This window comes from Balaenoptera borealis, assembly GCF_965194805.1.
Source record: "Balaenoptera borealis genome assembly, chromosome: 4".
NCBI classification, from domain to species: Eukaryota; Metazoa; Chordata; class Mammalia; order Artiodactyla; family Balaenopteridae; genus Balaenoptera; species Balaenoptera borealis.
In genome coordinates this window covers 142,963,785-143,035,873 of record NC_138861.1, presented here as the reverse complement: position 1 = coordinate 143,035,873, position 72,089 = coordinate 142,963,785, and the positions used below count along the sequence as shown (strand labels likewise).

The 72,089-nt window shown below is 35.1% G+C and overlaps 1 long non-coding RNA gene across 1 annotated transcript; it reads right to left on the bottom strand.

Moving 5' to 3' along the window:
* Positions 1-19,800: 19,800 nt before the first annotated feature.
* LOC309627691 lies at positions 19,801-37,018 on the bottom strand. Its single transcript, XR_014243918.1, has 2 exons — positions 24,977-37,018; positions 19,801-24,844 (listed from the first exon to the last, which is right to left on the bottom strand). It is a non-coding gene; the product is annotated as an uncharacterized lncRNA (long non-coding RNA).
* Between the last annotated feature and the right edge of the window lie 35,071 nt (positions 37,019-72,089).

Here is a 72,089-nt window from a genome sequence, read left to right as displayed (position 1 = left end):
CTTACAATCTGTGTAAGCATTTTTTATGTCATAAAGTTGCAAGACATTATATGACTATTAAATACAATATTGTGTTGCGCTAGAAAGTACAATATATATTGTAGCTATCATGAAAGTTTGGATGGATTTCAGCTGGAAACTCATTAGGAAAAACAAAGTGAAATAGTATATTATTACACGTATTATCTAGGACCTGATAAACAGCTGGTGCTTCATTTAAAAAAATTACACATTGTATAAAATAATAGAAACCACGTCAAGGCAATGGGGAAACATGGAGCACAGTTACTACAGCATAGCCAACCGAAGAGAGATTGATTTTATATCAGCAATTTTTTATTCATCTCTTAGGGGATTTTTAAATTTGAAATTTGAAAAATGTTTCACAATAATTTCTTCTAGTAACTCTACATGGAAATTTAAATTGAGATGTTTAACTCAATGAATTTCTTTTGTGCATACAACTCACAAAACTTACAAGTAGATTTAGAGTCACCTAAAAACTCAGTACGATGACATGTGAATGGCTGAAAAATAAGAGACCTTTCAAGAAATTGTGTTTATTACCAGATAACACTGACTTTTGCTAAATTATGTATGTCAGGCCTTAAAATTATCAATACCAGGGAATATTTTTTGAGGTGGTATGGAGGCCACTTATTTGTACACATTTTCTCTTTGGCAAACTTTTTTTTTTTTTTTTAATTGGATTGCATATCTTACAGGGTATGAGATGTTAACAAGTTTATTTTGTTTCTAGTACTTCACCTCACTACAACATGTTAAGTTGTAGTCATACAGTTTCTATCAATCTCACGTATACATAATGTATCAATATTTAGATCTAAAGTACACCATTAGATTTTGAGCCATTCACTGGCATAGCTTGTCTCATGCATCTTTTGAATCCCAGAGAATTAAAAAAAAAAAAAAAAAAAAGTGTCTTCCACATTTAGGCACTCACAAATATGCATTTGAATGAAGGAAGGAATATGTAAATTCAAAATGTATTCTTTTATTTTTTAACCACTTTTTTAGTTGAGGTATAGTTAATTTACAACACTGTGCTAGTTTCAGGTGTACAGCGAAGTGATTCAGTTATATCTATATATTTATATATAGATATAGATATTTTTAGATTCTTTTCCATTATAGGTTATTACAAGATATTGAATATAGTTCCCTGTGCTACACAGTAGGTCCTTATTGTTTATTTTATATATATCAGTGTATATATTTAATTCCAAATGCCTAATTTATCACCTCCCCCACCCCCAACTCTGCTGCTATCCCCTTTAGTAACCATAAGTTTGTTTTCTATGTCTGTGAGTCTATTTCTGTTTTGTAAATAAGCTCATTTGTACATTTTTTTAGATTCCACTTGTAAGTGATATCATATAATATTTGTCTTTCTCTGTCTGACTTACTTCACTTAGTATGATAATCTCTAAATCCATCCATGTTGCTGCAAATGGCATTATTTCATGCTTTTTTTTTTTATGGCTGAGTATTTATTTATTCCCACCACCTGCTTTTGTATTTGATTATTTCTTTGACATGTGTAATGTTTTGTAATGTAACGTAAATATTTTCTAACATAATATTAAATGTGAATCTATGAAAGCTAGCTCTATAATACACAGATTAGAGACGGAGAAAATGGGCTATATCTGGAAGGCAGTACGCAGATCAAGGGTAAACATAAGTCAAATAAATAATCTGAGAAGAAGCCAGGAGAATTTTATTTTTTCCCTACATGAGAATAATACATGCTGCTCAACATACTTCCCAAAAGAGAGATTAAATTTATGTTAAATCACATGTACACATTCTTTTGATTTAATTTATAATTAAGAAAGAAGATGTCTAACAACTGTGCACTTGGAAAATAAAATGCTTTTCAAACTTAAGGTTTCTCTGTTTTCCTGTTGCCAGCCAATGACTTACGTTAAATTGCGTGAAACCTGTTTAGCAACTTGGGAGGCTGGTCTAATGTGGGTCAAGCAAGGCTATGCTTCACAGAGAAGAAAGGAAAATTGACAAGTCGCACCAGAGAATTAACATTTAACAAGAGAAATAGTTTATAAAGGCAAAACAAATGTATTATTCTTCTCATACTTATACTATCACAGTTCCACTGTTGAGAAATGATAAAAACGCAGCAAGGTTGAAAGAGAAGTAATTAGTCATAATACTACCATTTAAAAATGACTATTATGAATTTTTTATGTATATGTAGGTTGACCAAATTTATCATGTAAAATAGGACAATTTTGGGAGTGCTTTTAATAATTACACTAGGGAAAAAGTATAAACCAAGCCCATACCGAACCTACCAGGAAACATTTTCTTCCTATTTATACGCTGTTATGTGGCTCACACATGAGACCACAAAAATATGCTATGAAATATCATGAACATTTTTCCATTTTAAGAACGCTATATCATTTTATAGTATTGCTTTAAAATGTACCTAAATTTATTACAACAAACATCATTATTAGTCATTAATGTAATTTCCATTTCATGGCATTACAAATGACACTGCAATAAACATAATTCATTATTAGTTACTTGTCCATATGATTATTTCCTGTGAATAAATTCTTAGTATCAAAACATCAATACTATGACAAAATTTTGCACATTTTGAATGCACTTCATATGCTTAACCAAAATGATCTTCAAAAGAGCTGTGCCGGTTTATCACTCCCAAAGCAGTATATGAAAAGCCTAACACTTGTACCCATTCTACAATCTGTATTATCAATTTTCTTAATTATGCCAATGTGATAATTTTATGGTAATTACTTTTTTAACTGATAATACTGGATTAAAATAATTTCACAACGTTTTGTATTTCTTTATAATTTTTAGTGTGTTCACGTTTATTTTCACTTTTCACTTTCATTTATTCGTATGAATTTGGGTTTGAGAAAGGTAATTTTGAAATTTGTGTGTATGTGTGCACTGCAGAGAAAGAAAGAGGGACTGAGACTGAGAAATACCAAATGATCCTGGATTAACAGAAGTGGGGCAAGTGGGCAATCCAATACGCAGTCTTCCCATGGTTACATATAACAAACCTTGGAAAAAGCTGAATCTTCTGGAGCTTACATAGGAGCAAGTTCCTCAAGTCTCCATCCAGTAACTACAAAATCATTCGATCAGATTCTTTTAGGGATGTATCAATAGAGAGTAAGGATATAGAGATAGACATACATCTCACTTTGTAAAGGAAATCAGCTACAAATAAAGTGAAATTATATACATCAACAATAATTTGAATAAAAATACTGTACATGGTATGTTTATTGTGAAGGTGAGTAGAATATGCCACCCCAAAATGCGCCACTTTGGCACGTGAATTATTTTGAGCTGAAGGTAATCAAAGCCCAGCAGACTTAAGTAAAGCTTTTTACCTCCCCCTTAACTGTCTAAAATAATTTAGATAGGGGGTCAACCTCCTCCCCTAGAATGAACTCTATTGAAAAAAGTTCTTTCCTTGACTGAAAAGAAATTAAGAAAAAAATAATTGTGTATAGGTAGCCAGAAAGTATGGTTGATGCAAGTTTGGCTATGTCATCTGTTTTAGCACAATTTAGAGTTCTTCAGAACATTCCTACATGTTTAATGTAAGGAAATGTGGACTCTCCTGATGTCATTTTCTTTTAACACAAAGCCAATCTTAGCAATTAGAAAAAGAATGACAACTCCGATGTTCGTATAGAATTCATGTTATAAGACACGATTAAGTATTTGAATGGATTTGTTAAATATCATAAATGTAGGAAATAATGACATGTAATCACAACTTACATCTATTCTTTATAACTTAAGATACAAATGAACTTTCAGTGAACTTATTTGTTTATTCATTAGTTTTTAATCCTTTTGCTTTCCAGCCTGTAACTATACTCTTTATTTATATGTTATAAAAGTCCCCTGTAACTTCGGATGTTTCAAATAAGACTGCAATATATTTATTCTTCCTCCTTCAATGGAGAAACTAAAGAGCTACTTATAAATTCTCAACTAAAACCCAATGGGAAGCTGTGTCTAGGATCTGAAACTTCATCTTCTTCACTGGGTAAAAGGAAAACAACACAAGGCTTCCTCTTGATGGCGGTGGCAGGCCAGCTTATGTTCTTGCTTCAAAGTTTCAATCCATTTGCCACACTGCTTTGTGTTCTATATAAATCCAGGCCTTCAGCATCTCTACACTTGTCATTATGGAGCACGTAGACCATTTTATGAAAGGCTGAATTTCAATAATTTTACCACTCCATACATCGACAGATGTGTGTATAGTATATAATATATTTATTTCTGCAATAATGCATTAAGAATAGAAAATCAATATCTTACAGAGAGAGCCATTATTTGACAGTTGTTGAGAACAGGGACTCTGAAATCAGTCTGCCTGTGTTGATATAGCAACATTTTCCTCCCTGTTTGACTTGGCAAATGATTATTTCCAAGGCATCAGTTTTATAGCCAGAAAGTTAGTCATAAATTATTTCTTATCTCACGTGATCATTGTGAGGATTTAGTCAGATAATACACATAAAGTATTTTAAAAGTGCTTGGCACTCTTAACAGTATCATAAATAAAAGCATTTAAAGCTACTAGCTATTTATCAACTAAGTATAAACTTGTGTAATGTTTTGACTATGACTAGGTGTGTAGGGAGACATGCAAGAAAATTTGGGCATGTTGAATAGGGGGATTTTACCTATTCGAGGTGGCCAGGAAAGTTTTCTATAGTAAAACTGAGGATGCCAAAATGCTTATTAGGAGGAAGGATGAAGGAACATTGTCCTAGGAAGAGTATGTGCATACTTGCTGTGGTGCAAAAGAAGGCCAGAAAGGCTGGAGAAGAGATGGGCATGGTGCAACTGAGGTTGGAGTGGATAAGTCAGGAAGACCGTGCTGGGCTTTATGGTCAGATCAGGATGGTTGATTCTGTACTGAGAGAAATCAAAGGACATTTAAGGGTTCAGCAGAGAGGGAATTTACATTTCAAAATATCTTCTTACTTCTTACTAATGGATTCAGGTAGGTCAGGTTGTGGGAATTGTCATAACTCCAGCTCATCAATCAAATTTACCTGGTTGTGTAAGTAAAGTTTTATCGGTACATATACATGGCTTTGTTTATTTAGTTACTTGTCTGTGACTGCTTTTGTGCTACAACAGTTGTGACAATGACAAAATAGCCAAATAGCCAAATATATTTACTGTCTGGCTCTTTACAGGGAAAAAAAAAATTCAACATTTGAGTTAAAGTACAATTTTAATGATACAGGTAAGATACAATGGTTGTTGGCATTATGGGGAAAAATAATTCAATTTATGTGGTATTTAAAGGGTAAAGAAGACATGATGAATGGACTGAACATAGAGGTTAACAATTACTACAGTGTCATAATTTGTTCCTACGTTTCAGGCTTGCATAATTAGATGGATCATGCAATTAATCTTTGAGATAGGTGGACACTGAAATAGGGCCTGTACTATTATGTGGGTCAATGTTCAAATATTTAAGCCTCAGAAAAGGAAAAATAGAAAGCTTATACCCCAACTGCCCCATGTTGTGTCTGTTGAGAAAAATGAGAAAGGTTTCATTTAGGCCATTGGACAATATACCCCAACTGCCCCATGTTGTGTCTGTTGAGAAAAATGAGAAAGGTTTCATTTAGGCCATTGGACAATATGGGTCTTTGCAATCTTGTTGTATGACTTCATTTTCAACATTTACTGTGAAAACAAAAATTAGATTGGGGAATACTACTGCTTTAATCCTATCACTGAAATTACATTTAAGATGTTTCTTTTGTGATTAGCATATAACTGTGTGGTGCATTTCTCTGCCTTTTGACTGGAATGTTTAATCCATTTGTATTTAATGAAATTATTCATATGTTTGAGTTTAAGCATTCTTATTTTGCTGTTATTTTTCTTTTGGTCCCATCTGATTTTTTTCTTGTCTTACTGCTTTCCTGTCTTATTTTGTGTTAATTGAATATTTTTTATATTCCCTTTTAATTCCTCTATTGCTTTTTAGTTATGTATCTTTGTACTGTTTTAAGTAGTTGCCCTAGGGATTACACTGTGCATTACTAACATATCAGAATCTATTTAGACTTATAATTGCTCTACCTCATGTAAAATATAAGAACATTACAACAGTATAATTCCACTTACTGTTCCTGTCATTTATGATACGCTTGACATAAATTTTATGTTTATGTTCATTATAAATTACAGAATACAATATAATTATTCTTGCTTCAGTCATTTATAGCTTGTGTTTTGCACTTGTTTCTGCAAATCCACATTTTTATTTCACTCTAAAGAAATTCTTTTAGCATGTCTTATGTTGAAGATCTACTACTGTCAAATTCTCTCAGCTTTCATTTATCAATAAAAGTTTTATTTTAGAGATTGATGAAAGAAATTGAAGAAGGCATAAATAAATGGAAAGATATTCTGTGCTCATGGAAAAATTAATATTGTTAAAATGTCCATACTACCCAAAGCAATATACAGATCCAATGCCATTCCTATCTAAATTCCAATGACATTTTTCACAGAAATAGAACAAACAATACCCAGATTTGTGTGGCACCACAAAAGCCCTGGAATAGCCAAAACAAAGTTGAGAAAGAAGAACAAAGCTTGAGGCATCACACATCCTGATTTCAAACTTTATTACAGAGCTGCAGTAATTAAGACAATACGGTATTGACATAAAAACAGACACATAGATCAATGGAACAGAATAGAGAACCCAGAAATAAACCCACAGATAGATGGCCAACTAATTTATATAAAAGAAGCCAAGAATATACAATGAAGAAAGGACAGTCTCTTGAATAACTGGTGGTATAAAAACTGGACAGCCACATGCAAAAGAAAGAAACAGGACCAGTATCCTACATCATATACAAAAATAACCTCAAAGTGGCTTAAAGTCTTGAATGTAAGATCTGAAATCATAGAACACCTAGAAGAAAACAGAGAGTGAACCCCTTGATATTAATCTTGGCAATAATTTTATGGATTTGACACCACAAGAGCAAAGGCAAAGCAAAGGCAACAAAAGCAAAAGTCAAGTGATACTACAGCAAATTAAATAGTTCTCCACAGCAAAAGAAACAATAAACCAAAATGAAAAAGCAACCTATAGAATAGGAGAAAATATTTGCAAACCATATATCTGATAAGGGGTTAATATCTGAAGTATTCAAGAACTCATACAACTCAACTTAAAAAATTAAAAATAGAGGATCTGAAGAGACATTTTTCTAGAGGAGACATGCAGATAGCCAACAAGTACATGAAAAGGTGCTCAACATCACTAATCATCAGGGAAATACAAATCAAAACCACAACAAGATATCACCTCACACCTGTTAGAATGACAATCATCAAACAGATAGGAAATAACAAACGTTGATGAGGATGTGGAAAAAAGGGAACCCTCTTGCACTGTTGGTGGGAATGTAAATTGGTGCAGCTGCTATGGAGAACAGTATGGAGGTTCCTCAAAAAATTAAAAACAGAACTACTGTACAACCTAGCAATTCCACTTCTGAGTAGTTATCTGAAGAAAATGATATCATTTTCTCAAAAAGGTAGCTGCACCCATGCTTATTGCAGCATACTTGATGATAGCCCAGACATGGAAACAACCTAAGTGTCCATGGACATATGAATGGATAAAGAAAATGTGAGATATATATATATATATATATATATATACACACACACACACACACACACAATTAAACATTATTCAGCCATAAGAAAAAGAATAAAATCCTGCCATTTACCACAACATGAATAGCCTTGAGGGTGTTATTCTAAGTGAAATAAGTCAAAGAGAGAAACACTGTATGATCTCACTTATACATGGAATTTGAAAACAAACAAACAAACAAAAAACAAAAGAAACCTCATAGCTACAAAGAACAAATTGGTGGTTGCCAGAGGTGGGCAAAATGCATAACAATAGTCAAAAGGTACAAAATTCCTGTTATAAGGAAAATAAATCCTGGGGATGTATTATACAGCATGGTGACTATAGTTAACAATACTGTATTAGATATTTGAAAGTTGCTAAGAGTTAATCTTAAAATTTATCACAAGAAAAAAATGTGTAACTATATGGTAATGGATATTAACTAAACTTACTTAGGCAATCATTTCACAACATATACATATATTAAATCATTACTTGTAAACCTAAAGCTAATGCAATTATATATCAGTCATATCTCAAAAAATAATAATAAAAGTTTTATTTACTTTTTTCACTAATTGTGGAATATTTTCACTGGAAGAGAATCCTGGTTTACCAGTTGTTTTTCTTTTAAGCTTATTAAATATATTATTGCACTGTTTTTGGCCTTTGTTTCTGAGGAGAATGTCTGACTTTATTGCTATCTTTCTTCTGCTGAATAAAATATTGTGTTTCTTTGTCTCATTTCAAGATTTTTTCTTTGACTTTCATCATTTAGACAATGGTGTGCATAGGTGTGTGTTTTTTTAAAAATGCATATTGACTTTCATTGGTTTTTCTTGCTTTTTTAAATTGATGTTTTTTAACCAAATTTATCAAGCCTTAGAAATAGTTACTCAAATATTATTTCATCTTATTCTCGTTTCTGTTTTTGGGGGAAATGCAGTTACTTACATGTTAGTCTGTTTGATTTTTTTTTTTTTCAGGTACTATCAGAATTTATTGAAGGGCTTCTTAATCTAGGGTTTGTGAACTTGCATGGGAATAAATTACATCTTTATTTTCACTAATCTCTAACTGAAATTTGGCATGTTTTTCCAATTGTAATGTAAGCAAAAAGTCACAGTAATGTTAGCATGACTTTGACTTTATCGCCAATATAAATCATGGATTTTTCACATCACACTGGAGTCGTTGCAGACATTTCAAAATATCTTTCAAGTTCAAAACTACTTCAAAATTATGGTACTTATAAGACCTGCTGCTACATCTTGTTATTTAATGCATTACTAAAGAGGCATGTATATTACCATATTGCAGGTTTAAAAAATATTCTAATAGCTTTATTTTAATATAATCGGCCTCCCTTGTTTGATGTTTTATCAGAAGCCACTGAAGTGTGTTTGTTTTTAGTCAAATTCTTTTCTCTGTTCCTTCATTTTTGGATAAGGTCTTTAACTGTCTTCATATTTACTCACCCTTTATTCTGCTCTGCCCATTTTGCTGTTATGACTAGTAAGTTTTTCATTTCAGATGTTAAACTTTTATTTCTATAATTTCAACTTTTTTGGTTCTATTTCTCTAATGAGATAGAGAATATCTATTCATTTTTAATTTTTATTTTTTTAATAACCCATTAACTTTAATTAATTAATTAATTTATTTATTTATTTTTGGCTGTGTTGGGTTTTCGTTTCTGTGCGAGGGCTTTCTCTAGTTGCGGCAAGCAGGGGCCACTCTTCATCGCAGTGCATGGGCCTCTCACTATCGTGGCCTCTCTTGTTGCGGAGCACAGGCTCCAGACACACAGGCTCAGTAGTTGTGGCTCACGGGCCCAGTTGCTCCGTGGCATGTGGGATCTTCCCAGACCAGGGCTCAAACCCGTGTCCCCTGCATTGGCAGGCAGATTCTCAACCACTGCGCCACCAGGGAAGCCCTCATTCATTTTTATCTTTTATGTTCTTTAATATATTCATTATATGGAATCAAGATGGTGGAGTAGTAGGACATGGAACTCGCCTCTTCCCACAAATACATCAAGAAAACATCTACAGATGGAACAATTCTCACAGAACACCCACTGAACACTAGCAGAAGACCTCAAACACCTGAAAGGACAAGAAAGGTCTACACATAACTGGCTAGGATGAAAGGACCAAAAAAAAACGAGAGAGGAAGCGGGTTGGGACCTCTGCCCCTGGGAGGAGCTGAAGGAGAGGAGAAATCCCTACACTGTGGGAAGTCCCTCACTGGCAGGGAGATCGGCCAGGATGGAACAAGAGCTTCCGAGGCTCAGAGGAGAGCGCAACAACCAGTTTGTGGCAGGCAAGACAGAGATGGACCCACACAGGAGGTCTGCACCACCACCCTCTGCACCCCACCCTGAGATGCGTGTCCGCTGGTACAGGTGGGGGCTGCGGCCCAGAATGCGGGGTTGAGAGGACAGACACAGGAAGAGCACTGGTGTTGGCTGCACAGAGACTGTCTGAGGGGCCTGGAGTGTGGGGAGCCGCAACCAGGAGGAATGTTCTCGAAAGAAGCCCAGGCCATAGAAGCGAAGTGCCATTGTTAAGTGGTGTGTGAAAAGAGGGGTGGGGCCGCCGTAGCAGCCTCTCCCCCCCCACACACACCAGCCCCTGCTCTGCAGGCTCCAGGAGAGGCTCCTGCCTGGTCCGGCTCACGTGCCCCTGCTGCTGCCTGGCGGCCCTGGGAGCAGATGCCAATGGGCTGCCCACACGCAGAGGTGGGACTGAAATCGCAACTGAGCCCCAGGACTTGTGCCACTTAGGAAGCAGACCTGAAATCTCTCCCTGCAGCTGCACGGACCATGGATTTACACTTCAGCTGCTGGCGTTGTAAATTCAGCACCTGTGGAAAATCCAGACAACAGGTGCCCCGGAGGCAGGGATGGGTCTGACCTTAGTAGCTGTGGGCTTTGTGGGTGTGTACATGCGGGGGCTGGGCCAGGCAGGGTCTGAGCTGCTTCCACAGCTCCCGTAGCCAGTCCAGGTGCACAGCTCCTGCAGTCCTGGGACATGAGTTCACTGGATCTGTGCTGGTGGCCTGGTAAAAACGACATCTGAGAGACACCAGGAACAATGACCAGCATACCCACGGTTGAGGTGGGACCAAGGGCAGTGCCAACAACAGTGTACTTTGTGAGCCCACACAATGGGTGAAAGGTGACACAACAGAGCACACTCACAGGTGAACACCTCCAGCAGAGGAATACTCAGTGGCTTCTCTCCCAGTGGGAGCCCTCCAATCGCAGCTACCTCACACTGTGGGTCAGAAACACAGCTCAGAAACAGATCTGGGGGCTTCTACTGCAACAACTAGGGAGCAGACCCCGCCCCTGACAGGACAGTGAAAACCACAGAGCAAAGAGGAGGTGCCGCTCAATATCCAGTGCAGGCTCTGGTCACCACAACACCAGTCACACCTCCTATCAAGGGTATAATGGTCACCATACACTGAGGAAAGAGGTGGCAGGCATCCATACTAAAAACAGCCCTTGCATCAAAAAAGATTAAACCCACGCAGGCCACACAGAGATGTTCCAATATAAAAATAGCCCTCCAAGACCACAGTAAATAACTGTTTCTCCTAAACCCATAGAGCAAGAGAAATATAAGTAAAATGAAGAACAGAGGAGCCACTCCCAATTAAATGATTGAGAGAATTCCCTAAAAGAACAATGAAATAGACCGCTTCAATCTAATAGACACCGAGTTCAAAAAGGAGATGTAAAATACTGAAGGAATTAAGAAAGGCTGTCAACACAAATGCAGATTACTGTAAAAAGAAACTAGAAACTATAAAGAGGAGCCAGGAAAAATTAGAGAATTCATTTGAAGAGTTGAAATCTTAACAAAAAGCTATGACTAGCAGAATGAATAATGCAGAAGAACGAATAAGTGATCTGGAAGATATCATAATGGAGATCACCCAGTTAGAACAGCAGACAGAAACTCAAATGAAAAAAATGAAAGCAATATAAGAGACCTGTGGGATAATATAAAGCATGCCAATCTATGCAAAATAGGGATCCCAGAAGGAGAAGAAAGAGAAAAGGGGATTGAAAATGTATTTGAAGAAATTATGGTTGAAAACTTCCCAACCCTAAAGAAGAAAACAGATATCCAGAAGCACAGAAGGTCCTGAACAAGATAAACCCAAACAGACATACACCAAGACATATTATAGTAAAAATGGTGAAAATTGAAGATAAAGAGAGGATTCTAAAGGCAACAAGAGAAAAAGAGTTAATTACAAGGGAACCCCTATAAGGCTATCAGCTGATTTCTCTACAGGAGCATTGCAGACCAGAAGGGAGTGGCAAAATATTTTCAAAGTCCTGAAAGGGAAAAATCTGCTACTTAGGATACTCTATCCAGCAAGATTATCATTTAGAATAGAAGGAGAGATAAAGAATTTCTCAGACAAGCAAAAACTAAAATCCAGCAATACTAAACCCACTTAAAGAAATATTGAAAAGTCTTCTCTAAATAGAAAAGAAGTAAGAATCAATAGGAAAGAGAAAAATCACAATTGGAAAATAAATCACTTAAATAAGCCAGTACACAGATTAAAAAAAAAAAATCAAAACATTTCCATGAAAGCAATGATAACCACAATGAACACCAAATGGATGAACATAAAGATGCAAAAGAGGACATCAAAATCATAAAATCTGGGGCAGGAGAGTAAGAGAATATAGATTTTTTTTTCTAGAATGTGTTTGAGCCTATATGACTACCAGTCTAAAGCAAGTAGATATAGGAAGTAGTATAGGATAATATAATTGAAAGACAGGCCAACCACAAATCAAAAACATACAACAGATTCACAAAAACCAAAAGCACATAACATAAGCATAATACAAAAGAAAAATCATCAAACTACAACAGGAAAAACAAAAAGAAAAAGAAAGGGACAAAGAAGAAATAGAAAATCAATGGAAAAACAAGGTTTAAAATGGGAATAAATACATATCTATCAATAATTACCTTAAATGTCAGTGGACTAAATGCTCCAATCAAAAGACAGAGAGTGGCAGATTGGATTAAAAAAACAAGAACCTACAATATACTGCCTACAAGAGACCCACCTTAGGGCAAATGACACACATAGACTGAAAGTGAGGGGATGGAAAAAGATTTCATGCAAACAGAAATGACCCAAATAAACAAAGTAGGAAATGAAAGAGGAGAAATCACAACCGTTACCACAGAAATACAAAAAAACATGAAAGAATACTATGAACAATTATATGCCAACAAATTTGACAACCTAGAAAAAATAGACAACTTTCTAGAAACACAGAGCCCACTAAACTTGAATCAAGAAGAAATAGATAACTTGAACAGACCAATCACTAGAAATGAAATAAAATCTGTAGGAAAAATAAACCAAAAAAACTGCCTACAAGCAAAAGTCCAGGACCAGATGGCTTCACAGGTGAATTCTGCCAACCATACAAAAAGATCTTATACCGATCCTTCTCAAACTCTTCCAAAATATTGATGAGGGAGGAACACTCCCAAAGACACTCTGTGAAGCCACCATCACCCTGATACCAAAACCAGACAAAGACACTACAAAAAAAGAAAATTACAGGCCAATATCTTTGATGAATATAGACACAAAAATTCTCAAAAAAAATTAGCAAAAAAAATCCAACAACACTTAAAAAAGGTCATACACCATGACCAAGCTGGATTCATCCTGCGTCACAAGGATGGTTCAACATATGCAAATCAATCAATATGATACACCACATCAACAAAAGAAAGAACAAAACCACTTGATTATCTCAATAGATGCAGAAAAAGCATCTGATAAAATTCAACATCCATTCATGATAAAAACCCTTACGAAAGTGGGTATAGAGGGAACATATCTCAACATAATAAAAGCTATTTATGACAAACCCACAGCCAATATAATACTCAACAGTGAAAAGCTGAAAGCCTTCCCTCTAAAATCTGGAACAAGACAAGGATGCCAGGCTTCCCTGGTGGCGCAGTGGTTGAGAATCTGCCTGCTAATGCAGGGGACACGGGTTCGCGCCCTGGTCTGGGAAGATCCCACATGCTGTGGAGCAACTAGACCCGTGAGCCACAACTACTGAGCCTGTGAATCTGGAGCCTGTGCTCCGCAACAAGAGAGGCCACGATAGTGAGAGGCCCGCGCACCACGATGAAGAGTGGCCCCCGCTTGCTGCAACTAGAGAAAGCCCTAGCACAGAAACAAAGACCCAACATAGCAATCAAGCAATCAATCAATCAATCAATAAAAACTTAAAAAAAAAAAAAAAAAGACAAGGATGCCCACTCTCACCACTTCTCTTCAAGACAGTATGGAAGTCCTAGCCACAGCAATCAGACAAGAAGTAAAAGGTAACCAAATTGGAAAGAGGTAAAATTGTCATTATATGCAGATGACATGACACTGTATATAGAAAAGCCTAAAGACTCCACACAAAAACTACTAGAAATGACAAACGAATTCAGCAAGGTAGCAGGATACAAGATTAACATACAGAAATCAGTTGCATTTCTTTACACTCACAATAAAATATCAAAAAGGGAATGAAAACAAATAATCCCTTTCAAGATAGCATAAAAAAAAAATACTTAGGAATACACCTCACCAAGGAGGTCAAAGACTTATATGCTGAGAACTATGAAACATTGATAAAGGAAATTAAAGATGATTCAAAGAAATGGAAAGATATCCCACACTCTTGGATTGGAAGAGTTAATATTAAAATGGCAATAGTACCCAAAGCAATCTACAGATTTAATGCTATCCCTCAAATTGCCCATGACATTTTTCACAGAACTAGAACAAATAATCCTAAAATTTATATGAACCATATAAGACCCAGAATTGCCAAAGCAATCCTGAGGAAAAAGAGCAAAGCAGGAGGCATAAACCTCCCAAACTTCAGACAATACTATAAAGCTACCCGCAATCAAAACAGCATGGTATTGGCACAAAAACAGACATGCGGATCAATGAAACAGAATAGAGAGCCCAGAAAAAAACCACACACCTAGGGTCAATTAAACTTTGACAAAGGGGGCAAGAATATACATACAATGGGAAAAAGACAGTCTCTTCAGCAAATGGTGCTGGGAAAGCCGGACAGCTACATGTAAGTCAATGAAGTTAGAACATACCCTCACACCATGCACAAAAATAAACTCAAAATGGCTTAAAGACTTAAACATAAGATATGACACCATAAAACTCCTAGAAGAGATCATAGGCAAAACATTCTCTGACATAAATTGTACCAATGTTTTCTTAGGTCAGTCTCCCAAGAAATAAAAACAAAAATAAATAAATGGGACCTTATCAAACTTACAAGATTTTGCACAGCAAAGGTAACCATAAACAAAACAAAAAGACAACCTACAGAATGAGAGAAAATACTTGCAAATGATGCAACTGACAAGGGCTTAATTTCCAAAATATACAAACAGCTCATACAACTAAACAACAACAAAAACAAACAACCCAATCGAAAAATGGGCAGAAGACCTAAATAGACATTTCTCTAAAGAAGACATGCAGTTGGCCAAAAGACACATGAAAAGATGTTCAATATCACTAATTATTAGAAAAATGCAAGTCAAAACTACAATGAGGTATCACCTCACACTAGTCAGAATGGCCATTGTTAAAAAGTTTACAAATAACAAATGCTGGAGAGGGTGTGGAGAAATGGGAACCCTCTTACACAGTTGGTGGGAATGTAAATTGTTGCAGCCACTATGGAAAGCAGTATAAAAGTACCTCAAAAAACTAAAAATAGAGTTACCAAATGATCCAGCAATCCCACTCTTGGGCATTTACCCAGAAAAAACTGGTATAATTTAAAAAGATGCATGCACCCCTATGTTCACTGCAGCACTATTCACAACAGCCAAGACACAGAAACAACCTAAATGTCTATTGACAGATGAATGGATAAAGAAGATATGGTACATATATACAATGGAATATTATTCAGCCATAAAAAAGAATGATATAATGCCATTTGCAGCAACATGGATGAACCTAGAGATTATCATACTAAGTGAAGTAAGTTAAAAAGACTAATACCATGTGATATCACTTATATGTGGAATCTGAAATATGATACAGATCAACATATCTACGAAACAAGAAAAACCTCACAGATACAGAGAACAGACTTGTGGTTGCCAGGGGGTGGGATTCGGGGAGAGAAGGAATGGGAGATTGGGATTAGCAGAGGCAAACTATAACATATGGGATGGATAAACAACAAGGTCCTACTGTATAGCACAGGGAACTATATTCAATATCCTGTTACAAACCATAGAATGGTAAACAATGTGAAAAGAATAAAGAATAAATATATATAAATAAAGAATATATAACCTAGTTACTTTGCTGTACAGGAGAAATTAACACACCATTGTTACATATCAACTATACTTCAATAACAATTTATAATATGTATATATGTGTGTGTATGTATATATATATATATATATATTCATTATAGCTGTTTACAAGTCCTTGTCTGTTACTTCTAAAATCTTTATATTCTTGGGGTTGGTACTGAGTAGCCCCCTGCTTCATTATGTATCACACTTTCCTGTTTCTTCACATGACTAGTAATTTTTAGTTTATACTGAACATTTTGATTGATATCTTGTATGGCATCATGATCATGCCACCATATTTGAATGGTGTTGAATTTGTTCCAGCATTCAGTTAAATCACTGGCACCCCCTTTTAATTGTTAGGCTTGGTTTTATTCTTTGATGAGGTAGTTCTATTTTCACTTTGTGTCAATCTTTGGGTAAGGTCCTTAATATTAAAATATGACTCTTCTTCTAGTATCTAAACTGAATTTTTGATGAGAACAGTAATGTCTTTCTCCTCTAGCTAGGCTTCAAATTCAACATCTCTCCATCCCATGTGACCCCTGATGTATCCATGCTGCATTCTGTCCCAGAGTCACTGTGTTCTGGAGGACTCACAGAATCTCACCCTGCACATAGAGGGCTCAGATTTTAACCAAAGTCTCAGTGTGAATCCCCATTCAGATTCCTAGGGATCATCTTTGTTCATGAAACCAAGCAGAACCCTGTGCCCTTCCCCCCCCCCGCCAAGTACAAAGGCTGCACCATGTCCCCTGCATCTTGTTTTTAAAAACGCTGAAATCTCCCAGGCCTCCCTGAATCATAAAAGAGCAGGCTCAAGCAGTTTATGATTAGGACAATGGAGTCACAGACTCAGGGTCTGACACACAATCCTAAGTTGTTTTACAGATACTGTAACTCCCACCAGAGGGAAAAAGCTAACTGCATGATGACCAGACTGTAGCCATGACATAAGCTGCTCCATCTTGAGCAGTACTAAATTTATGGCTAGCACAGTTCTAAGAACTGGGCTCAAGAGAATGGGATCAACGTTATTACTCATAATAATCTATATCTTTGTGGGCATCAAAACAATTGTAGCTTGCTCTACCCGTATACGTAATCAGACAAGTAAAATTTTCAGCAAAGAGATGCTACAGACCCATGTCAACATTTTCCACTCTGAGAATACAGTGTCCTATGTCAGCATGAAGTTACAGAAGACAGATCTTCACCTCTAATCACACAGAAATGGAATGATGTTTGATAGTGGGGAATTGACAGCAGCTCTTTTGCTCATTTCCTGTTTGCTCATTTCTGTTCCCCTCTAACCTTAAAAGAACCCATTTATAAGAATGAGATCACTAGGCAATTTAACCTAACTCCTGACTTATGCTCTCCTGAATGTACACCATGCCTTGCCTAAACTGTTGATTCCTTTCCTAGATTAAAAGAAGTAAAAATGAAAAATTAAGTAGTTAAAGAATGACTAGCTCCCTACCCACAACTGCTCTCTTAGCAATCCTGCAGACAGATCACATGGGCAAGATAACAACTGAAGAAGGAGTCAGCCAGTCTGCACGCAATGGAGAATGATGCAGAACACAACCTCCTGTGTCTCAATGATTCACTGAGATTCTTTCCCCATTTTCCCTTTAAAAACTGTCACGGCTGAGCAGAGTCTTCAAAGTTGGTCTCAGGACAAGAGTCCACCTTCTCCCCAGATTGCCAGCTTTTCTGATTAAAGCACCTTTCCTTTCTACCGATGCTTGCCTCTCAATTATTGGCTTTTGAGCAGTGAGCAGCTGAACCTGAGTTCAGTAACATTCACTTTCCTCTTTGAGGATCCAACTACACAAATTCTAGTCTCTTAAAAAGCTCTGATCTCATTTCTATCACAATAGGATATATACCCCTAATCAGAGAGTTGGATAAATCATAGGGCTTTCCTCATGGATTTTTCACTTCTGGGAGCCACAGTCATGGTCTTCCTGTTTTTTTTTTTTAATGTCCAAAAATGTTCTCATATTTTCTCTAGTTTCATAACTGTTTATGGTGAGAAAGAAAGTCAAGTACTGCATACTGTATCATGATTGAAAGTGGAAGTACAAACACTTATGAAAAACTTGATTTACCTAGATTTCTCTTCTCATGGTTCTCTTTTAGGATATATTTTATATATGGTTTATGTGATGGTCTAATAATTATCTAGATAAAAGCTAAAATTTTCTCTTTTTTATATCTTAAACTTCTGTTTCAAACTAATTTTAGAAAAGTTGCAAAAACAGTACATAAAATTCTCTTATATCCCTCTGTCTCCTCTAATGCTGACACCTTATATAACCATAGTATAATTATCAAAAATAGGAAATCAATATTAGTATTGAAGAATAATAGACTATGCCACCCCAAAATGTGCCTTTTTGGCAAAAGGATTATTTTGAGCTGATTATTTTTGAGAAGCTGCAGACACAGCAGAATCTCTGAAAACAGATTAGAAATTGCCCTTTTGTGAGGGAAATTTACTTTTATTAGGGAACTCTCCTTTGTAAGAGAGTCTCCCTTTCTGTACCAGGGAGAGAATAAATTTTCAGAAACTCATCAATGGAGAAGACAACGCCTTAAACCTGCACAATAAACCTTACCCTGGTTAACCATGCTTTCTTTTCCTGGTAACCTCCCATAATTGACCTCTCACCACTTTAAAGAGCTTTCTTTTGTTTTTAGCTAAAGATGGTATTTAAGATGGTGGCATAGACCATTTTGGGGAATTTTAGTCTGTTTTCCTGGGTAACTCCCATGTATACATGAGGAATACATGTTATTAAAATTCTGTATATTTTTCTCCTATTTATCTTTTATAACAGGGGAGTCTCAGCCATAGAACCTAGAAGGGTAGAGGAAAAATTGTTTCTCCTCCCCCGGACCACACTATTTTTAACCCAAGTAAAGACCTTTTAAATTATTTGCATAGGAAAAAGATGACAGCTATATATGTGAAAATACTACAGTCTTAGATGTTGTTGCTTAAGTTGGTATTTTCTGTTAAAAGTTTCCATAGTTGGCCGGAACAACACAGAAGAAGTTCACTAAGGAAATGAAGAATTCAAATCAAAGTTTGCTACTGTTAGGCTTTGGTGTGCTGCAGAGGCAATCTGATAACAGACAAAAATGGTAACAGAAACATATTTTACAAATATTTTACTTAACACATTTAAATATACGTTATAGAGCAAATTGTCTTAATACTTTTGAATATACACCATTTTCATAAAGGATAAGAGCTATTTTTGCAAAATGACATTTCAAGGAAGCATACTGTTTGAACTGGTCTGTTTAGTTCTAGCAAAAGGAAGTCTCCAGCTGATCCCTTTGATTTCCCTAGCTGGTTTGTTTGATTACCCTCATATGGATAATGCAAAAACCATATGGGGGGGAATTTTCTCCTTTTGTATTTGCAACTAAAACCTGCTGGGATATTTAGATCTTACAGCTTATAAGCAAACAAGGGGGAAAGTCATAGAATTTTTATTTCAGGGCAAGGAATGAACTTTGTAAAACTCAAAATGAAAATAACAGCTTTTAGGGAACGCATAAGATAATTTTACTCAAAGATATTTGGCTTCTCTTGTTTGATTCTTGTGTTAGTTTGGATTCTTTGTTAGTTGGTGTATAAAAAATATCATTTCTCATCCTTCATTTGATAGCATTTCTTCAGAAGACTAATGCAATTTTGTAAAACAGATGCTTGGTTTTGAATATATTTATTATATCCCATGTGAACAATGATAAAAGAAATAGCAATATAGTAGTCCATGGTCAGATAGCTGTTATGCATTCATTCATATATTAATTTGCAAATTTTATTGCATGCCTAATATGTACAAAGAACTGATTCTTGTTTCAGGGATTCTGTGATGAACAAGACAGAAATATCACCTGTTATCATGGGTCTGTGGGAAACAAAGTACTTTTGTTGCAGAATGTAAGTTCCTGTACCCAATGCAGAGTGAGGCCAAACAAACCAAAACATTTAACTTTGGAGCAGAGAAAGGTTTGTTGCAGGGCCAAGCAAGGAGAATGGGCTGTTCGTGCTCAAAAGACCCAAACTCCCTGATGGTTTTCAGGGAAGAGTTTTTATAGGCAAAATTTGGGGGGAGGTCTGCAGAGTGTATGACCTTCCTCTGATTGGTTGGTGGTGCAGTAACAGGTGACTGAGTTTCCCAGAGTCTCAATGATCAGCCTTCTGGTTCCAACCAGTCTGGGGTCCCTGTGCTTGTGTTCAGCCTGAAGTTACCATCCTCCACCTGGGTAGGGGCCTTAGTTTCTCTAGAAGAACTCAGAAGTATATTGTAATGAATATCCCTTGAGGAGGAACCAGGATCCTGCCCATCACTGCACTATTGTTTCTGGACTGCTCCTCTTTTTTCTGCATCCCCTCCCTTCCCTTATTAGTAACTGTTTGAATCTGCCCTTTGGAACTCAGGAAAGGTCTAGGAGGCTGAAGCCTTTTTCCTACAAACAAGAAACAGGGAACACAGAAAGTTTTTTGTAAGGGGGAGAGCCCCCCATGGTCTTGCTCAGTTTTAATACCACTTTTCTTTGATACTCTTCAATCTTGAGAGGAACAGTTATTGGACAAGAGAATAACCTTTTGGATATAGAAGTTAATCATAAATGAGATGGAAGAGAAATATGTTCCAGATGAAGAACAAGATAAAAACCCACAAGAACAACTAAGTGAAGTGGAGATAGACAATCTACCTGAAAAAGAATTTAGAGTAATAATAGTAAAGATGATCCAAAATTGCGGAAAAAGAATGGATCCACAGACCAAAAAGATAGAAGAAATGTTTAACAATGAACTAGAAGGTTTAAAGAACAAACAAACAGAGATGAACAACAGCAGAATCAGTAGCAGAATAAATGAGGCAGAAGAATGAATAAGTGAGCTGGAAGACAGAGTGGTAGAAATCAGCACCAAAGAACAGAATAAAGAAAAAAGAATGAAAAGAAATCAGGGCAGTCACAGAGACCTCTGGGACAACATTAAACACAGCAATGTTCACATTATAGGGGTCCCAGGAGGAACAGAGACAGATAAAGGGCCTGAGAAAATATTTGAAGAGATCATAGCCAAAAACTTCCCTAACATAAGAAAGGAAACACTCACTCAAGTCCAGGAAATGCAAAGTCTCATACAAGATAAAACCAAGGAGGAACATGCTGAGATACATATTAATCAAACTGACAAAAATTAAATTCAAAGAAAACATATTAAAAGCAACAAGGGAAAAGAAACAAATAACATACAAGGGGATCCCTATAAGGTTATCAGCAGATTTTTTAGCAGAAACTCTGAAGGCCAGAAGGGAGTGGCATGATATTTTTAAAGTGATGAAAGGGAAAAACGTACAACCAAGATTCCTCTACCCAGCAAGGCTCTCATTCAGATTTGATGGAGAAATCAAAAGCTTTACAGACAAGCAAAAGCTAAGAGAATTCAGCACCACCAAACAAGCTGTACAACACATCCTAAAGGAACTTCTCTAGGTGGAAAAGAAAAGGCCACAACTAGAAACAAGAAAATTATCATTGGTAAAGACAAACATAAAGTAAAGGTAGAAAATCATCCATACACAAATATGATATCAAAACCAGCAATCGTGAGGAGAGTAGAAATACAGGATATTGGTAATGCATTGGAAATTAAAAGACTGGCAACTTAAACAATCTTGTTTATATATATACTGCTGTATCAAAACCTCATGGGAACTGAAAGCCAAAAATCCACAATAGATACACACAAAAAAGAAAAAAGAATCCAAACACAACACTAAAGATAGTCATCAAATCACAAGAGAACAAAAGAGGAAGGGAAGAAAAAAGACCTACAAAAAAAATCCAAATAAATTAACAAAATGACAATAAGTACATATTGATAATTACCTTAAATGTAAATGGATTAAATGCTCCAGTCAAAAGACATAGACTGGCTGATCCTATACAAAAACAAGACCTGCATATATATTGTCTACAAGAGACCCAGATCAGACCTAGGGACACATACAGACTGAGAGTGATGGAATGGAAAAAGATATTCCATGCAAATGGAAATCAAAAGAAAGCTGGAGTAGCAATACTCATATCAGGTAAAATAGACTTTAAAATAAAAACTGTTACCAGAGACAAGGAAGGACACTACGTAATGATCAAGGTATAAATCCAAGAATAAGATATAACAGTTGTAAATATATATGCACCCAACATAAGGACACCTCAATACATAAGGCAAATGCTAACAGCCATAAAAGGGGAAATCGACAGTAACACAATAATAGTGGGGGACTTTAACACCCCAAATATACCAATGGACAGATCAACCAGACAGAAAATAAATAAGGAAACACAAGCATTAAATGACACATTAGACCAGATAGACTTAATTGATATTTATAGAACATTCCATCCAAAAGCAGCAGAATACACTTTCTTCTCAATTGCACATGAAACATTCTCCAGAATAGATCACATCTTGGGCCACAAAGTGAGCCTTGCTAAATTTAAGAAAATTGAACTCATAACAAGTATCTTTTCTGAACACAAAGCTATGAGATTAGAAATCAACTACAAGAAAAAAACTGTAAAAAACACAAAAACATGGAGGCTAAACAATAATGGCACTAAACAACCAATGGATCACTGAAGAAATCAAAGAGGAAATCAAAAAATACCTAGAGACAAATGACAATGAAAACACAGTGATCCAAAATATATGGGATGCAGCAAAAGAAGTTCTAAGAGGGAAGTGTATGGCAATACAATCCTACCTCAAGAATCAAGAAAAATCTCAAATAAACAACCTAACCTTACACCTGAAGCAACTAGAGAAAGAAGAACAAACAAAACCCTAAGTCAGTAGAAGAAATCATAGAGACCAAGAAACAATAGAAAAGATCAATAAAACTGAAAGCTGGTTCACTGAAAAGATAAAACTGATACATCTTTAGCCATACTTATCAAGAAAAAGAGGGAGAAGTCTCAAATCAATGAAATTAGAAATGAAAAAGGAGAAGTTACAATGGACACCACAGAAATACAAAGGATCATAAGAGACTATGACAAGCAACTATATGCCAATAAAATGGACAACCTAGAAGAAATGGACAAATTATTAGAAAGGTACAATCTCCCAAAACTGAACCAGGAAGAAATAGAAAAAAATGGACAGGACAATCACAAGTACTGAAATGGAAACTGTGATTAAAAAACTCCCAACAGACAAAAGTCCAGGACCAGATGGCTTCACAAGAGAATACTCTCAAACATTTTGAGAAGAGTTAACACCTATCCTTTTGAAACTATTCCAAAACATCACAGATGAAGGAACACTCCCAAACTCATTCTATGAGGCCACCATCACCCTGATACCAAAACCAGACAGAGATACCACAGAAAAAGAAAATTACAGGCCAATATCACTGATGAACATAGATGCTAAAATACTCAACAAAATACTAGCAAACCGAATCCAAAATACATTAAACAGATCATACACCATGATCAAGTGGGCTTTATCCCAGGGATGCAAAGATTTTTCAATACAGTAAGTCCCCTACATACAAATGAGTTCCATTCTGAGAGCGCATTCTTAAGTCCAGTTTGTTCGTAAGTCCAACACCCTCCTACACTGTTGGTGGGAATGTAAATTGGTACAACCACTATGGAAAACAGTACGGAGGTTCCTTAAAAAACTAAAAATAGAACTACCATATGATCCAGAAATCCCACTCTGGGGCATATATCTGGAGAAAACCATAATTTGAAAAGATACATGCACCCCAATATTCATTGCAGCACTATTTACAATAACCAAGACATGGAAGCAACCTAAGTGTCCATCAACAGAGGAATGGATAAAGATGTGGTACATATATACATGGAATATTACTCAGCCATAAAAAAGAATGAAATAATGCCATTTGCAGCAACATGGATGGACCTAGATATTATTATGCTAAGTGAAGTCAGACAGAGAAAGACAAATATCATATGATACCACACATATGTGGAATATTCTTTTAAAAAGAGATACAAATAAACTTATTTACAAAAGAGAAACAGAGTCACAGATTTTGAAAACAAATTTATGGTTGCCAAAGGAGAAACACGGGGGGGATGGTGAGATAAATTAGGAGCTTGGGATTAACATACACTCACAAAAATATGTATAAAATAGATAACCAATACAGACCTACTGCATAACACAGGGAACTCTACTCAATATTCTGTAATAACCTATATGGGTAAAGAATCTGAAAAATAATGAATATATGTATATATATATATATATATACACATAACTGAATCACTTTGCTGTACACCTGAAACTAACACAACATTGTAAATTAACTCTACTTCAATAAAATAAAACAAACAAAATAAACAATAGAAAAATAAATAAGTGAACTTGGCAGAGGAATTCGGTTTTAGGTGGATTTGGTTTCACTTTTACTATAATTTTAGGTAAAGATAAGTGCTTTAGAGAAAACAGAACAGATTAAAAGGAATATGTAATGAATAGATGAATAGTGATTCTGACACTGTTTGTCCAATAGTTCAATTAAATTTTGACACTATTTTGCATTAGTGCAGTCCCCACAAGTTAAGGACTCAGTCCCACAAGGCTGCCCTCACTTCAGATGCCCGTCTCAAGTCCCGGGTCACCTGCACTTCTGACCAACTAGCTATAAATGAGGAATTTTCACAACCCTCTCCTTAGGTTCAATAATTTGCTAGAATGACTCACAGAACTTAGGAAAACACTAAACTTCTGTTTACTAGCTTATTATAAAGGATACAACTCAGGACCCCCAAGTGGAGGTGATTCATAGGGCAAGGTATGGGAGGGTGTGGGCAGTTTGCCCAGAGCCTCCATGCTTTCTCCAGGTCTCTGCCTTTTCTGCACACTCAATAGGTTCACCCACGTTGAAACTCTCTGAACCCTGATGTTTAGGAGCTTTTATGGAGGTGTTTCATTACGTTGGCATGACTGGTTGAATTCAATTGCCAATGGCCAGTGATTTATTCTCTATTCCCTCACCCCTCCTGGTCAGTTGGGGTTGAGGATGAAAGTTCCACCTCTGGAATCATGGCTTAGTCTTTCTGGACACCAGCCCTGAGACTGAAGCTATCTAGGGGCTCCCATCATCTCTGTAGCAACCAAAGATAGCCATCATTCAGAGCCCTCATGAGCTTTATGAGCTCTGTGCCAGAAAGTGGGGACAAAGACTAAATATTTATTTTTTTTATTATACCGCAATAGGCCAGAAGATTCAATTTTTCATAGGGTGACCAGGAAAGTTCTTTCTCTTTCAAGATTATGTTTGAGTAGATACTGGAATAAAGTGAAAGAGTAAGATACGTGAAAACCTTCGCGAAATGTCTTTACATGAGACAAGGGCAGCATAGACATGTCTAGAGGAAAGACTAAGTGAAGGGAAGAGTGGGAAGAGTTGAGTTCATAGAATCATTAAGAACGTGGCACAAGTTCAGCTTTATGGATGAGAGCCGGTGACCACAAACTTTTTAAGCAAAAGAATGGCTTGTTTAGGATGACATTTTGAAGAAGTCACTCAGGCTGCTCTGTAGAAATGGATTGTGGAGGGGCACAAGGGTAGAAGCTGTGAAATCATTCTTTTTCTTTTTATTAAACTTATGGACACATAGATTTGGCATTTTGCGGGATTTGAATAATGGAAACAAAACTTTTAGCTGAAATGATAGTTCCTCTGGGAAGTCTGCCCTGAATTATTATGCAGAGTTAAGTGCTTTCTTCTCTGGGTCCATAGAACATCATTTTCAAAGGTTTACTAAAATAGAACCTACTGCATTTTTAAGGTTATTTGATTATATGTCTACAACCACCATTAGTAGATTATAAGCCCCTGGAGAACTGATTCTGAGTTTGTACATCTTTCTGCCTGGTGGTTACTATACTGTAGGTAATCAATAAATTTTATTGAATGTGTGAATGCACCCAAGTTCTTAAATATGTTTCTTTTGAGACTTAAATATCCAGCCTTACTGCTTGTTTTATTATGATTTTTTTTTTTGCATAAGGAAAGCATCTTTTAAAAATATTTTAAATCTATTTCATTTAGTGCACATATTGAAATGTATATCATTATATTCACGAGACAACTTACACAGTAAACAACTTCTTTTCCTGTATGGTGCATTCCAGCAATTTTATGACCTTTATAGCCAAGTTTCCTTTCCTTATGGCTTTAATACAACATATTGTAGCATGCTGAAATGAAATCTTTATTTTACACCATATGGTAGTCTTCCAATAGCAGTCAGCAGCTAGTAAAAATTTTAGGAGGAAAAAAAGTAACATATTCCATTCCGCATAGTATTATGCTGTTAAGCACTTGCTGAGAGATAAACAAACTTAAATAAGAGATCTAGCATAGTCAATAGGGAGTGCAGAAAACAAATATTATTTTGTATGTGTGTTTTATAATTCCATAAAACTAGAAGGTTTTTTAATACTAAAACATGCAGTACTGTTTAACCTTTTAGAAAAGTAGTAAAAACAAAAAAAATGTTGTACTAAGTGATAACATGAAAAAGGTGATTATAAATTGCAACAGTCATGTCCCAATTGCTCATGTAAATATTTGTTTATACACATATCCAATTGTAACTCATTTCAATCTTCTCCATTGATACTTCTCATCTGTTTCTAAATAACTAAAACAAGAAGAAAAAAAAATCTACACATTACTTTTAAATTAATTATACACATACTTTTAAATTATTACTTTTAAATATGTTAGGTAGTTTCCTAACATGTATATTTGTAATACTTATGAATATGGTTTTATACCTGAAGGTCAAATTAGAAGCAATTCCTATTTTAAGACACTGTTAATTTGTAAAATAAACAAAAGAAGATTTGCAACAAACTAAATTTTACTTTTTAAAGACAAGACTGATGTAACACTTTCAGCGTCCCTAACACTCATAATTCTATTTTTTTCTTTTTCAAAATCAATAATAGTGTACAAATAGAATGGCTGTGATGAATTTTTAATAATCTGAGTAAAAAATAATCTGAGAATATATTTTCAAAGAAGCATTTAAAATATTATTGAATCAGGATGTTTATACAAAAGAGCATTCTTGAATTAGACCAGTTTTGATTCTTATTACTATAGTTAAATAGCAGGTATAGTTTCTGTAGTTTATGTAATTTCTGTAACATCCTGAGTTTGGAACAAAACAGCATTTAAGTATGTAAGTATTTTTAAATTACAACGATCAAGTCAGAATGGAAACTATCACTAAAAAAGGAAATTTAGAGCATCAGATCTATTTACATAAATGCCTCTCGCTAGTTTTTAACTCATTTAACTTACTGTTAAATGCAGGAGTTACACTCTTCTTCCAGGCACCAGAATACACCTGGGTGACAAATTTTACATTTTCCTATAGCTTCGAGTAAGTAAATGTCACTGTGTGCTTTTGAAATACATAATCACTACTGGTCAGTTATCACATTCATTTGATGTTATATTAAATTAAACAGAAAACAGTGGATCTATTCTATTTGATTATTTTTAGCAGAGAAACCTTTAGGTAGAATTATAAATTAAGCTATTGCTTTCTTTAGAAGGACATTCATTTCTTGAGGCGTATCGACATTGGTCTAATTTAGATTTAATGCAATGGGGTCACTGAAGTTGAAATCACATGGTTTGTTTTTGCATCTTGTTCTGCAGGGGTTTACCTCCTGAGATTAAGAAATCAATGCTTCTACTAGGTATTTCAGTTTATACTCTCCCTTGAGTCCACGAGAGCTTATACATTTCTACTTAGTGAAGCCTGCTGAGAGGGCCAGAGTAGTTACTTCTACTTCAAAGTAATCATAAGTATCCCTCTGAAGCAGTTCTTCCCTAGGGCACAATTAGGATGGTTCTTCCCCTTTGCACAGAACTGCTTTTAATCACTTTGAAGTGACGGTAATTATTTCTCTGTGACCATTGCTGGGCCTGGATGAACAGAGGTTACTAGCAGTGCCTCAGTATTCTCTCTTCAAACCCATGTTAAATACCGAATGAGATCATGTTCTCTATTCCAGTGGTGGGGGATTGGCCTCCGGGGCAACAAAGGGATAAAGTTGACTCAGGATGTATAATTCTCTTAATCTTATGTGAGGCTCAGCAAAATCACCAAAACAAAACAAAACAAACCAAAAACAAAAACCCACCTAAATAATCCACCAACCTCACTTTCTGAAAAAGTAAAGCCTGTTAATAAACAAACAAAAATGATTTCCTTTTAATGTCAAGTTTTCGTACAAAATGTTTTTTATATTGGCCTAGAAAATTATTTTTAATACATAGAAGTGAAGTTCTATCTTTAATGTAACTAACAGGGCAAAATAACTATGAAATGCTTTTATGCCCTTACAAATACTGTTCAAAAATTCCTTCCACAATTTCCCTTGGAATTTTACTTACATACTGGTATGCAGTCATGCATGAAACTGTCCTTTGGTTTAATAAATGGAGTGCACAACATAAGTCACATATATGATGGTTTATACAGCAAGAGACAACTTGTTTTATTTTTGTGTGTATAAAGAATAAAAATCTGTCTATATCAACAATTTAAAGGTTTCATTCATGTTTTGTTTACTCCAATATTTTATAATAGAGTTACACTTTTGGTTATAGTAGAAAATATACAGACTCAGCTAGAATGAGACTCTTTAGAATTTCAAAAGTTTACAATTTATAATTAAATTTGTGTAGCAATCTTCAGTGTCTTTCATAAAATTTGCCTTGTTCTCATTCCGTCAACACAGTTAAGGAAGCATCTTGAAATTAGGCCAACAACATCCACTACATTACTAAATCCAGCGGTCAACTTGAAGCCCTCATCTTACTTGATTTAACAGTACTTGACAGAGTTGATAATTCTGGCTCCTTTGAAATACTTTCTCCAGATTAAAAAATACCATGAATAACCTGGATTTTTCCCAACCCTCATGGTTGTCCTTAATTTTCTTTGATTCCTTTTCATTTCCCTAATCCCTTAACAACTGCAGTGCCCTCTGGATTCCTTCCTTGATTCTTATTCTGGAGTAATAAGCTATCCCAAAATTCAGTGACTTAAAACAATATTTATTATTGCGCAGGAATCTATACATCCTCTGAGTGGTTCTGCTGACCTGGGACGGGCTCTGTTGGTTTTACTGCTTATTCATACACATGTGTTCAGCTGGTGTGTTGTCTGATGTATGGCTGGTCAGAATAGCCTCACTCACACTTCTGGAGGCTGGCTGGCTAGTGGGCCAGGATAATAGAAGTGACCGAGCCACATGATTCTCCACATCCAGCAGGCTAGCCTGGGCTTGTTCATGTGACACTGGCAAACTTCAGAAAGAGAAATCAGAAGCACATGAGGTTTTTGTAGAGGCCTGGCTTGACATTTCCATTGTAATCTATAGGCCAAAGCATGTCACAAGGAAGGCCTAGATTCAAAGGGGTTTGAGTAGATGCCACCTCTTGATGGAAGAAACTAAGGAGTCACACTGGAAAGGGAATGAATTGAAGGAGAGTAAAGAATTGGGGATACATTTATACATAATATTCTTATCTGTTTGTTTTTATTTCCTCAGTGATCTTACCCAGTTGTAGAAATGGTTTTAAATACCATCCACATGCTGATAACTTCCAAATTTATATCCGTAACTAGTACGTCTCCCTGAAACCTCAGACTTATATAACCAATTTCTTATTTGATATTTTTAATTGGATGCCAAATAATCTTCTTGCTCAACCTACCAACCTGCTTCTGCAAAATTCTTTCACAACTCAGGTGTTGACATCTGCATACTTCAGTTTACTAGGCCAAAAAACTCAAAGTAATGCTAAAACCCTCTTTTTTTCCCCTCCATACCTCACATCCAATCCATCAATATACTTCCTCTCTATCTGTAAAGTTTCAGGGAGAAAAAATGTTTTCTCTTCCCATCTTAGGTTCTTGCCTGGGGCTCTATACCAAAAGACAGATTAACAAGATAAAGACAATGAGAAGTTCATTAACATGTATATCTCATATATAAATGGAAGAAACTCAGGGATGAGTAACTCAAGAGGTGGCTTAGAACTCAGGCTTATAAAGAATCCTTAACAACAACAAAAAATATATTTGTAAAGAAACAACATTTTAGACTTCCAAGCTCTGCAAGCTGAGAAGGTAAATATGTGGGGAAAACTGACGTTTGTTACATCAGTTCCTCTGGTGCCACCTCTGGGTTGATAAGGGTCTAAAGTTGTCTCTGGTGGTTAACTTTTGTTCTTCCTTATAGAGAGGAGAGAAGGGAAACCTTTGTAAATTTATGTCCTACTTTTAGGAAAATAGGGGGAAGGTAGTAAGCTATTCTTATAGCAGCTCTCAATTACCTTCAGCTGAAAATAATCCTTATGGGAAAGTGGCATATTGGGGTGGCAAAGTCCCCTGTGCTACAAAACCATGTCCTGTATCTGACAACTTGTCACCAACTTTATTACCTTGACATCCAAACTGCCATTATCTCCCAACTGTATTATTACAATACCTTCTGTTTTCCTACGTCGGCCCTAGTTCTCCTAAAATCTCTTCTCCCTCAGCAGCCAGAGTAATTCTATTAAAACTTAAATCAATTTTACCAGTATTCTACTCAAAACCTTTCTGTAGCTCTCTGACTCTTTCAGTGTAAAAGTCAATATCATTCCAATGAGTCCTTCCCTACGTCTTGTTTGATTCGTCACATGTTGTGTTATGTCTGATTGAAGTAATCATACCTGACCCACTAAGTTCACACTTGCTCCTCAGTTTATCTGAATTTAAAGAAAATATTCTATTCTTTTAGTAGATTTATTTTGGTTAGTTTACAATGTTGGGAAGTAAATTCACTTCATCCAAGACCTAAAAAAGTATCTTCAGTGTTGTTTATATTACAATTTCCACAAATTAATCAAGATACTCAGGTGTAGAAGACCTGATTAAAAACAAGAGATAAAACAATCAAAAGAAACAGACTCACAGGAGATCCATATAAGGAACTTATCAGCTATGAACATTACAGTAATTATGCTTAATAATCAATGAAATAGAAGGCGAGATTTGGAAAACTTCCAGAGAACTAGAAACTTTAAAATAACTACAAGGAAAGACTAGTACTGAAAACACAAGAGCTAAATTATCAAACTCAGTAGCTATTTTTGAAAACAAGGAAGACTGAGAGGTGGGTCAGAATACACAGACTGAATTAGGGAAGATAAAAAGGTATAATGCAACAGAATATACTAAAAGCAATATGGCAGATAATAAAAAAGTTATATGTATGGATTGCCAGTACACGAGAGAAGTAATACTATCTGAAGAGATAATGGTTGATATTTTTTCTAAAACTAATGAAAGGCACCAAACCACAGATTCAAGAAATCTGATAAATGCCAACAGGAAAAATAAAAGAAAGCAACTAACACCTAGGCACATCGTGGTATCATTGTTGAAAACCAATAACTAAGTGCTATAAGCCATCTGAAAGAAAGACCATTGTTTTTAAATGAGCAACAAGACACAGAGCTGGCAACAGCAACAATAAGCAAGGAAGAACAGAAAATAAGGAAATGATATTTTCAAATTGCTGAAAAAAACTGTCAACCTAGAAGTCTATATCCAATAATAATAACCTTTAAAAAACAGTGAATAAATGCTATTCAGAAAAAAAAGAAAGAAAGACTATTAGTTAGCTACATACCAGTCCTAAAGGAAATCTAAAGAGTGTTCTTTAGGGAAAAGGAAAAATAAGAGGGTCCTAATAATCCAGGAGAAACATTTATCAAAACTATCACAAGAAAAAAAAATCTAAACCGTTAGATAGTCACATGTACATACATATGTGCATATATGCATGTATGTCCACAAACACACATGACATTATAAGAAACAAAACCTACAGAATATCACTAACATACATGCAGGAATTCTACTCAAAATATCTGCAAACACATTGAAGTGATATATAAAAATAAAAATATATTACAAACTCTCTGGGCTTATTCTAGAAATACAATATTAGTGTAACAATGTAATTTGCCACTTTAATGAATGAAGAAATAAAAAGGCATATGTTTACCTCAATATACAAAGAGAAAGCAGTGAATACAATTCAATATCAATTCATCCTGAAAGAACCTCACACTTCTCAAGAAATGGAAATCAAATGGAAATATTATTTTTAAAGTTTAGTTTTCTATAAAAAAAAAACTATAGATCATATCAAGGTACCCTACTTGATAGTAAAATATTGAAATAGTTTCTTCTGAAAGAATGCCTGCCATCATCACTTCTGTGCAGCTTGTTACAGAGAGACGTAGTCCATTGCAATACAGTAATATTAACAACAATAACAAAATGTATAAAAAGTGGATTTGTAGCCACATCATGGTATACCTAGAAAACTCCAAAAGAATCTACAGGTAAATTGCTAAAATTAATAAGCAACTATTAACAATTTCACAACACACAAGAGCACTATATAAATAAACACATAAACACACACAAGCAAGATATAGTATAATATACATTTCTACAAAATATATAATTTACCATAGCTTCAGAATACTAGGGCATGTCATCTTGCTGTATCATTGAGAAGCTGTTTTTTGTATTTACTTTTCTGAGTATGTCCCCACTAAAATCATATACATTCTAAAATCCACTGAATACGTTTGCTTTTCCTTGTCACTATGCTGCTGTGCCCCAGTGATTATGAGGAGGCTTTATTCAATAATGCGCTTTTCTTTTTCTATGTATGATATGGGCAATGTAAGTTATACTGCCTGTGAAGAAAAACAGAGAGAAAAGTCAATATACCCTGGTAAGAGTTACTATAAAATAGACATGTTGATTTTCCTTTGTTCTTTGTTTCAAGAGCAAATTCACTGAACTCATCAGGTCACCATTGCTTTTTCTGTCAAGTCCCTTGTTCCTTCCAGTGACATACATAGTCTGGCTCCTTCATGTCGCCGTTATGTATTTGAGTTGACAAAAATTACACCAGTTGGGGAAACTAATTTGTATAGTATTGTATTTTATTAATGCTTGATTAATAATATTTTCTTCATCCACATTTGGTTTGGATGGACCTTCAGTAATGAAGACCCATAGTTTGTTGTAAATATTGTATTATTCTTTTTTAAAAAAAATAAATTTATTTATTTTGGGCTGAGTTGGGTCTTTGTTGCTGCGCACAGGCTTTCTCTAGTTGTGGCGAGCGGGGGCTATACTTCGTTACAGTGTGCAGGCTTCTCATTGAGGTGGCTTCTCTTGTTGTGGAGCATGGGCTCTAGGTGTGTGGGCTTCAGTAGTTGTGGCACACGGGCTTCAGTAGTTGTGGCTCGCGGGCTCTAGAGCACAGGCTCAGTAGTTGTGGTGCACGGGCTTAGCTGCTCCGCGGCATGTGGGATTTTCCCGGACCACGGCTCGAACCCGTGTCCTCTGCATTGGCAGGTGGATTCTTAACCACTGCACCACCAGGAAAGCCCTCTATTATCCTTTGAAGATATATTTCTTGAGGGACTATGTGTTCTCTAGCAGGTCCAGATAGTAACTGTGGACTATACTAAAGAAATCTACACACAGTACATGTAATAAGATGTGGCTTATAGTCAAGGGCCAAAAAATGCCTCGGAAGGTAAAATTGATTTATAATTTCAATGGAAGTTATAAGTCCTTATCTATAGGTGTCCTTTTTATGCTACATATTAATAATTACTATTAAGATCAAGTTATTTTATGGCAGCCTTCTCATTTCACATATTTCCTCTTTAGGCAGAGTAATGATAACCTTTGCCAATAGTGTATTATTTCAAACCACATCCATTCATAAAACATTTATGAGAAGATAACAAAAAGTTCACTCCTTTTACTCCACTTCAAATATGCCTAGCTATTTAATTTAAATAGCCTATTTACATAATCGTGCCCATATTTTACCACTAGTGGTCATGCAGATAATTTTTAAAATTGAGGAGATGAAAGGACCTCAAGAAGGTTTCTATTCATTTCCCAGTTTTCTGTCAGTATTATATCTAAATCAGAGAAAAGGAAATCAAAACTTCAGTCTTTACTTCTTTACTTCTCCGAAGGGGAAGAAATGATACAACTTCAAGTAGCCATGTATTTTAATACCTCTTACTGATGCTTCCGAAAATGTCTTTTAGTTTTAGTAATTCTAAATTCCTCCTTCTTCAATTTAAGTGTGTGACTTTTAATTTTTCAAGCTTTGGACAGGGAAGGGTAGATGGGAGACATATACTCAGTGCCATGGTCAAAAGAGGAAAAAACAGTGAGGGAAAGAGAGACAGAGAGAGACAGGGGAAAGGGGGAAGCCTTTTCTTTGTATCGTTTTACATAAATAATTTTAAATGTATCACTCTTCTTTCTGGCTCTTCTTTTAAACTACTGAGATTTCACTCAATTAAACATTCTTTTCTGACCTTAACTACCTAATTCCAGTACACCACAAGCAAAGATTTTTTTTCTTTTTTTTTTTTTTTTTACAGTAGAAATAAACTCATCACTGCAGAAAATTGGATGCAGATTCCGTATACAAACTGATAGGTTGCATCTTCATTTTCGGTTTTAAAGTGTATACACGTGTTATCATAATGTCTTGACTATGAAAGCAAGCTTCGTACCCCCACTTTTTTCCCAGAGTTGCCAATGTGAGCAATACAGAAACTATTGACCTTCATCTTTCTTATGGTAGTGTTGCCAGTATATCAGCAATTTTCTATTACTAGATACAGCAGCTGACTCTGTACTGGGTAGGTGCTTTTTCTTTGACACATAAACAACTTTCTGGAGCCTTTTAAGGACTAGAATATATTAACGTATGTGTGTTGCTGAACTGTTTGGGCTCTGTCACTTTAACCCTCCTTCTGTACTTGAAACAAAGTGTCCTACACCTCTTTGATTTTCCCATGTGTTGAATTTAGCTCACAGACTTTTATCACAAGCTCTATTTTCAACCATCACAGCACAGTTCAGCAGATTGGGACTCAGTAGGACATTTCTCCAGAACATTTTTTTTTATTGAATGCAAAGTTATATGCTCAAATTACTCCAATTTTTAATTGTTATTGGACAGATAGAATCTGTCTCAAGTGTGTGTCCTCACTCTTACCCAGGTTTACAGAAATTATCCCTCCTAAACAAAGATGAAACAGATTTCAGTTTAATATTTACACATTTGCTTGTTTAATAACTGCAGAAGTGTTAAAGCAATAGTGATAACTAGCTATTTAGTTGAAAATTCTGTATCTTTTTACATTTTAACAGACCTAATGAAGACAGGTCCTTTAAAAAATGAAGCTAATTTTAGACTACTCTAGGAGGTAATTATGCACTGTCTTATGATTCTCTATTTTATGTTATTGTTTCTATCTCCATAATTAGACTGTAAAGACAATGACAATGGAAGTATTTTGTATGCTTAAGTTCTCCTGCAGTTTCCAAAATTGTGCTTGTTCATATTTTCATAATAGAAATTTAATAAATACTGACTGATTCACTTATTGAATAATGTGGCTTACCTGTCTTAGAGGATGGTGGAAGATTTCTGTGTTTTATGTTTTTTGTTTTGTTTTTAAGTCAAATTTACTATTGCCAGCAAATCACATGGTTAAGTCATCATGAATCCCACCCATGCACTGAGCTAGCCTTATCTAAGATAATATTAGGGAGAGTATAAGGTTAAAATATGTTTGTCAGGTTAAATTTGAATTGGATGTAAATTAAGTGAATTTGAGATGTATAAATCAACACCTACAAATGCCTATTCATTGCAGAAAATGTCACCCATGGTAAGACAGATGGAAGATATTTGAGTATGACCTTGGATAACTAACAACCTTTACATTCAAAATATCAGAATCTTATAATAGTCATACTTATATATAGAAAGTTCTGAAAAAAAATGAAATTAACAAATCACTATGTTAAATAATTCTGAATATAATTTTAAACTCACCATCATTCATCTTACTGAAATGGTATTTTTCTTAAATACCTCATTATGTCATAAGAGATCAGGTTGTTTTAAAAAAAAAGTAATTATGGACAAAAGTGATTGAGCTTCCCTTAAGGCTGTCCTATCTGTCAAAGTAATAAGATGTCTCAATCTATGAGACAGATGGTATTTTAGTTTGAATATAATCCAACTTTGAATGGTAGATCAAAGGGAAAAGAACATTTACAAAGTTTTTCATTGAAAAACTGCTTCATTTTTTGAGGTCTATGATGGCTTGTTGAATAGCTATTAAAAGAAAATAAGTATTTCTTTACTACTCACAACGTTTCTGACACTACGCGTGTGGGTTTTCCCCTCACATTAAGCAACTTTGATACTAACTATCCTGAATTAGTGCAGACCCCATAGGTTAAGGGCTCAATCCCCCAAGACTGCCCTCTACTTCAGACTCAAGCACAATTAGTGGGTCCTAGGCTTGCCCACACTTCTGTGTAATTTGGCTACAAATCAAGGATTCCCAAGACCCTCTCCTCAAATTCAATAATTTTCTGTAACAGCTCAAAGAACTCAGGGAAAGGCTTTATTTACTATAATTTGTTTTTATAAAGAATACAAATCTGGAATAGCCACATAGAAGAGTTACATAGAGTGAGTTTTGAGGAAAGGGTACAGATTTTCCATGCCATTTCTGGGCATACCATCCTCTCAGAACCTTGATGTGTCCACCAACTCAAAATCTCTCCAAATCCCTTTATTTGGGAGTTTTACAGACCACTCCATTGACCACTGGAGATTAAGTCAACCTCTAGCACCCCTTCTTTCCCAGAGGTTGAAGGTGGACCTGAAAATTCTAACCCTGTAATCATTCCTTGGTTTTCCTGACATCCAGTCCGAATCCTCCAAGAGTCACCTCATTAGCATAAACTCAGATATGGTTGAAAGGAACTCATAATGAATAACAAAAGACCTGTCATTCAGGAAATTCCAAAAGTTTTAGTAGCTCTGTACCAGGAATTGGGGAAAGATTTTTTTTTTAATGTGTAAATATACTTCTTTTTATTATGATGTCACCATATTACAGTTATATAGCAAGATTTTTACTCCTGACTTTTATAACTGTATATTTAATAGTTATAATAATTATATACACATATGAAATCATAGTTATAACAACTAGATATTCAAACAGTTATTTAGGTAAAACTCAGGTTTTATGTTCAAATTTTCCCTCTCATAGTGGGCATTTTAATCATGAAATACTAATTATAATCATATCCAATAGGTGTGGTACTAACAAGTTTTGAGAAGCCTCTGAAGTTACCCAGAAAGAATTGAAAATTATATAATTGATATCTCTTTTCTTTAAAATCACATAAATCAATCTCTTGATTGGCCTAGAAGGGAGCCTCAATGTCTCAACATTTCTACACCTTGGTAATTCAGTGTAATGGACTTTATTTGTATTACACAAATGACAATATTCACCTATCTTTGAGACTTCAGATAAGTCATTTAAAAATCAGACCTCACTGTAACACATTATTTTGGAATGAAAATTTGATGATGTGAAAGGAAGCCACTGACAAAAGACTACCTATAGAATGGGAAAAATATTTGCAAATGATATGACCGACAGGGGTTAATATCCAAAATATATGAACAGCTCATAGTACTCAATATCAAAAAAAACAAACCAATCAAAAAATGGGCAGAAGACCGGAATAGACATTTTTATAAAGAAGACATTCAGAAGGCTAACAGGCACATGAACAGATGCTCAACATCACTAGCTAGAGAAATGCAAATCACAACAACAATAAGAAAACACCTCACACCTGTCAGAATGGCCATCATGAAAAACTCAACAAATAACAAATGTTGGTGAGGATATGGAGAAAAGGGAACCCTTGAACACTGTTAGTGGGAAAGTAAATTGATACAACCACTATGGAAAACAGTATGGAGGTTCCACAAAAAACTAAAACTAGAACTGCCATATGATCTAGCAATTCCACTCCTGGGTATATATCTAGAAAAAATAAAAATACTAATTTAAAACTGGTTATTTAGGATTTGTTCTTAATAATCCTGGGTATTAGTTAGGTTGGGCAAAACATCACCTGGGACTTTGGAGCTGTCATGGGTTGAAATGTGTCCTCCAAAATGATATGTTAACATCCTAAATCCTGTACCTCTGAATGTAACTAAATTTGGAAATAGGGTCTTTGCAGATGTAATCAAGTTAAGATGAGGTCATTAGGGTGGGCCCTAATCCACTATAACTGGTTTTCTTGTAAGAAGAGGAGAAGAGCACAGTATGATGACAGAGACACAGATTGGAGAGATGCAGCTGGAAGCCAAGGAATGCCAAGGATTGCTGGCCACAACCAGAAGCTAGGAAGAGGCCAGGGAGGACTACCCAGCGTTTCAGAGAGAACATGGCTCTGTGGACACCTTGATTTTAGACTTCTAGCCTCCAGAACTGTGAAACCATAAATTGTGATATTTCAAGCCACGCAGTTTGTGTTACCTTGTAATAGCAGCCCTAGGAAATTAATACAGGAGCGAAATGCATTGGCATCATTAACTTCAAATCAAAGACATGATCAGCTTAAACTGCCTGGAAACAATAAAAGCCTGGGCGTAAGTTTCTCAAATTATCTACCAAATTAACTTTCAAGAATAAACTGAGGTAGTGTATAGGTTTATTCTTATGCTAAGGGATAGAAAGAGAGGTGAAGAGGAGAGCAAAGTGAGTATAAAGAAAAAGATTTATTCATTCTTTTAATGAGCTAAGAAATTAAAGCGATATTAGATATCTAAACTGTTAAATATTGTACACTTCAGAAGTACATAGTGTCTAAATAACACTTAGTTGAGGAGTTTAATTTGAGTGTTGGAGTGTAGAAAGATTTCAAAAGGCAAAAAAAAAAAAGTGGTCATAAAGTTGTGCAAATTAGTGGAAAACATGAGTACAAGCTAAAGGAACACATTTTGAAGGTAAATGGTATTTTTTTGGCAACGGTGAAAATACTAGTGTATTTCATACATACAAAGATATGTATATTTTTGTGTGATTTATTTTCTCTAAAGAATTAGATCTCTAATGATATATTTAGTCATAAATGACACAGCTGTACACCAAATTTGTTCATTCAGATCCTTAAAAAGAGAGAAAGGAGAGAAACAAATACCATTGGTATATATCCCTGTATATTGCTCCGGGTAAGGACATCTTAAGACAGTATTGTCCAAAAGTATATGTAAAGCCCCTGTCATACTGAGACAGATGCAAGTGCACATGCTCAAAAGCCTGCCTGAAAAAAAAAAAAAAAAGCCTGCCTGTTGTGGTTGGAGTCTTTAGAACAGTGTAACCTGATTCTGGTTAATACTGTATCGGTTAACTATTACCACAATTGTGCTGTTCAATGGCATATGACAGTAAGAGTTTATGGCTCTTGTGTCTGAAGTCAGTTAGACATTTGCTAGGCTCTGATGATCTTGGCTGGACTTGCTCACATGACTTGGGATCAGTGGTCTGTTGGCTGATCTAGGCTGCCCTCAGATTCTGTTCTACCATCACTCATCTTCTAGCTGGCTAGCCCCATCCTATTATCACAGGGAAGGTGGAGGCACAAGAGTACAAATGGAAACCACACAATACTTCTTGAAGCCTGGGCTTGGAACTGGCATACCATCATTTTTGCCTCAATCACTTATCTAAGACAAACTGAAAGAGTACCACCAACACAAGCCTTAGGGATAAAAAAAATCTACCTTACTGTGAGAAACTATGACACAACATGACAAAGGGCAGATAAAGGTGAAGATAAAGAAATGAGGTCATCGCACTCTACCACAAATATCCAATTAACTTCTGCAGTTGCCCCTTGGAGTCCCTATCACAACCTTATTTTGTTTCCCTGTAATTTATATATGATTTTAGTGATCTAAAATCTGACAATAATTCCTAGATATAACTTAGTAAATTGCCAGTTACGTTGTATGAATCAGTTTTATGAGCTTAGTTAATATGAATCTTCTCCTGAGAGATAGATTTTACATTTGGATATTGAAAAAACTTAGTTGTCTATTTTTGAAAGGCTGAGGGAAGAAACTATTTTGTAAGCACAAGGTGATCAATGTGGCCCTGGGAGGCCCTTGGGGTTGGTCAGCTGGTCTCTCAGGCAAGCAGAGCCCACTCTACCCAGGCTTTTGAATGACTGGGAAATAAATTTACCCTGATAATTAAATTTCTGGAGCATGATGAAATTTTAAAATTATTTTGACTACAGAATGTTTTACATGAAAAATTTGGCACCATTATCTATTAGTCTTGGCTTATAAAATGACAATCACAAATGAAAAATAAAGAAAATAAGCTATAGCGATCTGCAATTTTAGTGAGTCTACTTTTACCCTTGATCTCTGATTTGATTCAACACTTTTTCCTAGTGTCCTTATCAATGTGTCTTTTCTTAAACTCATGCCTGTTTTTTAATGAGCTATTGCTCATTAGACAGATGTTTCAAAGATAACAGTGACATTTTTCTAAATAATGTCTGTTAGAAATTCTAACAATTGAAGATTTATTACCACAGGTGGTTTATTTTTTTTCAGGTTTCTAAAGAAAACAATTTTTATTGAAGTATTGTTGTTGTATATTAGTTTCAAGTGTATAGCATAGAGGTTCAGTGTCTTTACAGATTATACTCCATTAAAATTATTACATGATAATGTCTATAATTCTCTGTACTAAAGAGTATATCCTTCTTGCTCATTTATTTTATACATAGTATTTTGTATCTCTTAATCCCATACCCTGACTTGCCCTTCCCTCCCTTTTTCTTCCCCTCTGGTAGCCACTAGTTTGTTTTCTGTATCTGTGAATCTGTTTCCATTTTACATACACATTCATTTATATTGTTTTTTAGATCCTACCTTTAAGTGATATTATACAGTATTTGTCTTTTTCTGTCTACCTATTGTCCTAAGCACAGTATTCTCTAGGTCCATCCACGTTGCTGCAAATGGCAGAATTTCATTCTTTTTTATGGATGAGTAATACTCTACTGTATTTATCTTTTCCATTTGTCTGCTGATGGACACATGGATTGCTTATATATCTTGGCTATCGTAAATAGTGCTGCTATGAACATGGAATGCATGTATCTTTTCGAATTACTGTTTTTGTTTTCTTCCAGTATATACCCAGTGCTGGAATTGTTGGATCATATGGCAGTTCTATTTTTAGTTTTTTGAGGGACCTCCATACTGTTTTCCATGGTGGCTGCATCAATTTACATTCCCACCAACAGTGTACAGGATTCCCTTTTCTCCATATCCTCTCCATCATTTGTTATTTGTAGACTTTTTGGTGATAGTCATCCTGACAGGTGTGAGGTGATATCTCATTGTTGTTGTGATTTTCATTTTGCTAATAGTTAGCAATGTTGAGCATCTTTTCATGTGTCTGTTAGCCATCTGTATGTTTTCTTTGGAGAAACGTCTAGTCAGGTCTTCTGCCTATTTTTTTGATTGGGTTGTTTGCTTCTTTGATATTGAGTTGTATTAGCTGTTCATATATGTTGGATATTAACCCCTGTTGGTCATATCATTTGCAAATATTTCCTCCCATTCAGTAGGCTGTCTTTTTATGTTGTCAGTGATTTCCTCTGTTGTTCAAAAGATTTTAAGTTTAATTAGGTCCCATTTGTTTATATTTGCTTTTATTTCTTTTGCCTTAGGAGACAGATCTGAAAAAAATATTGCTAGGTTTATGTCAAAGAGTGTTCTGCCTTTGTTCTTTTCTGGGAGTTTTATGGTTTCAGGTCTTACATTTAGGTCTTTAATCCATTTTGAATTTATTTTTGTATATGGTGTGAGGAAATATTCTAGTCTCATTCTTTTACATGTAGCTGTCCAGTTTTCCCAGCAGCACTTATTGTAGAGTATCTTTTTCACCACTGTATATTCTTGCCTGCTTTGTTATAGATTAAATGACCATAGTTGCATGGGTTTTTTTCTGGGCTTTCTATTCTGTTACATTGATCTATTTGTCTGTTTTTATACCAGCATCATGCTGTTTACTGTAGCTTTGTAGTATAGTCTGAAGTATGGGAGGGTGATACCTCCAGCTCTGTTCTTTCTTCTCAAGATTGCTTTGGCAATATGGGGTCTTTTGTGGTTCCATATGAATTATAGAATTATTTGTTCTAGTTCTCTGAAAAATGTCATGAGTATTTTGATAGAAATTGCATTGAATCTGTTTATTGCTTTGGGTAGTACAGCCATTTTAACAATATTTATTCTTCCGATCCAAGAGCATAGAATATCTTCCCATTTCTTTCTATTATCTTCAATTTCCTTCATCAATGTTTTATAGTTTTCTAGAGTATAGGTCTTTCACCTCCTTGGTTAAGTTTATTCCTAGCTCTTTTATTCATTTTGATGTGATTTTAGATGGGGTTAAAATATTTTTTCTCTTTCTGATAGTTCATTATTAGTGTATAGAAAACCAATAGATTTCTGTACATTAATCTTGTATTCTGCAACATTGCTGAATTTATTTATTACTTCTAATAGCTTTTGGGTGGAGACTTTAGGGTGCTTTATACAGAGTATCATGTCATTTGCAAGTTGTGGCAGTGTTACCTCTTCCCTTCCAATTTGGATTCCTTTCATTTCTTTTTCTTGTCTGATTGCTATGGCTAGGACTTCCAATACTGTGTTAAACAGAAGCAGTGAGAGTGGTCATTCTTGTCTTATTCCTGAATTTAGTGAGAAGGATTTAACCTTTTAACTGCTGAGTATTATGTTGGCTGTGGGTTTGTCACAATTGGCCTTTATTATGTTGAAATATGTTCCTGCTATACCCACTTTGATGAGAGTTTTTAATAACGAATGAATGTTGAATTTTGTCAAGTGCTTTTCATGCATCTATTGAGATGATCATGTGATGTTTATCATTCATTTTGTTAACGTGGTGTGTCACACTGATTGATTTGTGAATGTTGAACAAACCTTTTGCCCCTGGAATAAATCCAACTGGATCATGGTTTTGGGTCCTTTTTATATATTGTTGGATTCAGTTTGCTAGTATTTTATTGAGGATCTTTGCATGTATATTCAAAGATATTGGCCTGTAATTTTCTGTTTTTGTAGTGTCTCTGTCTTGCTTTGATATCAGGGTGATGGCACCCTTGTAGAATGAATTTGGGAGTGTTCTGTCCTCTTCAATTTTTTTAGAATAGTTTGAAAAGGGTGGGTATTAGTTCTTCTTTATAATTTGGTAGAATTCCCCTATGAAGCCATCCAGTCCTGGACTTTTGTTTGCTGGGAGTTTTTTTAAATTACAAAGTCAATTTCACTACTAGTGATCAGTCTGTTCAAACTGTCTGTTTCTTCTTGATTCAGTCTTGGCAGATTTTATGTTTCTAGAAATTTGTCCATTTCTTGTAAGTTGTCTAATTTGTTGGCATATAACTATTCATAGTAGTTTCATGAGTTTTTGTATTCCTGTGGTATCAGTTGTTATTTCTCCTCTTTCATTTCTTATTTTATTTGGGTCCTCTCTCTTTTCCTCTTGGTGAAGGTTTATCAATTTTGTTTATCCTTTCAAAAATCAGCTAAAGGTTTATCAATTTTGTTTATCCTTGGCTAAAGGTTTATCAATTTTGTTTATCCTTTCAAAAATCAGTTCTTCGTTTCATTGATCTTCTCTCTCTCTCTCTTTCTCTCTCTCTTTTTAATCTCTATTTATTTCCTCTCTGGTCTTTACTATCTCCTTCCTTCTGCTGACTTTGAGCTTTGTTTTTTCTTCCTTTTCTAATTCATTTATGTGATAGGTTAAGTTGTTTATTAGAGATTTTTCTTGCTTCTTGAGGAAGGCCTGTATCACTATAAACGTCCTTCTTAGAACTGTTTTTGCTGCATCCCATAGATTTTGGAGTGTTGCATTTCCATTTTCATTTGTCTCAAGGTATCTTCTGATTTCCTCTTTGGTTTATTCATTGACCCATTGGATTTTCAGTAGCATGTTGTTCAGTCTCCGTGTGTTTGGTCTTCTTCCCATTTTTCTTTCTGTAACTGATTTCTAGTTTCATATCACTGTGGTTGGAAAGATGCTCGATGTAATTTCTATCCTCTTAAATTTATTGAGACTGTTTTGTGGCCTAGCATGTGATCTACCACAGGTATTCTTAAGTCCATTTTTTTTCTTTAGAAAAAGAAATGTACATATTATATACCACTTTATATTAAATATGGTCAGTTCAGGATTAATTTTTCTGATTATAACATATTTTGATACTGGTAGAACCAGTAATTGATAATGGACATTCAGAAGTAAATAACATTTTTCCTGAATTAAAAAAAATGCAAAATGAAGATTAAAAAATATTTTCCCAACCTAAATCCCTTCTACTTCTATCTCCTTAGAATATTCTTTAAAGCATTATTTATTCACTTAATAAAACAATATTTTGAGGTCTCACTATATGCCCTGTACTTCACAGATGGTCAATAATGGTAGGCACAAACAACTTTCTATGTTCTTTCTTGCTCTTTATACAGTTTCAGAAATGACTGACTCACTTTTTTGAACTTGCTGCTTGTGACCTTTGAATTACCTACTTTAATTTTCTCAAAGTTTTCTGCTCTTTTTGTATAAAGCACATAAAAATATTTAGTGGTTCTTCCTCATTATCTCTTCAGTTCATAGTGCAGTGCTTGGAATATAGTGGTTATCCAGTAAAGTCTCAGTTTCTAGTTCAGTATCTCACACATAGTCATTTAACACATGCTTGATAATGAATAAATATAAGAATTTCACAGAAGCAGAAAAAAATTAAATTTATTTACTTAGTTGTGTAAACTTTCTGATTTTAAAGGCTGTACTTCCTCAAAGAAAAAATGAGAACAAAAAACTACACCTTTTCTTGAAATCCACAGGATACTGTGGTTGAGATCAGAGATTTTAGAATCAAAGTACATAGATTTTTAATAGTGTTTTCTCATTTTATTCATTCACTTCATTAAAAAAATTATTGAGTATGGACTCACTGTATATACTTTTAGGCACTAGGATACACAAATGGAAAAAATGAAAAAAGAAAAAATTACATTTATCTTCCTAAATATTCTATAGGGTAAACAATAATATCTGTCTCATGGGACTTTTTTTTTTTTTTTTTTTGCTAGCATTAAGTTTAATAATATACACACAAGATTAGGTTTATTATTGTTATTATTACCTGAGGATTATGTTCAGTATTTCTATAACATTTTGATAGATCCCACAACACCCCTGAAAGGTAGGCATAATTCTTAAATTTTTATTAATTAGGAAATAGTTTTAAAGAAATTAAAATTTTCATCCAAGGTAATCTGCTATATAGCAGATCTGGAATTTAAAGCCTGAGCCTGACCTTATCTTTTCAAAACTTCCCTATATAACATTCCTCATTGGTTGTTCCACATTTTTTTGTCTTGCTGTCTTCTTGTCCATGCTCAAATTGTTTATTTAAAGCTCTGAGATGTGAATGAAAGAAACTTGTTTACTTTGAATAAACTCAGTGTTTCCTAAGTCTGTTTGTCCTCTTATCCATTGATAACTCCTCACATAATTTAGAGCACTTAAAGGTATCTGTTTACACCAAGTTTCTCACAATGGGGTGCTGAGAGTTTCCACCCAGGCATTCAAAATCCTCCTTCTCCTTCATTTCCTGGAGCACCACCTCATTGGTAATGTCTGTGCTAAGCAATGGAAACAATCTTTAAAAAAACCAATTTGTTGCATTTTCCCTAAATGATATTTTATTTGTCCAAATAAATAGCTTAAATATATGTAAGAAAAGAGAAAACTGAACTCCTATTACCAAAGGAGCATGGAAATGAAATAACAAAAATAAAACTGAATCCATTTTTGATGTTGAATCCATTTTTGATGTTGACTTAAACCCCTCTCCCCTTTTTTTAAGTTGTGGGATACAAGTGCATCTGGTCTGTGACAATGAAGTTAAGCGCTACTACATGACGAGTAGATGAATATAGTAACAGCTTCCTTACTAACAAATGTACACTGATTCCCTGGAAGGATGTAAAATAGTACACACTACTTAGAAATAAGTTTCAGATATACCGCCCTCTTGACATTCTTTTGTGTTTTGCCTGGCATTCTCTCCTTCATCTATATGAGCCATTATCATTTTAAGTCAGAAAATCAGAATCAGAAAAGTACAAAAGACTTACTCTTTTCCTCTCATTTGAAAGCACAGATATTCTAAGTTCCTTCCTGATCATAAACCAAAGAATAGAGGGAATTATATGTCCGTGTGAAAATATCAAACATGAAATTTTATCTTTTACTTTACTTAATAGAATTAACTACCTGATGGCAACAAATACAACAGTTACACATGCAGAGTGATATTCAATAACCTGCCTCTGTATCTGGAAATCGATTATGTAACAAAAACCTGCCAAATACTGTCCCATTATTAAGACAAATTTGCAAGATAAGAGGATGAAAACTATCATCAATCAAATCATTCTGTACTAAGTAAACTATGGGCAGTTAATATCTCACCAACTAGCACAAGCAATGCGTATTACTACCTACAAAACTTCATTGCTAATGATAAGCTAATGAGCATTTGAGATCCACAGTTATATTGTTAGGCAGAAATAAGGACTAGAACCTATTGTAGAAATTAGCTGAGATTATTGATGATAGATTAATTAGAATAGCTGAAACAGATTAGTTGGAATTGAAATTAAATTCTCAACTTTGATGGTCAGGTGGAGTAAAAATACACACATGACTCCAGCCCTGTTGACAATCTCCACTGGTTGTTCTGTGTCCAAAATGCAGGGAGTGGCTCTAAGACGTTTCAAGATAGTTTGCTATGGAATACCCAGTTTTATATCTATCCCTATTTGTTTTCTGAAAGGACAGTCATTTTGGTCACTCAATGTCACGCTACTTTTGTTTTGCCTAACCCTGTAACTTGCAACATTAATTTAGGAATTTATAAATATCTCAAAGATTTTCCTTTTATACGATCTATTCTTAACGTTTGTTTGGTTTGCAATGAAAGGTCAACAGTGCATTATATTAATCAATTAAACTCAACAAAACTCCATCTGAGTTAATATACACAACCTTTTGCTACCTTTGTCCTAAGAGGAAATGTGATGAAAGCTTTTATTTTTACACAGTCTAGAAAAAAGTTGTCCTGTAATTAAAGATGATGTGGATCAATTATGTGGCCAAAGAGGGAATAAGGAAGAACACTATGATATGTTTTTCATATTAAAAATATGCTTCTCTGGACTTCCCTGGTGGCGCAGTGGATAAGACTTCACGCTCCCAATGCAGGGGGTCTGGGTTCGATCCCTGGTCAGGGAGCTAGATCCCACATGCATGCCACAACTGGGAGTTCATATGCCACAACTAAGGAGCCCGCCTGCCACAAATAAGAAGGCCACCTGCAGTAACTAAGGAGTCCACATGCCGTGACTAAGACCCAGTGCAACCAACCAAATAAATAAATAAATATTGAAAAAATATATGCTTCTCTTGTGATGGAAACTTATGTGAAGTTAAATCCAAAGTATTCACAAGTAGATATCTGGGGTGAGTTCAAATTAAAATTAAATATCAGATGGTGGCTGTGTGTTAGAGCTACTCTGCAAAGAACTCTATTTTAATAGTTAAAAATATTCCCTTAACTAATAGATAATAACTTATTAGATAATAAAGGATGGTGAGTACAAGGGAAATCCTGCATCCTTACTAATTTTATGGAACCAGGGATATGGTTACTTTTCGCGACATAGTTAAAAATGTTTGAAGACCATAAATTCCTCCTCTCAGTATTGGTCCTTTAGTTCCCTCCATGCACTTCACAAGGCCTCTTCTGAAGAAACTGACTGTGCCTATGGCTTTATAAACTATGAAGTTTGCTATGATTTATTCACTTTTAATGTTCTGACAGTTTAATAACTAGGTGGCATTTCTTTTTGGCTATATGATGTTAAACAATATCTACCGTTGAACATTTGCATTTGAGACATCGTGTTGAAAGGAAAGATATGCCTTAGGGCAATTTGTAATAATGCCAGAGTCAAACGCAGAAATCAGAGAGGAAGAATTGATCTGACACCTTTTCATTTCAGGTGAAAAACTAAATATATTCATGTCACTTCAATGATAAGGTAGATCCAATTTGGGATCAAATCGTATAGTGTGTATTATGCAGATTTTTAGTAATTGCAGTGCTTATGGTGCCAATGTGGAGATATGCTTTGCGAAAGGATAAGAAAGCCCCCTAGAGACAGTCATATTTTTGGAAAGAAAACACTTCCATTCGCTGTGATATTTGTTGTACATGTTGTTTCTTAGACTTTAACCAGTTTCGTGAAACCTGAGTGAACTGACTGGAAATAATGATATTTTACCAAATTGGTATTGTTTTGTTTTGTTTTTTGTAGAAAATAATGAAATATTTTCCGCATCTCCTTCCTTCCCTTTATTAATGTATTTATATATTTATAGGAAAATATTGGCATAGAGACTTGATGGTTATAAATAAAAGTTAAAAAAGAATTCTGGAAGATAGAAGTCCTTATGTAGGGCTTCCTTGGTGACGCAGTGGTTGAGAATCTGCCTGCCAATGCAGGGAACACGGGTTCGAGCCCTGGTCTGGGAGGATCCCACATGCCGCGGAGCAACTAGGCCCGTGAGCCACCACTACTGAGCCTGCGCGTCTGGAGCCTGTGCTCCGCAACAAGAGAGGCCGCGGCAGTGAGAGGCCCGCGCATCGTGATGAAGAGTGGCCCCCGCTTGCCGTAACTGGAGAAAGCCCTTGCACAGAAACGAAGACCCAACACAGCCAAAAATAAATAAATAAATTTATAAAAAAAAAAAAAAAAAAGAAGTCCTTATGTAAAATGCCTGAAAATATTTGCTAATTTTTGGTGGGTTTGGCTTCTACATTCCATTCTGTATTCCTTTAGGGCTTTACTTTTCCCCTAAAGTAGCTGAATCAGCACAATGATTTAGCATGAACTGTGTAGTCTAATGCAAGTACCATAGAACAACTGTTTTCCTATCAACATATCCAATGGGTACATTAAATTCTTTTTATCCCCTATTAAACATTTAAGATAATTTTAATGTAAGTGTTAGACATACATTTTCAAATAGCATTTTCCTTACATGCTGCCTATAAGATGTCTTCTCTCTCCTGGAAAAGTCTAACTTTGTGATTTCCCATGGTTAATTTAATCAAATGTCTTCTACCACACCAACTGGTAAGAATAAAAACTAGAGCCATAACAAATCCTAACTTTAATGTTTAATGTCTTTAATGTAAAGTTTTAGGATTTAAAAATTACATGTTACTTTAAAACTGCCAGACTCACTCTGTTGCTTTCGACTTTCTCTTTCTCAGGTAATTCGGTTGAAAAAGCATTGTGTGCAAAAGAATATCCTTAGTAAGCTACCTTTCATGTAAGAAAGGAAAAGATGTAAGAAAATGCTGAATAAATAATAATATTGAATATGCTGTAAGTAAAATATACTGAAGGAAAAATAACTGTTTGCAGTTCTGTACTCCATTTAGTAAATTTGTTTTTCACAGAGTTTTAGGATAGCAATTCTGACATTGCTTTAATTGGTATTCTAGGACTGGGCAAATCAGTAAACATATTGTAGTTAATGAAATCCAGTTTCTTACTGCCAGAGAAAGTAGTTAAAAATAAAGAAGGGGGAATGGCTTGAGTGAACCCTATGGTGTTTGAGATACCAGTATGAACTCATGGGTTTTGATCAATATGCAGACTGAAATTAAAATAGATATGGATGTACATGTGTATGAGTCTATATACATTTCATATATTTCCTAGCTGTGTACACTGAGAGGGCTTAGGTGCAATGACACCCCAGTAGCAATAAGCATACCTTTGTTTGGTTTGTATACATATTCTCCAATAAAAGGAACCAGGGATTCTTAGGGAAATAACTGATTCATGGTTATTATTGTGCTTGGACAACTGATTCTAATATGTATATGGGAACTAAAAGAACCACAGATCCCTATAAGGTTTCTGCAAAATGAAAACAACTTAGATATCAAGAAATTGTAAATTGCAGTAATTAGGAAAGCCTATATTTATACTAAAGATAAATAGATGAATAAAATAAAATAGAGTCAAGAAAGAGACTACATATACACACATACACATGTATATATACACAAACATATACACAGGCAATCATACAGGTAGGTATATATGTGTGCATCTGTATATATGTATGTATGTATGTGATGTATTTATGTATAAAGACACATTTATCTGGTATATATATGGTATTACCTACCATCAGGGAAGAATTAATCTAATCTACATAATCTTTTTGTTTGAGCACATACCATGTTATTCATTTCAAAATTAATTTATATTCTAAACATTTATTGAAACACACACACTATGGGTACTGTAACTGAAATACAGAGAAATAAACAGTTTCTATTGAGGGCCAATTATGGGCTAAACACACATCAAAAACTTTTTTTTTTTTTTTTTTTTTTACAGCATGGCATACTATCTGAAGATGCATACATGGTTTGAGACTTAGTGAAGTATATGAAAGTGAAATATATTATTGGGGTTCACAATGTCAAAATCAAAAGAATTCCAGGCACCTATTTTAGTGAACAAACTAGACTTGTGGGATATGAAACAAAAAGCAATTGCATTTTTAAAGCACTTCCTTTTAACTACCCTGTCCTGGAGATATATCAAATCCCAAAGCACTTTCATTTACTTTCACATCTTACTGGATAGTCTAACTATTCCAGTTTTTAAAAAAATAACAATATGGTCAAATCTAAACACACGTTACTGTGTGATACAAACTAGAACTTCTGCCTTATTTCCATAATACGGCCAAGTGGTCTTTATTGGTCAGTTTATGTTGGTATTTGTTTTACTCTTCCTCCTTGATTCTACTTTTTCTTCCTCAACCGCCACCATTTTGTGTACTTCTTGCTTTTCTAGGGTTTTGAAAAATGGGAGGCTAGATGGGTGATGTAACCAAGTTGGACATGGTTGATGATGTTGAATTACTTCACTTACATTCAGTTATTTCATTTTTGATGTTCTGTAAGAACTTTACCTGTGTCTTCTCTGCATTTTCCAGTTTAGATCATACCTTCACTAACTGGCAACTTATAACTCCACTATCAGTCCCTGACTTCCAGTGGGTCCACCCCACGCTGAGTCTTTGTCTTGGTAACTTTGACCTTCCAATCTGGCCTCTTGACCAGAGTTCTTTCCAAAGGACTCAAGTCCTAGCCTCTTTCCAGTAGGTTTGCATGTGGTCAACATGACCAAACAACTTTCCCCACCACGTGTGTGAGTGAAGCTTGCTCCTTTTTCTTCAGTTAGCCATCAGAGGCAGCTAAAGCAATTGTTTTGCCTTTGGAATTTTCACAGGAAAACCAGACTTTACCATGAATCTTTTTCATCCCTAAAACCTCCAGGAGACACAAGCCAAGATCTCTCAATGTATTCTCTACTCCTTTCTTCTGAAAGCACCAGAGCCAGCCTAATAATGCATGCAGCATAAATAAAACTTAAGGGTGGAGAAGTCAATGTCACCTCCCTGAAAGCATCCCCATGCCCTACATGTGCTTTTCTTGGAGCCAAACCAGATAAAAAGGACAATCCTACTTTACATCACATTATATATACAAAGGTGTTTGACCATTATTATGTTAGTAATGGGAACTTGAAGATTTTGAACAGAATAGTGACATAACCAGAGTCATACTTTTAAGAACAATATTAAGAAATAGAGTCACAGATGTAGAAAACAAACTTACGGTTACCCGGAGGGGGGGGGGGATAAATTGGGAGATTGGGGTTGACATATACACACTATTATATATAAAATAGATAACTAATAAGGACATACTATATAGCACAGGGAACTCTACTCAATACTCTGTAATGGCCTATATGGGAAAAGAATCTAAAATATTGTGAATATATGTACATGTATAACTGATGCACTTTACTGTACAGCAGAAACTAACACAACATTGTAAATCAACTCTACTCCAATAAAAATTAATTGAAAAGAACAATATTAAGCATCTTTACTATTTCTACTTACACTTTTCTAAATCAATAAACTCAACCTGTTTTTGGTTGAAGAGTAGCAGCTTGCTATTTTCAGTTGGTCGTTGGTTATAGTGAACTTTGAGGTATAAGAGTATCAGAAGCAGTGCAACCCAAGAGAGGTCATCTTATTTTCTGAAGAGGACCAAAATATTTTTTATTTTCACGTGTAATTTCTGGTTCAATACAGCTGCATTTATCTAAATGATGTGACTTGCTACATAGTTTCCTCTTATGGATCTACTGGATTTTTCAAGTTTTCATTTGCCAGAGGTGAGACTTTTAATGTTTTAATTATATTTGCTAAAATATTCTAATTCACATGAACATTAATGAATTGACTAGTTTTCTAAGATTATTAGCTTTGTCTGTAATCCTGCATTAAAGCCTTTTGATTTTAATCTCCAGAAGGCTTGAAAAATAATCAATAAAAGCAAGAACTCTTATGGCTTGGGTTTAAATCCTTTTTATAATAATTAAATCAGTTCCCCTATCTTGGCCCAGACAAGTCTTTGTAATTTTCTGTTAAGCTTTCAAAAGTGGCTTGCATTATGTAATCAGAGAGATAAGAAACAAAATAGACCCTTTACTTAACAACATTATTTTTAAAAAGCACCGCTGATTTAGTCTATAATACCCTATTGACAAAATAAATTAATAACAATGAAAAAAGCTGGTTTGAAAGGAGTGATTGCTGAGCTTCCATTTAAATTTTAGACAAAAATAGCTAAAGTAGTCTTGTTGCCTAAAATTACCTTGTTCAAATCTTTCCCATTAGAAAGAATATTTGCAAATCAAACAGATGAGTTTGCAGCTCACATAGATGAGTCCTCTTCTTTGAAAATTTCTCATTATTATAACAAGATGATACTCTATTTAAACATAGCAATAGAATTCCACTTTTCATTCTGTTCTTTACTTGATGAAGGACGTTTCACTATTATATGCTTTTCAGACTTCAAAAGTTGGTAGGAAAACTAGCTTAACCTGAGGAGAATCAGGTTAAAAGTGGTATTTTTTGGTTCTATCTGTGCCCAATGGCAAAGTCTATGTCAGGTTGGACTTAAACTGGACACTGTAATTCCCACTGAGTTTCCCCTAATTCTCAATTTCCCGATCAGCCACATAGTCAGAGGACTGAGCCAGGCTTTTACACAGACTCGGAGGAACTTCTACTTGCAAATGCAGAAAGATGCACATATGTAAATATGTTATGACCCAGTCAAAGAGTTAATATTTGAAGGATATGATGGACACATGCAGTGATCACAAGTTTTCATAGATATTTTACCGGGAAAAATATCACCACTTTTCAGACACATTTGAGAAGAAAAAGAGGTGTACCTACTAGAGAAGTGTGGAGAACGTGGTCAAGTGGAGGACGGATCTCAGGAGGCTCTAAAGTCAGGCATAATACAGAAATATGAGTACCGGCGCCAGCACCAACACATACTGAGGCTCTACAATGGGTCAAACACTATACTAAGAACTGAATGTAAATTATCTCATTTAATTTCATAATTACCTAATAGAAGAAGAGTTGTTATTATCTCATTGTATTGGTGCAGAAAAAGTCTTAGACGTGGTTAAATATTTTCCAAGGATATAATGTTAATACATGGTCAGCTATGAGCTCAAGATCTTGTCTAACTCACCACTTAGGGTTACTTTGAACAGTCTTTGGCACATGGTAGACATTCCATAAACAGTAGTTTTATTGTTATAATTAATGCCATTATCACTATTACTCCATTGTTAATTAGTGATGCTTAGTGGCAAAACCAGAAATAGAATTTTCTGTCTGAATTCTCTCCATTGAGTACATTTCCACCTAACAGTACAGACAATTCCCTACAATTAAAGACTTCTCCTATCATACAAACTATAAGTTTAATGCATTGTTCACCTATTCTAAGTAATATAAATTTCATAGAGAATATTATATAAAATTTAATTATTACAGCAACCATGTTAGGTTATTACCTCCATTAAAAATGTAACCTTTACTGAGTACTTATCAAGTACAAGGCACTGTGATAAACACTTCATATGCATTTTTATGCTCCAAATAACACTGTATCCTATTCTTATTACAATGACAACTAAGAAGGATTTAAATTCTTTCCAATGTTATATTGCTAGTGAAGGAGTAATTCTGCTAAACTGAAGCTTAGCAAAATTACATATATGGCTTAAAGCAAAATTACATACATAGCTATTAAGTGAATTAGGATACTGAAGTACAGGGATGGAATAACTTCTCAAGGTGGAGAAACCCAACAAAAAATCAAGCTAGAATTCAAATAACAGAGATTTCATGGTGTGAGTAATAACAAAAATGATCAAATGAACGGCCTCATAGTCATGGAACTTACAGGTAAGTTGTGGGGACTGCCTTGAATCCAATAATCATACAAATAACTATAAATTACATAATAATTATAGAAAGAAGAGATCCATGGTTCAGTGAAATGTTTCGATGGGTCTGTATACCTAATCAGAAAGGTCAGAGAAGGAAGATTTCCCTGATGAAGGGGTGAGTAAGCTTTGAGGGAACGAGTAAAATAGGCAAGAAAGGGGAAGGAGAGTTGATGTTTAAAGTTCTCAATTTAGGGAGAGAATTTGAAGAACTGAGAGAATGAGTCACTCTTTGTTTCGTTCCACCGTTAACACTCCTCCATTATTTGAATTAAAAAGAAAAAGAACTCCTGTTGTTCTAGAAATGGGATAACTGGGTGGGAGTTGAAGCCACCATTTCTTCTTTCGAAATGACCTAACATATTATTGTCTCCAGGCAAGTTCCTGTTCAACAGAAAACCAATTTGTCTGATTATGACAAATTTGCCAAAATATATATTAAAACCGCTGGGTCCAGAAAGTATGTCTCTACCTTCTGGGTTGGGCAGGGAAGCTTCTTCAAACTGCTTTTCAGGGGGCATTTAACAAAGCATCAGTCAGGGACTGATCAGACGAGCTCTATGAACCCACTCTTGACATTTCATGCACAGAAATTTAATGCAATAAGTTGGGTGACACAATTGTCAGAAAAGATAGAGGGGTTAAGAAAGGGCCTAGAGTGGTGTTACCCAAAGACTAGAAAATACAGGAAAGAAGGTCCTACTACTGTTTCAGGAGGCCGTGACCATCTGTATCTAAAATGCTCTTGGCTTCTGCAAGAGCACTGTGGTTTTTCTTGCTGTCACTGCAGGAGTGAGCAAGGCAGTCCGGGAGCCCAACGCTGCGTGCAGTGAAGTTTTAGAATTAGAATGGGGTTGTCCTTGCCCTGGCCCTCCAACACTGCACTAGTGGCTCCCACTGGACAGAACCAACAGGACACTGCTGACAAAAGATCGTGCCCTTTTCCATGTCCCTGTTATTTAAGTTAGGAATAGCACTGATTACCAACATTTCACATGGAAAACACCAGTAGTCCAAAAGCAGAAATGTTCTTTAGGAACAGAACTTGCTACTCATCATAAAACGAAAGTTTCATATGAGCCAATATTCTTTATGCAAGTTAGCAACAAGTAAGATTTGATGGGACATAATAGTATTTAAAACCAGATTTATATGCATTTATTGACTGATGATACTCTAAATTGGTCTGGGCTCAGCTTGGCAGTTTTTTTGCTCATCTTGCTTGCAGCTGCAATCATCTGATAAATTGACTTGTGCTGCGTGATCTAAGGTAGCCATACACTTGCCTGGTGGTTCACTGGGTCAGTTGGCTGCAACACTTAATGTGTTCTCCATGGGGTTTCTACAGCTGCATAGTCCCAGAATCTTCATACTTTGCATGTGAGAATGGAAAATGATGCAGCCACTTTGGAAAAGAGTTTGACAGTTTCTTAAAAAGATATACATACATTTGCTACACAACAAAGCAATTACATCTTTTGCATCCATCTAAAAGAAATGAAAATGTTTGTCCACACAATTATCTTTATGGGAATGTTTTTACCAGCATTACTCATAAAAAACAAAAAACCAGGAATAACTCAAATGTCCATCTATTGGTGGTAAGTGTAGTATATCCAGACAATGAAATACTATTCAGCAATGAAGAGAAACAAAGCACATCTACAACATAGACAAACTTTAAAAACATAATGTTTATGAAAGAAGCCTGACACAAAACACCACATATTGTATGACTGCATTTATATGAAAAAGCAAATCTCTAGATATCTAAAATAAGTTAGTAGTTGCCTGTAGCTGAGGTGGGAACAAAAAATAACTGCAAACAGGCACAAAAGATCTTTTTAAATGAAGAAAATAGTTTAAATTGGATAGTAGTACTGGTTGCACAATACTACATTTATTTAAAGTCATTGAATCATATACATAAAACAAGTGAATTTTATTGTGTGTAAATTGTACCTAAATAAAGCTGTTTAAAATGTGACTTTTTAAAAATTAAAAGATTGGTCTGAAAAAAAATCAAGATTCATGATTAGAAGATTTGAATAACTTGATTAATTAAGCATTTAATAGGATTCAGTTAGGTCATTTAGATACCGTGAAAACTGAAAAAAATAATTTCCTTACTATCATACAAGTAAGTGAATGTATAAAGCTTTGTGATTATAATGGCCAGGTTGGCCCCATCTTGTGGCATGAGGAATCACTGCTGCAGGGGTCCACTTAATGGCATTTCATAGGAAATGTCAAGGTTCCTATGGTGCGTGAACAGTCGGAAAACTTCTTCTCTACTTGGATTTAAAGCAGTTCTTCCCACTACGATGTAATCAGAGTCTTGGCATTGTTAGAGAAAGCAGCCATCCCGGGACTAAGGTGAGAGAGCATGAACAGCATTACGTGGTCTATTTTATTGGCCAGAATTAGAGCAACCATCTATGATTGAAGCTCCAAACAGATATGTGGGATAAAAGAAGAATGGGATTCTGGGAGGAGGATTTAGGCTGGCCTGTTACAATTATCTTAACCTGCGTGGATTAAGGGATATACTACACATATGCACACACGCACGCACCACATGTGCACAGGTGCGCATGCACACTCACGAAAGCACTATATTGTTGGTTTGGAAGAAAATTCAATATTTTTATAAAGCACTAATTTAGAGAAGTCGTCTAAGGATATCGTTACATACTCTCCAGAAACAGGTAAACTCTTTGTGGTGTCAAGACCCTATCGCCAGAAGCAAGAAAATTGAAGAAAGCAACACCATTATCCAATTTTGTCTTGCAGAGTCACATTTCTCACATGTTCCCTTATTCTAACAGGGAACTTAGTATTCAGAGGTTGCCCCATAAGTAGTAACATTTGTTTTAAATTGGTGCCTATGCTGTGTAAAACGTCAGGAGTATACAGACAGTATACTCAATGTTTTTCTTCTTTTATTACCAAGATATTTATGGCAAAACATATCTATTTCTTATATTTTTCATCTGAACTAACCAACTGCTAGCTCATCAATTTAGTGAAAATAGTCAAAACCCATAGTTCATGCTGTCAAAGCCAAGTATTGAATTGTAATAAGATTATTTCAGTAATGTTTTGTGAAACTACCCAAAGATAAGTCAGCCAGATCTTACACATAACATGTAAAATGTCCCATCAAATTTTCAACAGAAATATTTTGTATAAAAATAACCTAGTTTTCTTTAAATAAAGTATTTAATGAAAGTTGAGACTACCAAAATCTCACATTTAGAGGTAAGTCATCTCTCATTTTAAGAAAACATGATTTAAAAAAAAATTCACTTGCTATTTCACTTCATTATGAGTGAAAACAAAAGAAATACAATTTTAGGACATGTGATAGAAAATAATAGCATATGCAACATGAAATACAAAGTGGAGGAAATTTTGGCAAGTTAGAATTCAAAATGTTATTTTAGAAATAGAGCTAGAAGTATAATAGAGTATTGGAAGCATTCAATTAGAATCATTTTGGGTAGCTTTTCAAAAATACTGAGCCTCAGTTCATATCTTAGACCAATTAAACAAGAATTCCTAAAAGTGTGGCCTAGGTATTAGAATATTATAAATATTCTCAGAAGGATTATGATGTGCTAATTAGGTTCAGACTCACTCCTTAATCTAGATCATACTGTAATCAACAGCTTAGAATGATACAGCAAAATAGACTTCCTTTAACTTGGGTGCATTTTATCTTAATCTTATTATCTTTTATGCTTACTTTTCTGCAAATTTGGCTACATTACATTGCCTTTTATATGTAACAGTTATCTATTTTCATGATGGGGATTTTGAGATATCACCCTACCTAAACTTTAAATGAGATGCTACAAGGCTGATGATATATTTATGTCTTTAGTCTTTCAAAAATGTAAGTTTAAATTAGATGACATTAACAGCAGTAATTCAATTTTGTGATAGCAATAAAATATCACTTGGGAAATATTCCTTTATTCAAAAACATTTATAGAACACTTAGTTCTACTTTTAGAGATACAGAGATGAATGAGTCACGTTTCCACAACTACTTTTCATTCTTGATATGATGATAGACAATAAACAAGTACATAAATATTTCAGGTTGTAATAAGTGCTGTGAAAAACTCAAGTAGCATAAAAAGTGACAGGCACACTTAGATATGTTAAAAGAAACCGGGGCATATTAAAAATTTTAAGAGTTTTTTTGTTTTTTTCGTTCTTAGCTTTTTTTTTTTTTTTTTTTTTTTTTTTAGCAGAAACTGATTCAAATTGGGTAGTGCCAAACCAAAAATGGTAGGAGCACTTCACCTGGCCAGTGCTCAGGGAAAGACATGTATAGAGAAATGGCCAAAGCAAAGCAGGGACACTATTTGATTGGCTATAGCTTAAACTCATAGTTTTGGGGAAAGCCAAAAGTTGACTATTTGTGATTGGTTGTCCTCAGGTTTTGATTTCTTAATCTTGAGGCATTTACTGGCTTAGGTTTTATTTTGCTTGTGGAGGTTACTAAGGCCTTAAACCCACATCAATCTAAAGGCCTCCTTGTTTAATTTAACAGGTAGTAAGGTTAGGGGAGGCCCATTTGAACAGGTCACACTAGATCAGAGTGGGTAACTGTTCTAGTTCAAAAAGCTACTATTCAAAATAACCCTTTCCAGCAAATTCTGAGTCTCTCTGTGCAGCTTCAAGTACCCATTGATCTGTCAACTGTATTCATGTACTATCGTTAACGACCACAATAATGTACTTTGATTGCCACAGTCTTAGTCAAAATAATGGCAATCTTTCAGAAAACGAATTTCACTAGGATATAAAAACTCATTTTTGAAATCAAGACAAAGCTATTTTGATGGATTCTAAGCAACATGTTAAGATGAAGTTAGAGCCTTTGTGTTGATCTGGAACTCTGGTAGCTCTTGGTAAGCTTCAATTTGCTTTCCAGGCCTTTCAATCCTACTATAAAGTAGAATGGCATTATCCCAATTTCCTTACACCTTTTCAATAGGCAGCTTTTCAGGTAATGGTAGAAAATAGTCAGTGAGGAACATGGGAGAAGGGATGAAGTGAAAGCTGAAACACAGCCATTAATATTTAAATGGTATTCTATTCCATGACAATCTCACCCTAAAAATATGTAGCCTATGCTATTCTTGCTTAGGTGGTATAGTTTGTGTTAAAAATAAAATGGAAATAATTGTGCTGTCATATTATGTCCTTACATTATTACAAAAAAAACTATATTAACTAAGTTAACACATACAAATCTGTTCAAATTTGTATAATATGAGGAATGCATGATCAATCTAATTCAAAATGTATAAATTACATTTTCTCCCTATTTTCCAAGTGATTTATTTTCAAATAGTTTACTTGGTATCTTTTCTTATAAATTACGGAGATAAATCAGACAACTTTGAAAATTCAACATAATTTATTTAACATTTCAGTTTAAGGTCAATTGTAATAATTTACGCTTTAAGCAAGTAACGTGGTATTAAAAAGTGCAGTCTTCAAAATAAAATGCAAGTATTTTAGAATAATTAAATATATGAGATGAGAGAAAGGAAGGCCCATAATAACTTTTCATTGCTAAATTTATTTGAGGTTGAAATTTTTGAATAAATAGAACTGGTAATGATTGGATGATGGCAGTGAAAAAGGTAAGTATAATAAATGGTCATGAAATGTTTTTAGCAACACACTTTTTAAAAAAATAGTGAAATAAAAGGAAATCGGCAACATGAGAGCAAGCTGACTTAGAAGGTGGGAGACGGAAGGAAAATTAGTTCCACGTTTGGATATATTCCATGTTTGGATGATTCTAGCTTCTATTCTGGTGCAAATGACCAAGGCGGAAGAAAATCCATACTGTAATTTGAGGGAGATGTGACATTTTGTGACTTGTGTGTGAATTATTCTTAAAGACAAAAAATGAAGTCAGCAGTGCGATAGACACGAGGAGGATGTGCCTCTCATAATTAGGGAATGGGAGAAATAAGAAGTCCTTGAAGAAAATAGGGAAAAGTCTTTGAGATAGTGGGGAACCAGGATAATGTGCTGCTAGGAAAACTAGGAGGAAACATTTTCATGAATTTTGTGGCAGATAGTTACAAAATGCACCAAATTGCAAAAGGAGAAAAGTAATCAGAAAAAACGTCAAGTTCTTAGAAAATTTCTGAAGTAGCTATCAATCATTTATGTGTTGCTACCTTTCTGTTGTTTAAGAAAAATTAATTTTGTATAATACATTTAGCCTGCCTTCTTATTCTTAATATTTCCAATAACTATAATATAAAATTATAAATAGGATAATCCATAACCCATACTATAGCATGACCTAGGATAGTTTGATTATGCCTTTTTAAACATATTTCTAAGAAATTACCAACTTAATTAGCAAAACATTTCCAAGAAAGGAAAAACATGTAGGTAAGGTAAAAAGGGAGAGAACAAGTATATTTACAACTTTGTTTTCAGGTTCTCTTTTCTGAAACACTGAGAAGTATATTAATTAGATTTTTTCAAATTAAATATATTATCAAGATTTATGCAATGTCCACTATTGCATGAGTAACCAGTAATTTTTACATAGTACAGAAAATGATTAAATGTGAATAAATAGTTAAGAATTGGGTCAATATCTCACAAGATTTTTCATCTGATTAAAGAAGTTACTGTCAGAATTTGTAAAAAGTCCCTGTATTTAACAGCTGGGAAAACGGAGCCTCAGCAGAGGCGTGAACTTTAATTGCCAAGGATAAAATGCCTATTTTAATTTTATCTACTATGTCAATTATTAATGGCACAATATAATACTAAATGAATTTCCCTTCTCCCCAGCCCTGTCTTTGGCTTGGATATAGATATGAATTACCTATAAACTAGAATGAAGTCACAGCTAAAATTCCCATTTTAGTAGTTGTAAGCTTCTTCCCACATAATAACATCTACCATAGAACTACCAGTTAATATGCCAGAAAACCACTGTATAATTATGTTCACAACTTCAATCTAATTGCAGTACTGACAGCCATAACTAGCAAAGAATTTCACTACATGGTTTATTTCCAAGAAAATTTTAGTGGTGGCACTTCACTGTCATTCTTTCAGTGACAAATGTAAACCTCAAGGTCTGATTTACTTTTTAAAGTTAAAAAGTAATATTTAATTGAAATATGATCTGAAAAAAATCCATTCATTCGAATATTTATTGCCTGCTGTGTTTCATGAGCTGTCTTTAAAGATAAGCAGTGAAAGAATAAACACTTTCAGAATCTCTTGTCTTCAAGAAGACTGACATCTAGTGCATTCTCTGCATGCAGCTCTACTCAAAGACTAAGACTGGCCATTTGAGTGCAAATATTGAGGCAAAATTTGGACAATCCTTAGTCACAAGTCTTCAACCCTTGCATGGATGTTGAGAAATAGTGTCTTTGTTCTAAGCAACCCAAGCCATTATAATGTCCTGGGTTACTTTTCTAAGGAATGAAGGCACAGTGGATACTGGGGCCAATGAGCAATCTCTACCTTGTTATCTAACGTAAACTGCATTTGAGGACTACGTGACCCAAGACAAAACGGCTTGGCAGAATAAAAGAATGAGGAAGAGAAGAGCCATTGCCTCATTAGCAAATCCTTTGATCTCTTTGACATTTGATTTGATATCCAGAGTGATATTTAATGTCCTTAGAAGACACTGACATTAAATTTTCTTTCCTGAAAATCTACTCAACCTAGTGCCATGCTGACAGCACTTAGAGGAGTCTTTCTCCAAGTCTGCAGATTTCTGGTGGTATCACCTGAGTTGCCTGATAAAAAATACACATACTAAAAAAAAAAAAAATTCACATACTTTATCCCCAACTGTGGAACTACTAAACAAGAATCTTTCAGGACAGGGCAAGCTCTCAAGGTGACTCTTATATACATTTATTTAAAGACCAAGAGAACTAAGGGAATCTCTGGGCAAGCTGGGCATGAAAACCCTGGATTCCAGAATTTTGTTAATTATATTCCAAAAACGAATCACTGAATTCCATTCACTCCTTCATAATCTGGTTTTAGAGATCTGTTATTTCCAGAAAATAAGGATACATGTGTTCATGGCATATATATCTATCAATCTTTCTTGTTCTAAGGGAAGACATATTCAATAATTTCAGTTTCCTGAAATATTAGAAGATGTCTACTTTTTATTATAAAGATATGTTAAGGATAACTCATTTATTCAAAATGGTAGTGGATAGTGCATGATACAGAACTTAAATGTATCAGTTTTCCATATGCCTTCATTAAAATCTAAGGTCTAAGTAATTCTCAACATATATCTCACCTCTCACCATGAGCTTATAATGGAAATTGAGCAATATAAAGGTTACACCCAAAGGGTTCTTGTAATACTGGATAATTGGATTGTTAGATACCAAACCCCTCACCCTCCATATTTGGACTCACCTAGGTTTTTGTGAAACGGCACCTTTCTAAGTGGTACCTTTGTCTTGAAATGCTGCACTGCTGGAGCCCAACTGCCTTGTAAGATTAGGCCAAACTGAATAACTTGAAGCCACTGGCGCCAGTTAACAGGAACATTCTAATTGAGTGCCTTTGTTCCTTTTCCCCAGTGAAACAGGTGAGGTTTTGTTCATTTATACATGCATGTAAAGTCATTTATGCTCACTTATAGCAACTGTTAGAGGCAGGTATTTGTGAAATACTGTTGATAATATTTAAATATAATTTACCTCTTGCCACAGATGACTACAATCCTGGTGAGACCCTTTTACTCATTACATCATGATTTAGCTTTGTATTCATTTTCATTCCTCTAGCTAGATTTCTTGACAGTCATTTCAAATTCCATCTAGGGAATAACACCAAGGGGCATGACTAGGGTGAATAAGACTTCCCATTCATACTCTGAAGAGCCTGTATTCCGGATACCGACCAGGGTTCTTGACCTTCCCCAATCAATAGAAATTGACTAGAAGCCAGACAAGAAATTCAGGCAAGGCTTTACTGAGGCCACTGCAGTAAGCAGGGGGGAACAAGAACAAACAACAGGTTCCCTTACTTGCTCGTTCCCTAGGTGGGGCAAGCTTGTTTCTTATATGGGGTGAGGGTAGGGGTGTTTCCAGGGGTCGGGCCAGAGGGGTGGCTTAGGTGGTCTGCCCACCCCTCTGGTGGTGTTGAGAGTAGGGGGCATGCTCAGTACCCTGCTTTTGCTCGTGACACCCTGTTTTTGCTCCAGACTCCTCAAAAGTGGCAGTTGGGCTTTTTTGGTCTCTTTGTATCTTTTATCCAGAACTTGCCCCAATTGCACATGCACACAGTTATTCTTAGTCCCATGCAGTTTCTTTGTATTTTGTTGCTGGAAGAGAGGTGTGTCCAGGTGCAAGCTTTGCAGCACTGCAGCAAAGGGTCCCAGGTCCAGCCTGTCTCATTCGGATATGGCTTTGAATGGAGGAACATGTTTCCAGAAAGTTACTAAGTCATGGGGTATATTTACAATGAAACTATATCACAAAGTTCTTCAGAAAAGTATAACAAAATATTTAAAAAATTTAAAACCATTACTAATTTTAACTTGATTCTTTCTCTTTCAAGGGAATAGTGGTCCCCTCTATGCAGGGAATGAAGACCTCACCCTTATTCTACACATCTGTTCCTTTGCCTTATAACTGGATGAGGAGAGTACGTGAGCATTCTACAGAAAATATATTTCTAACACCACCAGCATACTAGCTAGATCTTATGTTTGTGGGAAGGTAAGGTCAGAAACCAATAGTATCATCAGGTGAAACACTGAAAACACAACTTCAGCTTCAGCGCGTTGTGTCTTCCGCTGGGTTGTTATTCACAAGACTTAATGTCAAAAAAGGGACAGTTCTTTAGTTCTCCTCCCTGAATCCAGCATGTTCTGAGGGCACCTACCTCATTTTCTTTTTTGTCTAGAGATATGCCCATCAAAAACATGTGAGAATATAGGATAGTCAGAAAAGAAGGAAAAATGGATTGCACTATACAGGAAAAAAGAATTCCATTCTTAATGGAAATGTGCATAAATTGCTTTCCACGGTATATGTTCTGAAAGCATTCAACTCATTATATATCACACTTCAATTTTTTTTTAATGTAGATGTGACAATTACTAATGCTTAAATAGGTTATAAATAAAGTTTTCAGTAAATGTTTACCAATCCATTGATCATATGGAAGTATCCTTACCTCATTACAAAAGGATGTCTATATAGGGAACAATAATAGGCAAGCAGGAGATTCAGAGATGAGAGCTCCTCAGCCACCTCTTGAAAACGACTTTGACTAATTTAAATTTCAGTTGATCATTGCAGAGATAGTATTAGCTCCCTCAATAACCTGAATAGTCAGTAAATTGCTTAATGGTCCCTAGAGCAAAAGGATCACCAAAATCCTATAAAGAACAGCCTTAAATGATACACTGCTTAAATACCTTATATAAAAATCTGTGTCACTTATTCTGCACAGAAGTAGGTGTTTGCTGTGTTAAAAAAAATAATAGTCCTCCAAGTGGAGTCACTTGTGCAAAGCCCCATGTCAGCAAACCAAGACCTAATCTAATGGCAGTTTCAACCTCTCCCAGGAATGCAAGCTTTATCCAGTCAATTTGGAATTATCTGGTCATCACTAGTGAGGTAATCCATTAGATAGACCCCGTCTGTCCTCCATAGGAAGGTGATCTTGTCGGAAACAATCTACTCCTTGTTAGGAACTTCCTTTTCCCACCCCCTTCTACCTATAAAAGCCTTCCATTTTGTACAGCTCCTTGGAGTTCCTTTCTATCTGCTAGGTGGGATGCTGCCCAATTAATGAATAGCTGAATAAAGCCAATTATATTTTAAAATTTATTTAGTTGAATTTTTGTTTTTTTAACACCTCAAAGTACCAATATTTGTGGCATTCCTCATGATTATTGCTGTTGTATATGTGTCTATCTCTTCTAAACAGACTAAATTTTCTTGAGCATAAATATCCAGTTGGATTATTTTTTTCCATTCCTCAACTATTCTTATTACATAGTGAATATAAGAGAAGATTAAAACATTTCCTTGAATTAAATTCATTAAGATAATCCAGACCCTGAAGTAATGAAAATGTTGTTTGGAAGCTTAGCTTCTTATATGTATGTAACTGTCAAACTTCTTGACTCACTATCTATTCACAGAATTAATTATTTATGTTTTGAGTAATTGGGATTAACCTTTTCTCAACATAAGTAAGTTGTAGAATACTATATAATTATTCCATGAAATTTTTTCAATTTCAAAATAAATCTGTTCATGGTATACAGATGTGTCCAGATGCATACTTTTAAACCTAAATCCCAGATTTTTAATGGAGATGTGATAAATAAATGTACATTTCCTACAGAAATAGTTTTTTGATTGGAAGTATAACTATAATAATAACTTTATCATTTTAAATCAGCTGCTATGTGTCAGGCATACCTCTAAGCCTTTCATAAATATAATAATTCTAGGTCACAGACACTTCCTCTCTGGTTTACCCTCTTGATGCTATTTTTCAAACTAGGAATGAATAGGTGTGTGTTCCTAAATTTTAGAACAGAATTATCTATCCTGTCACCAGAACATCTGGTATCAAAACCACAGAGATTATTTTAAATAAACAACCAAAACATTTGCATTTCACACATGCAAAGGATTTAACTATGAATTATTTATAATTAAGACTTTCGTAAACCTCACTTAGACATAGAAAGAACCTGTAATTATTTACCTGGCTATTTATTCTTGATATTTTCCAATCCACATACCTGGAACAAATTAATATCCCTTACAGGCTTGGCTATATCCAAGATCCTGAAACAAATTCCTTTCCTAATCCTGGGAGATTTAATTTGTTCTATTTCAGATGACTGACATTTTAGCATTTGGAACTGGTGTTCTAATTTCTGTTACTATATTAAATTTTTAAGAACAACAACAAAAATCATTTTAGTTCTGTGTAGAAATACTTTTACTCAGTTGAACGAATCTTACATTTTCAATATCTACAGGCTTCCATTAAAGAAAATATCTAATTGTTTTTTCAAACATAATGAAATACTGCCTATTAGCCCCCTGTGCCCTTTATACAGTAAGTCCCCTACATACGAACGAGTTCCTTTCTGAGAGCGCGTTCATTATTAGGTACCCAACCAACACAATTGGCTATACAGTACTGTATTGTAATAGGTTTATAATACTTTTCACACAAATAATACATAAAAAACAAACACAAAAAATAAAGAAAACATTTTTAATCTTACAGTGCAGTACCTTGAAAAGTACAGTAGTACAGTACAACAGCTGGCATACAGGAGCTGGCATTGAGTGAACAGGCTGGAAGAGGGAGAGGAGGTGGGAGATGGTAGAGCTGAAGGATGGTCAGCAATAGGAGATGGAGGGCAAGCTGCAATTTCACTAATGTCTGATGTTGATGTCACAGATTCTGGTTCCTTGCTGGATTCAATTCTGTCTATCCTCTTGAAAAATGATCCAGTGATGTCTGGGTAGTAGCTCTTTTTATCTCATCATAGATGACACGGTAGCACTGTACTGCATTCTGAACGGCTGCTGCAACCTTTGTGTACCGTTCTACGTTTGGGTCCTTGCCTCAAAAACTAACAGCATGTCCTCAAAAAAAAAAAAAAAAAAAATCCCCTTGCCATTTCCTGTGTCATGAATCTCTTTGGTTCTTCAGTTACTTCTTCTTCCTTTTGTTCTCTTCTCCCTTTCTCTGGGCCTCCAATTCCATCATGTCTTCATTAGTAAGCGCCTCATGTTGCACAGCACATTCGTGTCTTTGAAAGTTCGCAACTTGAATGTTTGTACGTAGGGGGCTTACTGTATAAGTATGCCCTGTGTGTCCCTTACATAAAACTCCTATAGAACATTTTATTGGTATTCAGAGCTGAATTCTGTGTTATATTTTATTGGATAATATAAGCTACATATAATAAACCATTTATGTCTCCCCATAGCAAAGAATTTGTTTCTCCTTATTCATTGACTGTACAAACAGTAGTTACTGTATTGTAGTTCCTACTATGTGCCAGGAACTGTATTAGTGACTGAGAGTAAAGCAGTCAGAAAATAACAGATACAGGCCATTCTTCCATAAATACGGTGTAGTACATTAAAATAGACTGTGAACATTCTATGAATGAAAATTTATAAAGTTACAAGTTCATAGAGCCTAGGAATTCATTATAGTCAAGCTAATTAGGGAAGTGCTCTTGATTAAGTAATATAAAGCAGATATCTAAAGAAGGAAAGTTAGTTAAGTAGGAAAATGATTGCGAGGGGAGAGAAAACAATAGAAGGGAAAAGCCTTCTAAACAGAAGATACAGTATGAAAAAAGGAACATAAAAGTTTGGGGTAAATTTATGAAATACTGTCTCTTCAGCTCTGGTATCCAAGGGTTGCAAGTAGATCATTTAGAAGATAAGTTGATAGTAAGAAAGGGTGTAGAGTGTGATGACTACTTGAACTAGCATGGTGACAGTGGAAAGGAAATAAAGTTGTTTTTAGTGGAATTTTGGAGATAAACAGATACGACTTAAGGGTACATAGGATATAATATGTGAGGGCAAGTAAGTGTGACTTCTCGGTATCTGTCATATTCATAAAGATGAACAGTGGTATCAATCACCGAGATACAAACCCTGGAGGAGACACAGTTAATTTTCTTGCTGGGGAGGACAAGGGAAGAGATTCTGAGCTTATTTGGAATATGTTCAATTTGAGGTAACTTTGGCCTTTATTTAACATATTTTTAATACTCTACTTTGTGCCAAGAAAAGTTTTAGTTCCTTTAGGTATTAAGTGAACAATTAGAGATGTGAGTCTGGAGCTCAATGAAGAAGTTTAAATATAAATTTGCAAATAATTGGCATATAGATGATATATAGATGACGATGGAAGCTTTTTAACATGAATAAGGTGAGAGTGAGAAGAGAAAAGATACAGCACTGAGTCTTGAGGAACTCCAGTGTTGAGAGGGAGAGAGGTGATAATCCAGAAAAAGATCGAGAAACAGGGGCCAGATATAGCAGGATAAGATAAACACGGCTTGAGTGGCAAAATCCAAGGAAAATGTTTTGCAAAGGAAGTAATTCACCAGACAATTAAGAAACCTAAAAATATGCCTCCAAATTAACCTCCAGGAGGTCCTCAGTAATTAGAGTGAGTGTTGTTTTGATGGAATGATTGGAGCACAAGACAGCTGAATGGGGTTAAAGAGTTAAAAAAAAAAAAAAAGTGAGAAAGCGGATACAGCATATGTCAACCATTGTAAAGAAACTTCATTGTGAAGAAGGAATTGATGTTGTAGTTTTGGAGGTTACATATGGCCCAGTAGACTATTTTAAAGATAATTTGACAATGTTTCATTGACAGTTGAAAGGTTTTATTATAAAGTAAGTAGTTGACAAAATAGATTATGTAGGATTCCTGATAAGGAGGGTGGAGACAACATTGTTGAGGTTCTGAACAGTACGTATAGTACTAATGCTCCAATATTCTCCAGTAGTACATGTGACCCATTTTGGAAGTGGAGAAAACAGATGATCAAGCTTTAGAATTTGTCCCCTGGGTGCAATGAGAATAAAAAAGTGAACGAGGTTTAGCATATTGGCATGAGAGTTATTAAAATAATGAGCCATGGAGCAAAGACTGAATATGGAGGGGTAAATGATGAGGGCAATGAATGGAGATATGGAAATATGGAAAAGTGGAGATTTGCATGGAGTCAAAAGAATGTATGGATAGAAGTAATTCACAAGTGAACTTAGAAGGTTGGTATAGAGAGCAAATGTGAGTGGTAGGAACACTACCGGGTGGAACAAGATCTAGCTTATGATGTAGGATTATGTGGCTGAGGAAGGAGGGAGAAACATCATTGGAGATGAAGATATTAAAGGACAGAGAGGCTGCATGTTGAGATGCTCACCTATATGGAAAGCGGGGTCACCCAGAATATTGGCAATAAATGGGGTGGAGAGGAATACCGAAGTTAGATGCTGACATGTTATAGATAATAGCAGGAAGAGGAATGTTGGGTGGTATAGCACAAGGACACATGTCTCAAGGTGCAGAATATCTACAAGATCTACAAGATTAGTGAGTATAGATCTGGACCTTATACCAAGGAACAAACAGAACATCAAGCACAGCAAACAAAGTTGAAGTGCATATGGGGTGAGTGAATAGTCACCACTGGGTAGGGTTACATATAAAGTAATTCTCAAGGAAGGGGACATACTTCAGTTAAGGCATGAAACACTTAAGAACACATTGATAGTGAACAGTATATAACGTTTAGATGAAGAGCAATAAGGTTACTGAATTAAAACTTATTGAGATGAAATTGCAGTGGATGATAGATTGCAAGGGTAAGACGTGGGGAGGTTATGGAATTTTGAGTGGGGAAAAGAGGACAGTATATGATTTTCAGGGCAGACGTTTTTTGGATAGTGTGCATAAAATTTAAATAGAGGTTACCATCTGTTTTACATTCCATTCCATCCTGTGGTTCAAAATCCTACAGGGACAACAGGCTCACATCTCCTACCCACTCCCTTAACTCTGACAAAACATTGACTGTAATGATCAGATTTATTTTCTTGTTTTCCTTTCTTAAGCTAACAGAGGTGAGGATAATTATCAACATGGTAGCAATCCTTATCCACTGCCTACAAGCATAATTCCTCCTCCATTTTTTCAAAAATTGTTATTTTATGAATATATCAGATACTATGCTTGGACACTATAAGACTGGATCAAGTTAAAATACAGATGGAATCATTTGTGCATATTCATGATCATTTCTCATTACTGGAGGCTGCCTATCACTATATTTTCAACCACATCAGCTCGAAACATTTGGTATTTGCCTAAGTAGTGTTCATCATGAAAGCATTAACATTGTGTTAGAAGGTGAAGTAAGTGCAATAAATGCATCTGTTTTAACATTATGATCCTTCAATTTATGTTAATTTCAGAAAACATAAAACAGTATCTTATGTATCTGAAAAATCTGTATAAGGTTGTAATTTTAATTTATCAGTGTTTCTAAATTAATTAAATGTGCACAGATTTTTAAAATAGAGATTAAAATATGAAAGTGATCAAGCTATTTACAATCTAATTAGCTCAAAATTGGATGAGTAATATAAATGCATAATTTATCTGGTTTGACTATGACAAACTTGAAAGGGAGATTATGGAATTAATAACAGAAAAAAAAGTATCTAAAAAAAAACTTTGTAATCAAAGCAAGAAGAATTTCATGACATCTTTAAAATAATTCTTCCATACTTTATTTTCTGGAAAGTTTTCTATCATATATTGGTGAACAAATACAGAGTGAAACATGAAAATATTTTACTTCCTACAGAATTCCTAAAAAGACCCCTCTTGTTGCAAAATACTTACAAAGTAGATAAATAACAATTTTTATATAAACTCACTTGATGTATCTTTTGCTCACTCTCCTTATCTTTTTCTTTCACTATGAACAGAGTAAGTTGTATATTTTATTGCCCTTTATCCCTAATACTTCAGTATGTATTTTTTTTAAGAATAAGGACATTCTTTCATATAACCACAGTGCAATTATGAACATGTAATATTGATAAAATACTTTAATCTAAATTGCTCTCCATATTCCAGTGTGCTGATTGCTCCAATAATCTTCTGTAGCAATTTTTTTTTTTCTCCAGTAAAGAATCCAGTGTAGCTGGTGAAAGAAATTGCAGATGACACTAACAGATGGAAAGATATACCATGTTCTTGGATTGTAAGAACCAATATCATCAATATGACCACACTACCCAAGGCAATCTACAGATTAAATGAATCCCTATCAAATTACCAATGGCTTTTTTCACAGAACCAGAAGAAAAAATTTTTAAATTTGTATTGGGATACAAAAGACCCTGAATAGCCAAAGCAATTTTGAGAAAGAAAAATGGAGCTGGAGGAATCAGGCTCCCTGACTTCAGACTATAGTATGAAGCTATAGTAATCTAAATAGTATGGTACTGGCACAAAAACAGAAATACAGATCAATGGAACATGAGAGAAAGCATGGAAATAAACCCACACATCTATGTTCACCTAATCTATGACAAAGGAGGCAAGAATATACAATGGAGAAAAGACAGCCTCTTCAATAAAT